This window comes from Tamandua tetradactyla, chromosome 7, assembly GCF_023851605.1.
Source record: "Tamandua tetradactyla isolate mTamTet1 chromosome 7, mTamTet1.pri, whole genome shotgun sequence".
Classification (NCBI taxonomy): Eukaryota; Metazoa; Chordata; class Mammalia; order Pilosa; family Myrmecophagidae; genus Tamandua; species Tamandua tetradactyla.
The window spans coordinates 27668086-27739599 of NC_135333.1; the positions used below are offsets into that span (position 1 = coordinate 27668086).

The 71514-nt window shown below is 47.1% G+C and overlaps 1 protein-coding gene and 1 pseudogene across 6 annotated transcripts; one reads left to right on the top strand and one right to left on the bottom strand.

The window, feature by feature from the left end:
- The first annotated feature begins 501 nt into the window (after window positions 1-501).
- On the top strand, window positions 502-53836 carry TOM1 (target of myb1 membrane trafficking protein). 6 transcript variants are annotated; one of them, XM_077168661.1, is made up of 16 exons: window positions 502-654; window positions 29730-29814; window positions 33520-33598; window positions 34543-34692; window positions 34987-35121; window positions 35271-35417; window positions 38576-38692; window positions 41475-41608; window positions 43368-43401; window positions 43786-43879; window positions 44644-44764; window positions 48031-48106; window positions 49765-49803; window positions 51366-51425; window positions 52826-52868; window positions 52950-53836. In XM_077168661.1, exons 1-16 carry the CDS (start codon window positions 603-605, stop codon window positions 53093-53095), a joined length of 1512 nt encoding a protein of 503 aa, XP_077024776.1. In that variant the 5' UTR covers window positions 502-602; the 3' UTR covers window positions 53096-53836. The 6 variants fall into 6 exon arrangements, with proteins under 6 accessions (XP_077024776.1, XP_077024775.1, XP_077024777.1 ...); XM_077168660.1 differs by having other exon boundaries at window positions 503-654; window positions 49765-49818; window positions 52826-52865; XM_077168665.1 differs by having other exon boundaries at window positions 608-654; window positions 49765-49818.
- On the bottom strand, window positions 10981-11344 carry LOC143690907 (GTP-binding nuclear protein Ran pseudogene; annotated as a pseudogene).
- Window positions 53837-71514: the final 17678 nt, after the last annotated feature.

Consider the following 71514-nt stretch of genomic DNA (forward strand, 5'->3'; position numbering starts at 1 on the left):
GCTTCAATCCCGACTAGATGAGTTTGCTTTCTGCTACTCTCTATTCTAATACATTGAGTTAGACTTTATTCCCAAGAGATCACAGACTCCTGACCCTTCCCTCCTATTTGGGCTGCAGCAGAGTGCATCTTGGAGCAGACAGACTTTAACATCAAATAGGAAAAGTCGCATCAAGACGGAGAGACCAAAGGATGTCGGCCGCAGTGCTGGGTGTGTTGTCAGGTTACAGGGCTGAAGACTAAGACACTAAGGCTGTAGTCAACTTGCTGTGTAACTTCAACCAAGTCACTTCCCAGTTATGGGACCCAGTTTTCCAAAAGTGTAATGTGAGATGAATAAACCACGAACCCCCATGTAAAACCTTTAAAAGAAGTTTAAGGGTGTGGCTTTAAGACGCCCACTCTTGCGTGCCCCTAGCTCAAAGCCGCAGTTAGGTCATCGCCTGGAGCGCCCCAACTTCGCACGTCAGGGGCGGGGCCTTTGTGCTCCGCCCCCACTTGGCGCCTCCTGGAGGGCTGTCCGGCGCGTCACGTGACGGGTCGGCAGCGCTGGCAGTTGCTGTCAGCTGATTCCCTGGGTTGATCGCAGCGGCTGCCGCGGCAATGGATTTTCTCCTGGGGAACCCATTCAGCTCTCCGGTGGGACAGCGCATCGGTGAGTCCGGAGAGACGTGCACCGTCCTGTCCCGGTGCTCCGCACCGGGGCTTATTCCCCTGAGGCACCGCCAGGTCCCCAGAGACTAGAGGGAGGCAGGGAGACCAACGAGGCTGGCGTGTCTCTGACTGACCTCCGTCCTCCCAGGCTCCCGCCCACCCTTGATTGACAAAGGCCATGGTTCATTAAGAAGCCTCGGCTTGTGATGGATGCTTACAGCAGCCAGTATAAAGAGAGGGCGGGCTTGTGCGGCCACGGCTCGACCAATTTGCACTGGCTGGGGGTCCCTAATCTAGATAGGAAGTTTTCGAGGTTAAAGGGGCTATGTCGTTTTGCATTCCTTGGGCCCCGCGACGGTTTCCGTCCGTGGCCTCCGCAGCCTGGGCCCAGCCGCCTGGACTCTTGCCATGTACAAGGGCTTTCCCGACTCTTCCGACACGGATATCTGAGAAGGTCTATAGGAGTTCGTTCTCGCAGGACCGGAGAGGCGAGGGCTCCAGGTCTGGGCTGGCGGCTTCCGGGGAGTGGGGGAACGGGCAGTCCCGCAACCTCCCGGGGTCCGAGCGCCGTCAGACTCAGAGACTGACACATTTCCAGGCACAGTGAAACCGTCTCGATAGGGAGGGCCGGCCTGAAAGTCAAAGGTTTCAGGACGTGTTTGCTCTGGTTCCTTTCACAAACTGGCGTCAGATCTATTCTCTTGGAGTCACAGAATCTCTGACCTGAAAGTGATCTTAGAAACCACCTGATTCAGCCTCCCTCATTTCGCATTAAATGGGACAGCTGAGGCACTCTGGCCTGACTCCTGGCTGCTTGTTCATAGTTCTTTATACCCTATTGACGGAGACTTGCTATTTCTGTGATGTAACCTCTCTGTGCCCAGGTTTCCTCACCTGTAATATAAGGATAATGATAGTACTTAACTCCATTGGGTTGTTGTGAAGATTAAATTCGGTAGTAAACATAAAGTACTTAGAAAGTGCCTGGCACATGACCAGGGATATATGAGGAAGTTATTATACTTATCATTGTTATTGAGATACAAGCATCGTTATGGAAATTCCTGGGCAGTCTGTCTCCTAGATACTCATTCCAGGGCACAGATGGAACCATCAGCAGGAACCACGGGCCAATGCCCAAGTAGCTAACACTTCTCCAGGTGACAGTCTGGGCGTGCCCCCTTCTTGCATGAAGAAAAGACAGCCAGTACTGTGAAGTCTTCATCTTACTGATGACTGTTAGCCTTAAATCCAGCCTGGGAAAATTACACGTTTTAGACAAGACATTCTTTCCATTCGTGCTGTCTTGAAGCCAAGCCTCACTGAAGTCGGTCAGCCTAGCTCTGTTTTGTAATTGCCCCTGTGGCGGTTTGTGGCTCTTCTGAAATTTTGTAATCAGTCCTTTCCAAGAGGAAGGTGGCAGTCAGTTTACAAACCAGGAAGCTCCTGGACCAGGTCCTTCTCAGAGGACCACTGCCCTCTTCCCAACACACCCTCCACAATGAGTCATTGTTTTGAAACTGAAAAGAGCTGTCCTCTCATCTTTATTTCTTCAACTATGTACACCACTGCTTTTTCCCATGAAAACTTTGAGACTCTGTATTTTAAGAAAAAAAAAATCTGACCTTCGAAGTCAGGCACTTACTCCTGAGCCTTTCTGGAAAAATTCATTTAGGCTCTGGGCTTTAACTGTTAGAAGAAAACTTAGCTTCTCGGCTTACCCTGAAAGGTTGCCTGTCTTGGGCAAGAAATACTTCTATGGAAAGAGGATCCTATTAAATCATAATGCCTTAAGGTGCAAGCCGAATTTTACTACTGAAAGGGTCCTTACCTCCAGAATCTTCTAACCCAGTGAGTATCTTCAGAGTCCTCTGGAGGGCTTGTTAAAGCACAGACTCCTGAGCATGCCACCTACCCCCCAGCCCCAAGTTTCTGGGGTAGAGCCCTGGAATTGTATTTCTAACCAGTTTCTAGGTAATAGTGATGCCTCTGGGTTAGGAACTACTTATTGAAAACCTCCGTTCTAGCTCAATTCCTTCATTTTTTTTACACATAAGGAGACAGGGGCCCAAAGAGGTGGAGGTAGAGACTATGACTCAACCAAGACCCCAGTGAATTGATAGTAGAGCCAAAACTAACTCTCCAGAGCCTTTAAATGTTAAAATAAAGCTGAAGTGGCTCCAAAAATAGAATTAAATGAAGAATATCTGCAATTTGAGTTAGTGGTCTCAGGATTCCATATTCTTTTAGATAAAGTAGTGAAGGTATCAGCAACGGGCTTTGATTATGGATGTTGGACCTGATATTAACTGCTTGCATTTATGTAAACCTGGCCCTTCTTCACTACAGAAATAAGTGTAGCCTGCTGACTCCCATCACCTTGTTGGCTGACAGCAGAGCACCTTCAGGGTGGCATCTCTGAGCACTGTGGATTGATTCTATGATAATGCTAATCAGGGATGAGTGTGACTGGTATATGACCAGACTCATAGTTCTTGTCCACCCACACTCATTGCCTTTATGCTTGCTGGTCCTCTCTGCCTGAAATACCTGCTCCTCCATTCCCTACTGAGGAGTTCAGGCTCATCCTTCAAGGCATGGGACATCATCACCTCCTCCTTCACCCCTTCAGGTGCAACCACTGAAGCTCAGGCCTTCCCTGACCACTTCAGATGCAGTCATTGCTTTTTTGTGCTCCCATCGTCATCCTAACTCCTTGGGTGCCCTTACCATGCGAATTTAGGATCTGAGCCTGAGCTTCCTCCCTTGCAGAACATGATGATGACACTTCATGGGATGGTTGTGAGAATGGAGTGAGATAATCCCTGTAGAGTACCTGGCACATTGCAGCTAAGTGGTAAATAATAGCTCTTGCTATCACCGTCATCATCATTATTATTTCTACCTTCCTTACTCACATATAGTCACTACCCCACTCTCTCAGTGGTTGTGCATATATCTGTCTCCTCAGCTAGACTAGACTTCTTGAGAGCAGTGACTGCACTTTATCTGGACCCCCAACACCTAGCATGGTGCCTGGTACATAGTAGGAGTAGATTTGAGCAAATACAATGTGCCAGGTATTATGCTAGTGCTGGATACTATCTTTTCTAACCTTCACAATGACCTGATGGGGTTTTGCTATTTTTTCCCATTTCATCAAAAGTAAGTCTGTGGGAAGGTATCACTTTCCAAGGTTTCACAGCCAGCCAGAGTCAGAGTCAAAATCCAGATCCACGTTTCTCTGGTTGCAGAGCCCAGGTTCTGTGCTGAACTCACCACACTGCCTCTGGCTGATCAACGTCTATTGACAGGGAACTTCCGGCGGGCACAGCCTATGGTTGACAGGATTCCAGACAGTTAGTACTAGGCAGTGTTGATATGTTATACCAATGATATTATAATTCTCTTCTTTCAAGTATTTCAAAACCTTTTGCAGGTATTATCTGAGGCCAGATCTTATTGGCTATGTTTTAGACACATGTCAGAAGGCAGCCCTAGAAACTCATTTTCCATTTCTGGCGGTCAGCTCACCCCTGGCACTCTGAGTCAGAAATCCAGCTGACTCACGAAAGTAAGCTGCAAATCACAAAGATGCAAATGTGGGCAATCACATGGGGCCAACTCCCATTGTGGTGGGGTTTATGAGGGAGGCGCGTAGAGCCGGACTGAGCTGTGGGGTGGAAGGAAGGGTGAAAAAGTCAGGGAGAGCTGTCCTTGGATCCACAACGACCAAGTCAGGGGAGCCCCAGAGGAAGGAATCTTAGAGAAATGAGAGACCACTTTGGGCCGTTTAGAGAGTGGTGAGCTAGAAACAAAACTGGATACTCAAATGATATTGTTGAGGGGTTACCGGCTTCGGAGGCAAGAGACCTGGTATCAGCTCCAGTTCTACTCTATATCACATCCCCTCTCTATTGCCCATCCCTGATCTGTAACTCAGAGGGAATATATTCTCTTTCTACTTCCCAAAGGATTGGTGCAGAACAACTGAGGTGGCAGAAGGGGACAAAGAAGGATTGACACTAGAAGGAAGAAAGAAACTGATGGCTTTTGTGAAGCAGTGATAGAACTGATCCCACAAGGCTCAGAAAGCAGAGCGTGATGTTCCAAGTAGAAAGAGTTCAATGCCAGCATAATTTGCTGTCTCTAGAGCCTTTCAAAGATGGAACGGGGCTGCCTTGTTTGGTGGTGAACTCCCTATCTCTGAACATGTTCTGAAGGCAGAGCCCGGAGGAAGAGGGATACAGTAAAGAGGATTCTTGCTTTGGCTGGCAGGGTGAACACTACCAGCAGTCAGCAAACATTTTTGTTTTAGGTGAGGGGAGGCAAGGGTGTGTTTCAGCAAAAGTTTTTCATGAACGGCCAGATAGTAAATATCTTTAACTTTGCAGGCCATATGGTATGTGTCACAACTGTTCAACTCTACTGTTATAGCATGAAAGTAGACATAGGCAATATATTAAAGTATTGGCAGGGCTGTGTTCCAATAAAACTTTATTTATGACTCCGAAATTTGAATTTCATGTCATGAAATTTTTTTTTTTTAATTTTTTTTCCAACCATTTAAACACGTAATGACCATTCTTAAAGAGGGCTGAGTTTGGCACATGAGTAGTGATGGATAGTGGTTTGCTGACCTCTGGATCAGACCAGCTGGCCAGAGGCAGAACAGTGGAGGACAGTATTCTCCAAAATGGGCTCTTAAAACACTCTGAGGAGTTGGAATCTGGACCCTGGGCCCACTGAGTCAGACTTCATCCCACTGCCCAGCGGCATGCCCGGGGGAGCCCTCGCTTCCTGAAGCTTTGGTGCTGGAGCCAGGTTAGAGCCCAAGTCTCTGCCTTGAGGATGACGGGGGATGATGTCTAGAGAGAGTTTTGCCTGAGCTGGTGAGCTATCAGAGGGTATGCGCTCGAGTCAGAGCTGGATGGTTTGAATCCTGGTTCAACCTTCACCAGCTTTGTTACCATGAGCAAACTACTTAACGTGTCTGTTCTTCTGTTTCCTCTTCCTAAATCAGGATGAAAGGAGCACATATCAGATAGGGTTGCTGTGCTGTGAGGAGATTGTGTTGCTGAGTGGTGAAACATTTGGCCCAGTGCATGGTTATACCTTGTGTGAGCACCATTTCCTGAGGCACAGAGTAAGTCAGCATGGGACACGGTGCCGCCTGGGGTTTTGACTCCGGCACAGTGTTTGTGCTGGTCTTTGGGTCTCAGGGAATGAGCTGTCCCTGGCTGGGTAACAGCCGTGCTCTCAGACAGGTCAGGTTTCAGCCTGTGGGGTGGAATCGATTCTCACTTGGGGATTAGGCCTTTGCCTGCCCCTGTAGGTGAAACCAGTGAATAGGTTTTGTTCTCCCATTGAGCTCAAAGAAATAAAAGTAAAGTCCTGGATTTCTGCTCTTCTGGTTTTAGAGAAAAAGCAAAAATTCTCGGTGCCTTCTAATTAGCTTTGGGCCATCACCCTGTGAGAAGCAGGGGATTCAAGATCCATTAATTCTCTGCCAGTTCACTAAAAAGTCTCGATCTAGGCCAACATTTCCAAACCTCCATCCTTCTCACACCACCTTTATGATTTTTATCTGCCTTCATGAAAACTTTAGTATCTTCATAGTGTTTACCTTCAATTGACTCATTTTTTAATCTAAACTCATCCTATATAATGAATTGAGGAGCTGTTCCTTCATTAAAATGAAGATATAACTATTAAAATGGTGGGGTTTTTTTTTTGAGTCTACAGATTTTATTTTTAAATGTTTTTAAGTTTGCCCACGATCCCACTCAGCAAGATCCCAGGTACCACATTTGGGTCCCTTGGTCTTAAGCAACCTGAAATCAGGCCAGAGCAGTCCCAGTTCCGCCCGTTCCCAGCTGTGTTCCTCAGGCAAGCGATGAAATCTCCGAGGGGCTCCATGCCTCTGTGACCAGGGAATTTGGTAATCTGTACAGCACTGAGAAGTGGAGCGAAGCCACTGTGTGAGACTAAGGGGAAGGACTGGGCTTTGTTCCTTGGAGGGAGGGAAGGAGGGAGGAGAGGGAGGAGACAGACAGACAGCAGGAGGCTGAGACCAGGAGCGTTTAAGGATGGACAGAACTGTGCACTGTTCAATCTGAACGTGTCTGCATTGGTGCAGTGCAAACCCCTTCTCCATTCCCACCCGCCAAGCTGTCCAGAATATCTTTTAGATTCACAAGTCAGTGAAAGAAAACAAAGTGTCAGGCGCCCCTGTGCCCGCCACGTCACGCCTCTGCTTTCTCAATCTTGCCCCTTCTTGCCTATACAGTTTATAGTTTTTAAAAACCCTTCTCCATCTAAGCAAAATTTTCTTCAGTTAGTTACTATAGTTAGTTAGATCAACTTTAAAATTGTGGTTCAAGAAGTAACGCCCACTGTAAGATATTTCAGGTTTCTTCTTGTGGCCTGTGGTTAAAGAACGGCTGGGTGAAGGAGCCAGCGTTTTGAAGAAGGGTGGCTCAGCAACTTTAAGAAACTTTCCAAACTTGATCTGGGGAAAATTGTTCATTTGGAAAGTAGGTTTCAGGACAATTTACTGGCTGAAAAATGAATAGCTTCTGCACATATGTAATTTAAAATCTATTTTATGGGAGTGTTTTAAATTCTCCATCAATTGAGTACCCTTTGTTTTTGGTTCATATTTTTGTGGTAAATAGCATTTGTTTTGGTGCTTATCATGTGCTAGGTAGATACAGAATTCTTGAAATGTATCCTCTTGTTTCCTCATTACAGGACCCAGGAAGGTCAGTGTTTCCATTATTCCTTCTCTGCAGAGGATGAACTGAGGCACAGAGAGGTTAAGGAACTCACCCTAGGTCACACTGCTAGGGAATACTCAAATCAGGACCTCAACTGGGATTTGTCCCTGTCTGGATCACATGCCCCTAACTTCCGCCTCATTGTTTTCCCTAGGAATAGAAAGAGGCCTGCTAGATTTTTTTTTTTTGAGTGCCCATTTAGAATGAACTTTTTAAATAATAATTATTTCTAAATTTCTGTGCCCTCAAGTTTAGTATAATTGGCTTCATCATGCATGTCACCTCATGGCAGGAAGCACCAGCTGCCTCTCCCTCTGTTATTAGAAGAGCAAAGGCTTTCCCTGGAGCTTTCCAGGAGACTTCCACTTATGTTTCATTACCCACAACTGGGTCATAAGACCACATCTAGCTACAGGGGAGGCTAGGAAAGCTAAATTCTGTGAACCAATGAAGTGTTTGTCACTATTGGAGTGGGTTCTGTGTGGTTAATAAAAATCAGTTAATAAAAATCTGATGCAGGCATGGTCTGTGTTAATAGAAATACAGTAGCCAGCAGGGGCAGGTGAGTGCCCACAGTGTCTTTCCAGGTGGACATCACAGCTGGACAGCTGGCCCGCATCCAAAGGGGATCAGAATGTCAAAGGCTCTGGAGATCACATCCAGAAAGGAAGGTGTGAGCTTATAGGAAAGATTAAGGAGGGACATGGTACTTTTAAAAAACATTCAAAGGACTGTCAATAGGAAAAAAAAGATTGAGAGTTCCAGACAGCAGCTGACAAGGGATCAATGAGAGTCAAAGGGTAAAAGTATTTCATTTAAATTAAAGTGCGATAGTGATTTATTGTCCTGATGAACATGGGTCATATCCTTCATTCAGTCATTCAGCCAACATGTACGATGGGTCTATCACGAGCCAGGTTCTGTCTGGTTTAGAGAATTTTGGAATTCATAAACTATAATCTCTACCCTTGAGGCGCTCCTAACCTCATGGGAGAGACAGTCATAGGAACAAGAAATCACTGCCATAGGGTTATTTTAACAACTCCACTAAACAGAGCTTATAGTTATGGCCTATATCAAATGCTGTTGGCTTAATGAATGCAAGAGCAAGCCATCTGGCAGGGTTGGGCAGACTTTGCCAGAAGACCTGACCATGGAGCTGGGCTTAGATGCATAAGTCAAGGTTGAGGAGGAGGGGAGGAGACACATTCCTGGAAGAAGGACAGCATATTCAAAACCACAGAAGCATGAAGGCAGGGGTATAGGGGAGGGCAGTGAGCCTTGTGCTGGCAATAAGGAGGGGTAGAGAGATCAGCCAGCCAAGCCTCATGACTGCCTAGAGGACCGAGCTTCAGGGACTCCCCGGTGTCACTCTGATTCCAAGCAGTGGTTATCTATAGTGCAACAGTCCAATGAGAAAGCCAGTGTACCTGGAATTCTGTATACAAATCAGGAATGCTCTCAGCTGCAAATAAGAGGAAACCCAACTACCAGAGGCTTAAACAACACAACAATGCATTTTGTTTACCCACCAAGAAGTCTGGAGGTCATTATTTTCAGGGTTGATCTGACAGCCCAGCAGTATCTTTAGACACCCAGCCTCTTTCCCTGTCTGGCATGTTTGCTTTTTGTCCTCAAAGTTTGTCACCTCATACTCTCAAACTCCAGATGCCATGTTCTAGCCTCCTAAAAGGGAGGAAGAAAGGAGTGGAATGTGGAGGTGAGATGAGTAGGAGGCAGGTAAAAAAGCTTTCTTCTCCTTAAGCTGTGTCTCTGAATCCCAAAAGGTAAGCCCTCTCTCCCCACCACAGCCCCAGCAGATATCCTCTTACTTCCTTACTGATGAGAACTAGGTCATTTGCCCACCTCTGGACCAGGTACTGGCCAAGAGAAATGGGGAGCAATTTCTGTTGGGTAGGCTACACATGGCATCCACCACTGTAGACTTTGGTACAGTTTTGTGGTTGATTCCCTCTGGCCAGCATTGAGGATTAATCTGTCCTGAGCCATTGAATAATGTCCCTCCTCTTGGTCTCCTTTTTCTTCTGGTTTCCTCACTCCCTCTGGGCCCCTCAGCTCCCCTCAGACTTCTGGACCCAGCCTCACAGCACTGCTTTTTCTTCTTCATAGAGTCACTATTCCTCAAACCCTGAGACTGACCCTCAAACCCATCTTTTCTCTTCAACTTTCATGATTCTAAACCTTCACACATCATTGATTCATTTATTCAGCAAATGCTTTCTTCTACCAGCTCTTCAACCTGGCAACTCAGGCTTCTGTGCTTAGCTCAGATGTCACCTCCTCATTGGAACCTTCCCAAATCCCTCAGCCTTTATCCATCCCCTCCTCTTGGCTCCCATAGCACCCTAGAGTAACCTCAGTTATGTCACTTGTCATTTTGCACTCAGAATGTCAAGGTATTTTCTATTACTACTTTAGGAGCTCCTTGGGAGCACCTGACATAGAGATGGACACACCTGCTCAGACAATGCTAGTGGGAGGGAGAACAGATGGATGGGAAGCCATATAGAAGGCAATTAGAAGGGTGGTTGGGTGGGTGGGCTAAGGGGGCACTTGCATGTGTGTGTAGATGGATGGATGGAAATGGGGTGGAAGGAGGTTAGAATGAGAGGATACTTGAGTGGATGGATGGGGTCAGGGTAGGTGAATGGAGAAGTGGGTATTATAGCTAATTCCAAACATCATATTGTTTCATTCATAAATATTTCAGCATGTCTCTAAAAGAGACAAAACAAAAACTCTTATTTAAAAATGAACAAACCAACCATAACACAATAATATTACAAACTGTTTTAGTTTCCCACCTGATGAAACAAATACCATACAAAGGGTTGGTTTAACAACAGGAATTGATTGGTTCATGGTTTCTCAGGCTAGAAGGTTTGCTTTCTCCTGGGGTCAACGTCTCCAGGCTGGCCTACTATCTTTGGGACTCCTTGGATTTTCCTTCATGTAGCATGTGCATGTTGGCATCTTCTTTCTCTTCCAGGTTCTCTTGACTTCCAGTTTCTTGCTTCTGCCTGTGGCTTCTTTCTTTGTCTAATCACCTTTGCTTATAAGGACTTCAGTCATACTGGATTAAGGTTAAGGCCTATCCTCATTCATTTTTGGCATCCTAACTAATAACATCTTCAGAGGTCCTGTATACAAATGGGCTCACACCTGCGAGACCAGGAATTGGGTCCTGCAGATGCCTTTGTTCAATCTCCAGCACACACTAAAAAAATAACAAAGACTATGCAGATTTATTTGTGTGTGTGTGTATGATGTGACTGTAGTAGCCTAATATTGATACTCAAAAAGGAAACAACTGCATTCCACAACAGCTAAATATGCAGATCAAAAAAATGGAGGTTTTTTAATGGTTACATTCTCTCCAAAGCCCATTCATCTTCTTCAGCATCCCAAAGATTAAGCACATGTTCTGCTTAGCTATATGATAAAGTGGCAAATACTGTACTATTGACCATCACAGGACAGTTGAAAAATAAAACTAGACTTCTGACCTGGGCTCCAGCTTCATTTTCTCACAGGTCATCGTCCTCATCCAGCAGAGTAATTGTCTGAGCAACCTCTAAGTCATGTTCATTCTGTACTGCCAAAGCTGGGTCCATGACGGTCACAGTCCATGGGGTAAGAGCAGGCATGGCAGCAGACTCCAAGTTAGGGCCTCTTATCAGTTTTCTAGCTGGCCAAAGGAAGGGCTTTTCTAGGTTACTTTTGGCAGAAATGTCATAATACTGAAGATTCTTCTTTTGGTGGAAGACTATGGATTTTGCTTTAACTTTCCTGTCCTTAATATCCACTTTGTTACCACACAGCAACTCATACCAGATCTCTGTGCCAGTTAGGCACATTCTTGTAAGTAACTCTCAGTGTTACCTCAAACATTTTAATGGCAGACTGGGCTTGGATATAATAGTCATCTCTCAGTCTACCATATTTTTCCTGACTAGCTGTATCCCACACATTGTCACCCGAAGTTGGTTATATAATTCTCAAATTCACCACAAATGACATTTCACAAACTTAATTTTCCCAGTACTACCATTGCCAACCCATACAAGTTTAAACTGAACTTGGGGTTCTTGTTGGGCAGCCTTCACAATGATTCTTCCAGAAGAATCCTTCCCCCATCTGACTAAGCAGATTTGTTTTTTTAAGCATGGAAACAGAAAAGACCAGAAGGAAATCTTCATGAAGGTTAAGTGTGGTTGATTCGAGTGTGAAAACTGTGGGCATTTTTTTTCTTCTGAACATTCTACATTTTCTAAAGTGTCAGTTACTTCAATAATGAGTAGGTGACTTTCATAATAGAGCACAGCATTAACTGAAGGTCTCAAAAGAAAATTGCTGTGCATGAGCCCTTCCTGGGGTGCCATGTCAACAAAAGGAGGTTCTCAAAGGAGGGCTCATGGGGCTGCTCAGAGCTTTGCACCAGTCTGCTCTGGCTTGTCCTACAAGGGTCATTGTCAGCTAACTCCTGTTGTAACTCTGCCCTTGACTTGGTCACAGTATTTGGCAGGAATAGGTCTGCTAGGGTTGCATAGGCCTTGAAAACAATTCCTTACCTTTATAAACCATGTTTCATTGGATCTAAGATACTGTGGAATGTAAAACAAAAAAACACTGGCCACTAAATTCTGACAGGGTGTCATTTGTAAGAAACATCCCAATATCAGAGGTGCTCAAGGGTTGAAAAGACAGAGGGAACTTAGAATCAGTGAAGTACTATAAATATTATCCATTTTTACCAGCAGGGCAGTGGTTACTTGACATTAAATTAGAGCAGCTAGGCAGGCTGGAGACTCGGTCAGTCATTACGCAAATGCCGAATGAACTCTACTCTCATCCTACCATAGGGTAGGCCTTAGTGGAGCAGTGATGAATAGAAAACCACCATGCCCTCCAGGAGCTGAGCCCACCCCAGGCAGGTAAAGCTGTCCTTAGATGGGGCAGAGTAAAGAGAAGAGCTTGCAGGTTCTAGAGCACCACAGGCCTGGCTTTAATCCCTACTTCTCTACTTCTGGGCACCAGGCAAGTTGCTAACCTCTGTGCATTGGATGCCCAGACATACCGGGGTGGGGTTGGGGATCATGGGTAAAACGAGAGATGGGCACTGAACTTCCTATACAAGCTGAAAATCGACATTCAGTGAATGGTGATCATTTTGTCATTCATTATTGTCACAGCGCATAAAGGAGTGACACAGTCTCCCAGAGGAGGCAGCACTGAGGAGCGGATGCTGAGTAGGGCCTTAAAAGATGAGCAGAGCTTGACAGATTCATCTCCTCTCCTCCATGGACACATCCACATCTCCACACCCCTTTCCCTGGCTCAACTCCTGGCCTTCACTTTTGATAATGCCAGTGTGACCTCTGCTGGGCTATAAACTTTCTGAGGGTAGGCCTTGTCAGTTTTACCACTAATGTCTTCCCGGGGCCTAGACAACAGCAAGTATGTTGAAAAGCACACAGTGTACGTGGTGGTTAAGAGTACAGACTTGGGACCCAGGTCTCTTGGGGTACAAATCTCTGTTCTGCAGCATGTGTGACTAAGGGCAAGTCACTGACCTCTCTATGCCTCGTCACATTCAGTGAATGGTGACGAGGTTATAGAGGAGTCTAAAGGTTATAGAGGAGAAGCTGAGCTGATAAGTGGTGCTTGGGCTCATGCTCTGAGCATGCCCAGTGCTGAGTAGGTATGTTTGTTTCATCATCGTTGTTATCATCATTATTAGTGGAACAGATGCCTGACTGATAGAGGGAGGGCATTCCAGGCAGAAGTCAAGAGGCATGGAAGAACAAGGCTTGTAGAGTCATCCTATGGAAAGTGGTGAGACTAGAACAGATTATGGCTAAGGTCATGCAGTAATGTCCCTTTCTGCCCTTGAAGAGTTCAGGTTTTTTTGACCCTGGGGCAATAGGGAATCAGGGACAATATTTAGACTGAAAAGAGTAGTGGTTAGATCATGTTTGGAGAGAAGCAGCCAAGTGTGGAGGTGATGGTCCAGGCCTGGGAAGTGACAGCGCCAAGCCAGGGCTGTACAGTGCTGATAGCGTCAGGGGGAAACTTCGAGCTCTGCCTCAAAGCTGGACTCCACAGGACTTGTGACTGTCTCAGTGTGCAGGGTGGTAGGGAAGAGGCTCCAGGTTGCTTCCCAGGGGCTGGTTTGGGGAGAAATGGTCAGTGTTTCTTCCATCATGCTGGCTTACAGCTCCACTGAGCACCTGCAGGAATAGCCTCTTCCAGAGCTGTAGGAGAGTGAAATTCAGGAACAAGAACTGGATGGGGAGCAGGGCTTCCCCTGCAACAGTGAGAACAACTCTTGCCAGTGAGGACAGCTCCTACCAGGATTATGGGTCCATCTGGGGATGAGTGGGCTGGGACCATAGGCCCAACTGCCTGGAGCATGGTGTGGCATATCTTGGTGGCTGCTCCTTCCTTCTCTTGGCCCAAGTTAGTCACAGAATCTATGAAGTAGGTAGTCTTATCCCGAGCTCCAGATGAGAAAACTGATGCATCCTTGTCTGAGGTCCCAAGTTAGGAGATGAAACAAGTCTGACTGACTCCAAAGCCTGCACCCTGCCTAACCCTGATTCTTTGAGGGACATGGGGGTCTTGCCATCATGCCAGACAGATTACCTGGAGCCCTCTGCACCAGACCCAACATGAAGGGGACAAACTGCTAAACAGACAGGTGCCCAAAGAGCCAATCCCATAGGACTGCCAGCCCCAAACACCAGTGCTGCAGCTGAATGGCAAATGGAGGCTCACAGGGCCTGGCTCCTTCAGGAGCTGGGGCCAAGCGCACAACTGCAGGAGCTTTAGAAGCTAGATAGCAGCCCAGCAGTCAGGAAAACAGTTGGTACTCTATCGGACACTGGTACCCACTCAGTGTTTTTATTCCTCATCTTAAAATAGCAAGCTTTAACCACTTGTAGTTAAAAGAAAAGCAAAAACAAAACAAATAGCACCAGATTCCTGTGGAGTAAAATTTCTTCCATTAATGAAGCATGGCCTTCCCCATGGAAGTCTCTCCTCAGGAAGTCTTTTCACACTCCACCACCTGCAGTTTATACCCAGACCTGAAGGGAGTTGGCAGGTGATGGTCGGTGGTCAGGGCCAGTCCTGGTCTGGGCAGACGGTCTCACATGTCCTCCCACACCCCACACCATTCTTCTTGAATGGCTCACATGGGACTTATCTCTCTTTGCCTCTTCCTCCTTTCCACCGCTCCCTTCCTGTTTAGGCAGCCCCACCCCATGCCCCAAAATACTCCCTCCTCAGAGTGCCTCTGCTCACTGCTGGCCCTCAGGGCCCAGGCGTTCACCAGCTCTGCACAGGTCAGAATCACACTCACACTCCAGGGGTCCTTCTGCACCCACCCTGTCTAATTACAAATAACCCTAATGTAGTTTGGGCCACAGTGGCTCACTGGCAGAGTTCTCGCCTGCCAGGCCGGAGACCTGGGTTCTATTCCCAGTGCCTGCCCATGCGAAAAAAAGAAACATATATATATATATATATCCCTACTGCCCCCTCAACAGCCTTCTTGCTCTTCCAAAATGACCACAAACCCCTAAAACCTTGACACTCTCCTCCCAGGAGGGGAGAAAGGCGCTTCATTTTCTGGGGCTCCTGGAGGTCAGAAGGGGATCTCCGTGGAGAACCACTGAGAGGCCTTCCTCCCAGGGTCCAGGAAGAGAGGACAGATAGCCTGAGGAGTCCCAAAGGTGACTCATGAAGAAGCAGAACCCCCTGACCACTGAAGAAAGGTGGGAGCCAGTGCAGGCAGTGGTTAGGAATCTGGGCTGTTACTCTTCCCCCTCTTTCCCCTACCAGCTGTGTGGCCTTGTCAAGTTACTGACCTCTCTAAGCCTCAGCTTCCTTGTTGTTCAGATGAGGGCAATAATATATGCCTTACAGGACTGGGATATTAATTTGCATTCTGTGTGCCCTCAGATGCAAGTGGCATATTGTGGGTGCTTGGAAAGTTAGCAGATTGTTATCATAGAAGGGCCTGTAGCCAGGCTAGGGGTTTGGACACCCTACTAAGTTGCCCATGAAGGATTTGGGGAATGGAGAGATATGATCATTTTCATGTTTCAGAAAGTTCACTCTGGGGCAGCACTCTGGAGCGAGGCAAGAGTCAGGGGAAGCTGAGGCAGTAGCTAGGAGGGAGAACAGAGTGGCCTGGGCTGGACTCTAGCAGAGAGGATGACAAGAAGGGGATGGATGGGGGAAGGGAAATCCAGCAGCTAAAATTTGCAGGACTTTGTGAACAATGTGATGGAGGCCAGGGGTCGGGGGTGGATCTTAAACCTTCTGGCCCTCACCTCATGACTGGGTTCCCTGAGATGGGGCCTTTGAAGAAGGAGCAGGCTTAATTAACCACTGCCCCCCTCCACCAATCCCCCAGAGTCAGGTAAGGCCCCCTCTGCTCAGAGGGCTCTTGTTCCACCCCCCTGATTCTTCCATGGCGTTCTTTAAGTGTGTGAGTCCTCAAAGGAGGGGAGTGTGGCACTAAAAAGCAGCTTGATAAATGTTTGTGGGATGAATGGGTCCTTCTTTTAGCCCTTACTCTCCTCCTTCCTCCTAATGTCCTCCACCCAGCCATAATCCAGGGAGTAAAGCCACCCATTCCTTGTTGTCTCAGCTTCCTGGCATGTTTCCTAGGCCACGCCAGCATCTCTCTGGCTGCAGAACTCAAGGCAGGACTCAGGGTGGAACTAAAGTCAGGCCAGTTTCAAAACAAAGGTCACAGTAGCCACAGTTTAAGAAGCTGACTGTGCCAGCCCAGCCCAGGCCCTGCCCAGCGGGCTGGGCCTGCCTGCCTAGCAGGAAGAGGGCCCTGCCTAGTCTGTTAGAGACAGTCCTCCTCTGTCCGGAGGATGGGAGCTTTGGAGCAGGCTGCCCTGGGTTCGGAGCATGCCTCAACCTCCTCTACATGCCAGTGAGCAGGCACCACGTCCATTCTGTCCACCATTGTAACCCTAGTGCCCAGAACAGGCCTAGCATGTAAATTGCTGGGCAGTAGGTGAGAAGCCACCTGCCTTCTCTGTGCCTCAGTCATCTCTTATACATAGTAGTGATGTGAGAAACTCCCTTGCAGGAAGGCTGTGATGGTTAAGTAGCATGAGTACGGTGTGCCAGGTCCCTTAAGAGCCCTTGGGGAATGATGGATGGTTGACTGACAGCACTGTGCCTACCTGTCAGAGAGTCCAGTCAGCAGGGATGGCTGAGGCTGGCAGGATGGCCACAGAAGCCAGGAAGGTGTGTGGGTGCCCAGAGTCTGAGCCAGAGTCTAAAAGCAAGAGCAGACCAGAACACTGAAGGCAGTGAGGAGAGGGATTTTTTAGTGGCCTGGAGAGAGAGTGAGACCACATTAGGATATTGAAGTCAGCCCAATTTTGAATTCTAAAATGCTGATCATAGACAAGCCCTGTCTTATCACACAGCCATTGATATCGTGAAAATATATGCACATCAGATGGGAAAACATGACAGTGTTTTTTCATGTACCTGGAAGAATTGCCCATGTGTGCTGTGGTCGAACTTGTGTTAAAACCTGGTCTGCACGACAAAGAAGGAAGGGAGAATGAGACAAAATAAAGTTTCAGTAGCTGAGCGATTTCAGAGAGAGTCGAGAGGTTATCCTGGAGGTTATTCTTATGCACTATATAGAAATCCCTTCTTATTTTATGGTGTAGTGGTGTGGCTAGAGGGAAGTACCTGAAACAGTTGAGCTGTACTCCAGTAAGCTTGATTCTTGAAGATGATTGTGTAACTATACAGCTTTTACAATGTGACTGTGTGGTTGTGAAAACACTGTGTCTGATGCTTCTTTTAACCAGGATATGGACAAATGAGTTAAAAATATGAATAAAAAAATAATAATAATTTTTAAAAATCATGGGCAACAAGGGTAAAATTTATTAGATTGAAATACTAGTGGTCAGTGAGAGGGAAGGGTATGGGATGTATGAGTTTTTTTCCTTTTTCTTTTTATTTCTTTTTCTGGAGTGATGCAAGTGTTCTAAAAGTGATCATGGAGATGAATACACAGCTGTGTGATGATATTGCAAGCCGTTGATTGTACACCATGTATGGACTATATGTGTGTGAAGATTTATCAATAAAATTTAAAAAAAAAAGTGATCTGCAGGAAGAGACTCTAAAAGGGCAGAGGGGAAAACGAAAACGGGTTATGTGTTTGAGTGAAGGACAGATTTCTTTTTCTGAAAGAACTTTTGTGAATATCCTAGCTTTGTCTTTCTGCATCCATCATTCACCTAACATTGGTGGGTGCTTCACATGGTCCACAAGAAGTCCACCAGTCCAATTCTTGCCACCCAGCAGATCCCGAGTAAATAGTCACTGACCTTGACCTTACAGCTCTTAAGAATCTTGGAGCTGACTCCTGGCCTGAAAATCTTACCCTAAGAATCACCATGACATGACAATATTGTGGAGCTACAGTCCATTGTAAATAGACTAAATGCCACTTTAAAATGGTTAATTTTATATTATGTGGATTTTACCTCAATCTTTAAAAAATGAATCACCACCACTTATAGTTTGATGCCAAGTCCCATGCTAGATGCATTGTTTGAATGGCCACTACTCTTTGGGGCAGATCTTCAAAGTGGGTCAGTATTGGCCTAATTTATTGGGAGAACATATAAAAGGAAAAGGGAGAAGAGAACAACTAGGTCATTTGTTGATAACAAAATCTATATTTAAACTACATTATGTCTTTTGCTTGATAGGAAAAGAGTGTGTCTGGATGCTTAGAAGAAACTGCTTCCATGGGTACCTCTAGGATGTGGGGACCAGGAGACTGGGGAGGGAGATAAATTTACTTTCCATTGCAGACCACTTTGGGGATCTTTACATTTTGAACCATATGAATGGTTACCAATTCAAAAGAAAATATCTTTGTCTCATCTGCTGCAAGAAAAAAAGTCCATTCTTAACAACCAGACTGTTAAAGAAAATGTTGACATCATGCTGAAGGGATGTGCAGTTATTATGAAGGGCCTTAGAGGACCCCTGTGGAGGGATGTCAGTCACATCAATGTAGAACTTAGTCTACTTGAGAAAAAAAAGAAGACGCTTCAGGTTGACAAATGGTGGGAAAATAGAAAGGTCTGGCTACAATTGACACTGTCTGTAGTCATGTACAGAACACAGCCAAGGGTGGTACATTGGGCTTACTTACAAGGCAAAGTCTGTGTCTGCTCACATCCCCATCAATGTTGTTATTCAGAAATCCAAAATTTCTTAGGTGAAAATTAACCTGCAGGTTTTGGATGAGGCTGGGTGTTGGTTTTTCAATATCTCAGTCCCAGAAAGATGAGTTAATTCTTGAAGGAAATGGCATTGAACTTGCATCAAATTCAGCGCCTTTTATTCAACAAGACGCAACAGTTAAAAGCAAAGACATGAGAAAATTTGGGAATGGTATCAATATCTCTGAAAAAGGAACCCAATTATAAAAATCAGATAGAATACTGCCTCTGTATTGTCTTGTCAAAAACAAGCCCTCTAGACCCCTTTTGTTGCTCAGATGTGACCTTTCTCTAAGCCCAACTCTGCAAGTGAAATCGTTGCCCTTACCCCTATGTGGGACATGACATTTCAGGGGGTGAAAGTCTCCTTGGCTGCATGGGAGATGGATCCAGGGATGAGTTGGGCTCTGATAACGTGGGATCAACAATGCCATCCTGAGCAAAAGGAGGAAAAGAAGTATAGCAAATAAGGTATTAGTGGCCGAGAGAGTTTAAATAGAGTTGAGACTATTCTGGAGGTCCCTCTTATGAAAGCTTCAGTTAGACATTGCTACCGATCATAACATGCCAACCCCCAACCAAAACCATTCCAGCCAATCCTAAAGAACACCTAGGGCAATATATAAGAGTCTACTAAGGTTCCATGTACTAGAGTAACTTTCCAGAAACCTTCAACTTCCAGATGGGTCCCTGGACCAGATAAGTCCTGAAACCTAGAGGGGTCAGCCTCTCCAGAATATCAGCTAGATCCATCTCCCTACCCCAAATTATTGACAGCCCCTTCCAACATGAAAAAGTTAGAATGGGCATAGCCCAACTACCCCTAAAGAGTGGGACAGAAAGATCAAAAGTGATGATGGAGTTATACAGAGAAAGTAGGGTTTAGCAAACAAATGTGACTGCTGAGTCATTATATGGATATTTCTTTTAGTCTCCAGTAGAGTAGCTAGAAGTAAAAACCTAAAATTGTGGACTTGTAACCCATACCAAACTCTGAAATCTATTCTACAATTAATTGTTGTGCTGTGCTTTGAAATTTATTGCTTTGTTGTATATATGGGGGTTTTTTTCATGCAAGAAAAGGTTGATTGTGATGATAAAAAAATATTTATTCCTTATAGCCTCCAGTTTTCTGGAGCAGCTAGAAGGAAAAATCTGAGATGATGGTATGGTAGCCCATGACAGACTTTGGGATCTGTTCTGTAACTGCTTGTTGAAGAGCACTTTGAAAACTACTGCTTTTTTCTTTCTTAGCTTTGTATATATGTTATATTATACAATAAAAAAAATTTTTATGCCCTCTAGACTGCCAGGAAGATGGCAGATTAGGGTAGGCTGAGTTCACCCCTCCTTCATGGAACAATTGGAGAAGTGATGGAGAGACAACTGGAACAGCAGTTCCAGGGTATGAATCACTAGAGAGGGCCGTCTGCACTATATAGGGAGGTCCTGGATGAAAAAGCAGAGGAATTGAGATGGAGAGAATGGGATGAGTGTGCTCAGTCTTGACTCCATCACGGACAAGAGGTGGTGCACAGGAAAGTGCCTGTCCCTAAATAGCTTGGGAGATCAGCCCGTCACTCTGCAATCAGGAGTTCCCATGAGGAACACAGAAACCAGCAGAATTGCTTTCCCTGATCACAGAGACCATCCAGCTAGTACACAGTGCATACTACTTCCCTTTCCATACAAAGGCCTGGAGCCCTCAGGAATGCCGCATACCACTCTGCGCCCTGCCTAACCCCATGCCCCATCCAAAGCAAGCCAGCAGGCATCTCTAGGTTGGCTGTGGGCATTGGCAGTTGAAATACCAGTCCCACAACCCAAGGTCATTCAAAGCAGAAGCCTGAGGACCACCAGACCCATTGGGCACACAAGCAGAATCTCCAATGAGGTGCACACAGCCCACCCCCCGAGCCCCCGCGGTTGGTGGCTTTTGGCATGCACCAGAATCACCGAACTTTGCTGGAAATGCACCAGGTCTCCAGCCAGCTCAGGAAGCTGCTGCAGTTGGGGAGAGGGTAGCCTGAGGGTAAGAGGAGCTCCAAGAGCACCATCTTGTGGGAAGAAGCAGAAATTGCAGTTTGACAAATTGCCTGACTAGCTTTAAATAGCTCCTCAAGTAGAGCTGCATCACTCTTATGAGGTCCAGGTCTTGGTTCAGCCAGGAACTGCTGACAAACCAAGTCAAAAGGAGGCCTTCAATGAAAACCCAAACAAATACAAAACTTTAGATAACTAAGGGAAATCATTTTCAAAATAACCCGATCAAGATAATCAAATGCCTCAAAGCCAACAGAAAATCATAAAGCAAATGAAGATGCAGGCAGATATGGCTGCATATGACCATGCCAAATGACCAACTTAAAACACTGAAGGAGAGACAGAATTTGGAACAAGTAATCAAAGAGGTTCTTGAAAATCTCCTAAATAAACCAGTGGGTTGGCTAATGAAATAAAGGATATCAAGAAGACACTAGAAAAGCATAAAGAAGAATTTGAAAGACTAAATAGAAAATAGCAGATATCACAGAGATTAAAGATACTGTAGATCAAATCAAAAATATACTAGAAACACACAACAGATTTGAAGAGGCGGAAGAAAGAATAAGCAAGCTACAAGACAGGGCAATTGAATTTGAACACATGGAAGAACAAATGGCAAAAAAAGTTGGAAAAATTGAATTGAATCTCAGGGAAATATTGGATAACATGAAGCACACAAATATAAGAATCATCAGTATCCTAAAAGAAGAGAAGAGTAAAGGGCTACAAAGATTGGTTGAGAAGACAATGGGGGAAATCTTCCAAACCCTTACAAAAAACATAAATATGCAAATTAAAGAATTGTAATAAACCGCAAATAGAATAAATCCAAATAGACCTATTCCAAGACATATACTAATAATCAGTCTGTCAAATGTTGAAAAGAAGCAGAGAATCCTGAAAGCAGCAAGAGAAAAGCGAGTCACAACATACAAGAGAAACCATGTAAGATTCAGTTTGAACTTTTCATCAGGCACTATGGAGGCAAGAAGGTATGGTATGATATATTTAAGATTCTGAAAGAAAAAGACTTCCAGCCAAGAATTCTCTATCCAGCTAGGTTGTCCTTTTAAAGTGAGGGAGAGATTAAAGTTTTCAGACAGATAAAGACTGAGAGAATTTGTCAACAAGTGATCTGCTGTACAAGAAATACTGAAGGGAGTTCTGCCATCTGAAAATAAAAAGACTGGAGAGGGAAGTCTAGAGGAGGGCACAGAATTGAAGAGTTCCAGGAAGAGTAACTAAAGGTAAAAAAAAAAAAAAGAGAGAGAGAGAGAGGATAAAGAATATATAGATCTGACAAATAAAAACCAAAGAATAAGATGGTAGATTCAAGAAATGCTTTTACAGTAATAACTTTGAATGTTAATGGATTAACTTTGCCAGTTAAAAGATACAGATTGGCAGAATGGATTAAGAAATATGTTCCATCTATATGCTGCTTACAAGATACAAATAGACTGAAAGTGAAAGGATGGGAAAAGATGTTCCATGCAAGTTGTAACTAAAGAAAAGCAGGAGTAGCTATACTAATATCAGACAAAATAGACTTTAAATGTAAAGATTTCATAAGATACAAGGAAGGACAGTATATGTTAATAAAAGACACACTTCAAGAAGAAATAACAATCATAAATGTTTATACTCCTATTCAAGGAGCTCCAAAGTTCGTGAGGCAAACATGGCAAAATATGAAAGGAGCAATAGACGTTTTGATGATAAAAGTGGGAGACTTCAGTACACCACTCTTCTCTATAGGTAGAACAACCAGATAGAGGGGCAACAAGGAAATAGAGAACTTAGACAATTTGATAAATGAATTAGACCTAACCAGACATATATAGATCATTACACCCCAGAACACCAGAATATACATTATTTTCTAGTGCTCATGGAATGTTCTCCAGGATAGAGCATATGCTGGGGCGCAAAACAGGTCTTTGTAAATTTTAAAAGATTGAAATTATTCAAAGCACGTTCTCAGATCACAATGGAATAAAGCTGGAAACCAAATAACCAGAAGTTTCACAAATACATAGAGATTAAAGAGCAAACTGTTAAAAAAAAAAATCAGTGAGTCAAAGAAGAAATTGCTAGAGAAATGGGTAAATATCTGTAGATGTATGTGAAATGAGAACACAATGTATCAGAACTTATGGGATGCAGCAAAGGCAGAACGGAGAGGAAAATTAATTACCCTAAATGTCTGTATTAAAAAAGAAGAAAGAAAAATCTTGGATTTTTAAAAATCATGGATTTAACTGCTTACCTAGAGGAACTAGAGAAAAAACAGCAAACTAACCCCAAACCAAATAGAAGAAGAGAAATAACAGAGATTAAAGCAAAAATAAATGCATTGAAGAGCCAAAAAACAATAGAAAGAATCAGTAAAATCAAAAGTTAGTTATTTGAGAAAATCAGTAAAATCAAAGACTTCTATCTAGGCTGACAAAAAAGAGAGAAGCTACAGATAAAATCAGAAATGATAAGTGGGTCATTACCACAGACTTTGAAGAAATTTAAAAAAACAATAATAACAGGGTACTATGAACACCTATATGCCAATAAAGAGGAAATGGACAACTTAGAGGAAAGGGACAAATTGCTACAAACATGTGAACATCATACACTGGCTCACAATGAAATAGAAGGACTCAAAAAGCCAATTACAAGTAAAGACATTGAGTCAATCATTAAAAATCTTCCTACAAAGAAAACATAGGGTCAGGTGGCTTCACAGGGGAATTTTATCAAGCATTCCAAAAAGAGCTAACACAAATCCTACTCAAACACTTCCCAGAAGTTGAGAAATAAGGAACACTGCCAAACTCAATTTATGAAGCTAACATCACTCTAATACCAAAACCAGATAAAGATGTTACAAGAAAGGAAAACAACAGGCAGTCTCCCTAATGAACATAGATGCAAAAATTCTCAACAAAATACTAGTGTGCTGGTTTGAAAGGATTTATGTACCCTTAAAAAAGCCATGTTTTAATCCTAATCAGTCTTCTGGGAGGACTGGTCTTTTTTTTTAATCCCTGTTCAGTACTGTATGTTAGAAATTTGATTAGGTTATCTCCATAGGAATGTGACTCGCCCAATTGTGGGTATTAACTTTTGAATAGAAGGAGATGCGACTTCACCCATTCCACATGGGTCTTGATTACTTTACTGGAATCCTTTAAAAGAGGAAGCATTTTGGAGAAAGCTTGAGAATGACAAGAGCAGCAGAGACACCAGAACTACGGAGTCCATTAGCCCACAGTCCACCAGCTAGTGAATTTTGGAGATGAAGGAGAATGCCCCTGGGGGAGTTTCATGAAGCAAGAGGCCTGGAGAAGAAGCTAGAAGACCTTGCCATGTTCACCATGTGCCTTTCCAGTTGAGAGAGAAACCCTGAACTTCATCAGCCTTTCTTCAATGAAGGTACCCTCTTGTTGGTACCTTAATTTGGACATTTTTATAGACTTGCTTTATCTGGGACTTTTTCTTGGCCTTAGAACTGTAAACTAGCAACATATTAAATTCTCATTTTTAAAAGCCATTCCATTTCTGGTATATTGCATTCCGGCAGCTAGCAAACTAGAACAACTAGCAAATCAAATCCAATGACAAATTAAAACAGCCAAGTAGGGTTTACACCAGGAATGCAAGGGTGGTTCAAAACAAGGAAATCAGTCAATATAATACTGCACATGAACAAATTGAAAGGAAAAAATCACATGATCATCTCAATCGATGCTGAAAAAACATTTAACAAAATTCAGCATCCTTTCCTTCAAAACATAGGAATCAATGGCAATGATTTATCATTTAACAAAATTCAGCATCCTTTCCTTCAAAACATAGGAATCAATGCCAATGATTTATCTTCAATAAATCAATAGCATATGTGAAAAAACCATAGCCAGCATTGTACTGAATGGTGAGAGACTGAAAGCCTAAGATCAGGAATGAGACAAGGATGCCCTCTGTCACCAGTATTATTCAACATTGTACTGAAAGTTCAAGCTAGAGCAGTCAGGCAGAAAAAAGAAACAAAAGGCATCCAGATCTAAAAGAAAGAAGTAAAACTTTATTTGCAGATGACGTGATGCTGTAATTGGAAAACCCTGAGAATTCTACCACAGCACTTCTTGAGCTAATTAACAGTTTCAGCAAAGTAGCAGGAGACAAGACTAATGTGCAGAAATCAGTAATGTTTCTATACACAAGCAATGACCTAACTGAGGAGATAACCAAGGGAAAAAATCCATTCAGAATAGCAACTAAAAGAATCAAATATCTAGGAATAAACTAAAGCAGGGGTGTAAAGGACCTGTACACAGAAAACTACAAAACATTGCTAAAAGAAATCAGAGAAGATCTAAATAGGAAGAAAGACATTCCCTGCTCATGGATAGGAAGGTTAAATGTAGTTAAGATGCCAGTTCTACCCAGAATGATCTGCATATTCCACTCAATACTAATCAAGATTCCAACAACCTACTTTAAACACATGGAAAAGCTAGTTATCAAATTCATTTGGAAGGGAAAGAGACCTCAAATAGCTAAAAATATCCTTAAAAAGAAGAACAACAAGGGAGGACTTGACTTTTAAAGCTTATTATGAAGTCACAGTGGTAAAAACAGCATGGTACTGGCACAAAGACAGAAGTATTGACCAATGGAATCAAATTGAGAGGCAGAGATAGACCACTAAATCTATGATCAATTGCTCTTCAGCAAGACCCCCAAATCCACTGAAGTGGGACAGAATAGTCTTTTCAATAAATGGGCATGGGAGAACTCTGAATATAAATAGCCAAAACAATGAAAGAGGGTCCTTGCTTTATACCCTACACAAAAATTAACTCAAAGTGGATCAAAGACCTAAATATAAGAGCTGGTATCATAAAACTCCTAGAAGAAAATGTAGGGAAACATCAAGACCTAGTAATAGGAGGTAGCTGCTTAAACTTTACACCCAAAGCACAAGCAACGAAATAAAAAATAGATAAATGAGAACTCAAAACTAAATGCTTCTGTGCCTCAATAGGCTTTGTCAAAATGGTGAAGAGATAGCCAACTCAATGGAAGAAAATATTTGGAAACCATGTATCGGATAAAGGTTTGATGTCCTGTATACAAAAAGAAATCATAAAACTCAACAACAAAAGAACACATAAGCCACTTGTAAAATGAGCTAAAGATATGAACAGACATTTTTCTAAAGAGCAAATACAGGTGGCTAAAATACATGAAGAGATGCTTATCTTCATTAGCGGTAGGGGAAATGCAAATTAAGACTACAATGAGATATTACTTCACAGCTGTAAGAATGGCTGCTATTATACTAACAGAAAACTACAAATGTTCAAGAGGATGTGGAGAAATTGGAATACATTCATTGCTGGTGAGAATGTATAATGGTACAGCCACTGTGGAAGACAGTTTGCCAGTTCCATAGAAAATTAAATATCAAATTGCACTGTGACTCAGTAAATACCCAGAAGAACTGAAAGCAATGACACAAACGGACCTTTTCACACCAATGTTCATAGCAATATTATTCACGATTGCCAAAAGATGGAAACAATCCAAGTGCCCATCAACAGACAAGTGGATAAGCAAAATGTGATATATGCACATACAATAGAATATGCAGCAGTAAGACAAAATGAGGTCCCAAAGCCTATGACAACATGGATGAACCTTGAGGACATAATGCTGAGTGAAATAAGCCAGACATAAAAGGATAGGTATTGCGTGATTTAACTATTATGACTTTGATAAAGGTAAACTCCGAGACCTATAAGGTAGAATGTAGGGGACCTAGTGATACATAGAAACTAGAGATAGGTAAATGGTTAGCTAATGAGGTTGAACTTAAATGTAAGGGAATGGATGGAAATGAAAGCAGTTCATTAGTGGGTGTAAGTAATAGTGCCATATTGAAGGTGAACATGATTGAAAGGGGTTCTGTAGAGCCATGTATTCCACTGATTAACACTGCAAATATAAATAAGTTCTTGCATGACTGCTTCAAAGGTGTGAATCTTGTACAAAGAGTCAATAATAGAGGTGATAGGGGCAAAACTACTGTTGCATGCTGTGGCGTATATTTAAAAGGAAGACTCAACAGTACCACAGCAATACCAGAGGGATGCAATTAGTGGGGAGGAGAGACAAGAGTTAAGGGGAGGTTTGGATTTTCTATTTGGTGAGGGTGTGTTTATCTGTTATTTTTTTTTTCTTTTGGAGTAATGAAAATTGTCTAAAATTGAGAGTGCAGATTATTATACAACTGAGTGAGGATAATGTGAGACATGGATTGTTTACCTTAGACATTATCCATGATGCCTAATGGATAAGGTGGCTGAAAAGTGGAATGGCTTACTGTGATATATACATACGAAGAATATTGTGCAGCTGCAAAAGGGAATGAAGTCATGAGATATGCAATAAGGTGAATGGACTTGGAGACATTATGTGGTGCAAAATAAGCCAGAAACAAAAAAACAAATATTGTATGGTATCTTTTAGAAAATACTTATAAGAAGTTTGGGCCCTGAATTATACGCTCTTATAGCAGTCACATTTAGTCTGGAGCTGTAAATGTTATTTCTATGTTTTGAGATGCTGTTCTATATATGTATTACCTGATATTTCCCTGGAACTTTGGGTAACTATGTGACACCTAAGACTCAGAGTTGGAGTTCTGCAACTCTGAAAGTCAGCATTGCTACATACAACAACTGTTAAAGAAACTGGAAAAAGAGATAAGGCTTCAATTAGAGATAAGAATGAAGCCAATCTGGTCAGGACTAACATAAATCAGAATACAGGGTAAAGGATGATATTTTCTGTATTTTAGAACTTCACCTACTGTATAAGACCAATAGTAGGAAGAGAGGTTTATTTTGTCCAAAGTTATATTTTCTGTAGCATATAATCTAGCTCAACCTGTCTGGATAGCTAATTCAAACAACCCAAACACATAGAGCCCAGAATGGGAATGAGGGCTTATAATTCTGTATAGCTTACTGTAATACCTGGATAATCCCATAGTATGTTGGGCAGATAATTAAAAAGTATTGGAAAATAACCCCATGAAAAAAAAATGAGACAAAGTATTAGAAAAGTCCATTGAGGGACTGGAGAAAAAATATGGAACTATTAAACTTTCCCACTGGGGAAATCCCTGACACCATCTCAAACACTGGGGACATGCAAGTCAATAGGCCAAACCCTGATTATCTCAAGGCTTGCTCTTATAAAACTTATTTCTGTAGCGGAGAAGCTAGGTCTACCTATAGTTATGCCTAAGAAACTTCTCCAGAAAACTTCTTTTGTTGCTCATATATGTTCTGTCTCTCTGTCTCTCTGTCTCTCTGTCTCTCTGTCTCTCCCTCTCCCTCTCCCTCTCCCTCTCCCTCTCTCTCCCTCCCTCTCTCCCTCTCCCTCTCCCTCTCCCTCTCCCTCTCCCTCTCCCTCTCCCTCTCCCTCTCCCTCTCCCTCTCCCTCTCCCTCTCTCTCTCCCCCCCCCAACTCTGCAAGAAAAATCATTACCCTCCCCCATATGTGGGACATGACATTCAGGGGACAAGGTCTCCTTGGTAGCGTAGGATATCAATCCCATGGATGAGTCTGGCCCTAGCACTGTGGGATTGACAGTACCTGCCTGACCAAAAGAGGGGAAAGAAAGGTAACAAAATAAGGTATCAGTGGCTAAGAGAGTTCAAACAAAGTCGAGAGGCTATTTTGGAGGCTACTCTTAGGCAAGATTCAGCTAAATATTGGTATTTGCCACGGGTTGCCAAACGCCAAAACCATTCCTGCCAACTAGGGCTCTGTCAGAGATTCTACAAAGGTTCCATGCACTATGATTACTTTCCAGAAACCTACAACCTCCAAATGGGTTCCTAGGCCAGATAAGTCCTGAAATCCAGAGGGGTCAGCCTCTCCAGAACATCAACTAGTTCTATCCCTCTACCCCATTTTGTAGACACCAACATGAAGAAGTTAGAATGGGCATAGCCCAAATACCCCTAAAGATTGGGAGAAGGATCAAAGGAAAAAGAGGAATTACTGAAAACAGGATTTAATAACTGAGTATGACTACTGAATCATTATATTGATATTTCTTTTAGTCTCCAGTGTCTTGGAACAGCTAGAAGGAAGAACCTGAAATTATGGAACTGTAACCCATACCAAACTTTGAAATTGTTCTATAACTACATGTTACAATGTACTTTAAAATGTATTGCTTTTTGTATTTATGTTATAATTCACAATAAATAATGTTTAAAAATAAATACATTAGGACAGACTGAGCTAATCCATGAGGTTTCTGGTAAGATTAAAAGTATGTATCATGGTGCTTGGTACATAGTAAATACTCAGTAAATGTGCGTTGCCAGTGTTGATATAGTTACTATTAATATTATTATTGAGTTACTGATTATATATGTAGAATGGAATGATCACATATTGGGAATGTTTGTGTTTCTTTCCTGTAATTTTTTTTTTGTTTTTTTAATTAATTAAAAAAATTTTTTTTAATTATTATTGAATACATTTTAAAGTGTCAAGGACTACGAGTATGTCATAGTAGTACTAGAAATCATTGTACTTGATTTCAAATAAAAAATAATTTTTATTAAAAAAAAAAAGCCCTCTGAAGCCAAGCCCACCTGGAATCCTGTCCCCTCTCATCCTTGTCATAGGCTCGGGTCCCAGTTCTTTCATCTGTCTAAAACAGTACTCCCTGCATCCTGAAGCTACTCTAAGAATTAAATGACCAAATGGGATGCCGTACACAAAAGAGCATCCATTGTCTTCCTATCGCCACTCCTCTCTGTCCTGCACCCCCTCACCCCCTACCCCACCATTTGAGTTTGTCCATGTGATATCTTCAGGCACCTTTGTGACTCAGGGTTTCTTTTCCTCAGAGAAAGCTACAGATGGCTCCCTGCAGAGTGAGGACTGGGCCCTCAACATGGAGATCTGTGACATCATCAATGAGACGGAAGAAGGGTAAGGGCTGCTTGCCGGAGAAGGGAGGGTGCAGCAGGGATGACTAATAGCACGTGCCAGCATTGCCTCCACACCCTACTTCCTGCAGAGATTCCCCGCCCAGCTTACCGCCCAGGTCAGACCTCTCAGACCCTTCCTCAGTGGTTATGCAGGGAGGGGCCACAGAGATGGTCTGAGCCATGTGTCCTGAGCCTGACTGAGCAGCTTTGTAAATACAGTTCCCCAGGTCTACTCCAGACTACCAAATCTGAATCTCTCCAGACAGAGCTAGGAGTGCAGCATTTAAAAAGATATTGAAGCCGTGATATAGTCCAGCAGTCTCATAAGATGGACGAGAGGTCCAAAGAGGTAAAGTTCAAAGTCACCCAGGTGTGCAGCTTGCCAGCTGGTCTCTAAGAGCTACCACACCCCTCACCAACTGGATCTGAAAACCCAACCTTTGTGCAGCGTCTTCTTAGGACAAGGCAAACTAGTGACTCTTGCAATTAGGTGTGGGCCCCAAGTGCCATTGTGCACTGACAGTGGCCTAGAATATGCAGGAGGACTCCCAGCCCACCTCGGAAAGCAAGAACAGACTTTCATTTCCTTAAGATTTGAAACCATCAGGGAGGGTAGAGGGCCACTGGGAGAGCAGTGAAAGTGCTATACAACTGAGAGGCTAGGAGGAGTTAGCATTGGCTGACATTTCCCATTTGCAGGGAACCATGTTCTCCTGCCAGGGCATGGGATGTGGGGCAGTGGGATCCTAGCTCCTGATCCCCAACTAGCCACCGCTGCTGAGCTGTGTAATGTTGGGTAAGTCACTTTACCTCTGTCGGTCTTTGTCCTCAAAGACAAAGCCCTTTCAGGTCCTTGTGACAAAAAGCCCAAGTCCCTGGAGGGGAGCAAAAAAGGAGGTGAAGTTCACTGTCCCTAGCAGTAAGACCAGGCTAGGAGGGGACTGTGGTGAGCATGGCCAGTGAGGCCTCTATTCTGGTAAAATCGGGATCACTTGTTGGAAAGGATCTCATTCCCCTCGCCATGTTTCACTGGCTTGAAAAATGTTTCTCTTGGCCAGATGGTGCTATGTGTGTTGAGAGGGGGAGGCTGGAAGCAGGCAGGAGGCAGGAACACCCAGATTAACGTGGAGGGAGATACAGTCAGGACAGAGCAGTGGCTGTCAGGCACCTTCCAGTCTCTTCCTCAGCACTGCCCCATGAGCTTGCCGAGAAGCTTGGTAGGGGACATTCACACCTGTGTCTGGAGTTGTAAGGGTGAGGGAGGGGGAAAGGCAGGAGTGGTGAATAAATGGTAGAGCCACCAAGAGAGAAGACAGGGAGCAGAAAACCTCATCAGAACTTCCAGAAAGGCTTGGGGCTTCATGAACATCAGCACTTTCAATCACTGTACACGTGGAAAGATCTGAGGCTGAATCGTTCAGATAGTTACTGTTTATTTGAGCATGTACTCTGTTCCAGACATTGTATAAGGTGCAGAGGACCCAGAAGTGAGTGAAAGCAAACATGGCTTTTGATTTGACTAAGCTTACAATCAAAACTTTAAAGTCACTTTACACTTTACTTATACTTCTTCCCATTGGGTCATGGCCTCTTTGTCTTATAGTAGGACCACAGAAGTGGCACACAGAGTAGAAGTTCTGATTCCTAGTGTGGTGCCCCTTTCTCTAGACCACCATAGAAGAAGTGGAAACAAAGTCTCTTGAGAGCTGAAGAGGCCCACAGGTTAGTGGCCAAGCCTGGAGCAGAAACCATCTTGCTACAGTAGGAGCCAGGGAAGGGCGTGTTGCTGTGTGGGCATTTGCTTGAGTTGTCCTCACCTTTCTAGGATGCAGTTCCAGATCTAGGAGTCTGTAACCCCTTGCCCTGCCCTAACCTCTCCATCACAGCCCAGATAGGCCTCCACTCCCCTGCCCTGACTTAGCTCTTGATGGGGATCAGAACTTATAGGCAGCAGATGTCCAGTCAGATAGCTGGACAGGCTCACTGCTTGCTTAGGAAATGTTTCTTGTGCCCCTCCAGGACCCTGGGCTCTGAGAAGGGTACAGGGTCAAAGAGGATACCATCCCTGCCCTCTAGAGACTTCTTTACCCGAGACAGGTTACTGGGTCAGTGTCACATGGCAGGCATGCTGGGAAAGTGTCTCAGAGGAGGTGAATTTTAGCTGGGCCTGCATCAGAGATGTGAGGAAGTTGGGGAGCACAGGGTATGAGGCAGGCCACCTGAGCAAAGGCTTTCAGGCAGGGCATCCAGGACCACCTTGACTGCACATTTACAGGGCTGCAGGGTGGGGAGCAAGGATGAGGACTGAGGGTGGCAGTGGCATTACAGGGAGGGCAGATTGCCACCCAGGCCTTAGTGGTTCCCTGCAGCTCTTAGGGGCATCCACCCTCCCTGGTATGACTGCTAGGCCTCTTCAGCACCCCTCTTTTCCTCCCACACTCATGGCAGCCTCCCCACGGTTCCTCCAAGCTCCCCAGCACCTCCCCAGTCCTTTGCCCAGGCTGTCGCCTCTACTTGAGCCACTCTGTTCCCTTTATTCCTAGCAGGCCGCTTCTCATCTTGAAATGCCACCTCCTCAGAGCTATTTTCCCTAACAATGTCTCGACTACACCCAGTGTCTCTCACCCCAGATCCTGTTGATATCCTCTGGTCTCCTCTAAGAGTGTGTGATTCTTGAAAGTAGGGGCCATATGGGTCTTGCTCACTGCTGTGTCCCCAGTACCTAGCCTAGGTGGCACACAGAAGGTACTCTGTAAGAGTTAGCCGGAAGGGAGCTTGCCAGGATGAGGCCCTAGAGCTCCTCCTGTAGATTATTGGTTCTCAAGCTTCAGTGTGCATAAGAAGTTCCTGGGGTCATGGCAAGCTTTTACATTCTGGGGTCCATTCCCATAGAGTGGTTCTAGTGATCTAGGTTGGGTCCGAGGGAATCTGCATTTTTTTTTTATAAAATAATATACACACTTTATTGCAAAATTGAATATAGAAAAGAATTTGGAGAAATAGTGACATTGGATTAGACAAAGATATCTTAGATAGGGCACGCCTGAAAAACACTTATAAGAATCAAACTTAGAACTCATCTTCTAGAGTCACCAATATGAGAATGAAAAGGAAAAATACATCAGACAAACTATTATAGAACATGTGTCTGGCAAAGACATGTTCTTTGTGGCCATTGCAGCATTTTTTTCATGTCTGGCAAAGTTTATTATTAACCTGCTGTATTAGTCAGGGTTCTCTAGAGAAACTACCCACATGAGATATCTGTAAATACGAGATTTTATAAAAGTGTTTCATGCAGCTGTGGAGATGCACACATCCAAATTCCATAAGGCAGGCAACTCCAGTGAAGATCGTTGATGAACTCTCCAGGAGAGGCTGGCTGGCTAAAGAAAAAGTGAAAGTTCTCTCTCCTCCTTTAAAAGTCTAGAATTTGCACTTTTAGCATACACATACACATACCCCTCCAGGTCCATTGAGAATCCCTATGAAGCAGTCAAGATCTACCAAAGGGATTTGGGTAGAACCTGAAGATTCTGATGTGATTAGAACCCAGATACACAAAACAGAAATGGGGTACAGGGAGGATGGGTAAATTGAAGCCATTCCAATATTAAGTGGCTCCTGATTTTGCACAAGCATCCTCCAGTATCGGATAAGGAGATCCCGTTCCTAAGCCCATCCTTCCCTTTGTCCTTCTTCCCAGTCCCAAAGATGCCCTCCGAGCAGTGAGGAAGAGGATTGTGGGGAATAAGAACTTCCACGAGGTGATGCTGGCTCTCACGGTGAGTGCTCTATCTGTCCATCCCATGGCAGGCCCATAGTCCACAGAGTGCAGCCTCCCTGGGGTCCAGGACACCCTTGGGCTCCTCGTTCATAGGCTGGGAAGGAAAGGGCCCTGGGCAAAACACTGTCCTGTTCCCGCTGCTAGTGGACCTGGAATGGCCATTCGGAAAGGTTTTCCGTGGCCCACGGGCCTGGGGAACAGACACATTGAGGTCCACATCTCTCAGAAACAAGTGGTACAAGAGTCTGCATCAAAAAACCTGCTGGGTGACATAGAGGCTGGGTGAACCCAGGCCTATGAGGGTACAGAAAGCCCTGTGGGCTGTGTTGGGTGTGGCTGGGCACTCTGATGCCCAGAAAAATGCACATAAAACAAAGGCCAGTGGCTGAGATGAGGACAGGCCTTGCCCTAACACTGGACCAATCCAGATCAGGCTGAGCCTGAGAGGCCTCCTGGTAGACTGGGATGGGCTTGGCCACAGAGGGGGGAGGAGAACGTTCTGTCCCAGCCTCACCCAAAAGCCGTATTTGTATCCAGGTAAATCAGGTTAAGCTGAAAAGCAAAGGCAGGTCCTTCAGGGAAGTGAGAAGCTAGGGAGTCTGGACCTTCCCCTCAGTCTGCGGGGTCACCAGCTCATTGAAAGCTCAGGTTCTTTTTGATCTCCTCTTGAAGAGCTACCACCCTCCTAGAATGCGTTCAGCTTGAAGACACAAAATTCTCTGGGCACCGATGCTGGTCAGCAAATGAACTCAAGCCAGCATGCTGCATTGCTGACCACCCCTGCCATCTATCAGCAAACTGTTCCCAAATCCAGGAATAGTCCCCAGCTCTCCATGTTCTTGGGCTCCCTTCAAGAAGGCCTCTTCTCTGCTTGGCCTCCCCTCTGGGACATGGGGGGGACTGGAGGGGGAGGTCCTGAAATGGCACCTTGTGGTGCTCCAGGTCCTAGAAACCTGTGTCAAGAACTGTGGGCACCGCTTCCACGTGCTGGTGGCCAGCCAGGACTTCGTGGACGGGGTGCTGGTGAGGACCATCCTGCCCAAGAACAACCCCCCCACCATCGTGCATGACAAGGTGCTCAACCTCATCCAGGTAAGTGCAGTGGCAGGCCAGGGAGTGGGGCCAGAGCAGAAAGGTGGCCCAACACCAACAGGTGTTTTTCTGTTTGAGTAAGTCTCTATTTCTCGATTTTGAGATCTTGGTTATCTGCTGATTGGATGTTCTGCGCATGTGAAGAGGCTTTGGAATGGGCTGTCTAGGTGAATGTTGAAAAGGAGTGGCCATTAAGGGAAAGGCTTTCTGTTGTCTGTTGAGGTGATGAGCAGGTGGGCTCGTGGGGAGGAAATGAGCAGTGGTTACTGCCATGTCCCCTTGTCCTCCTCTCAGTCCTGGGCTGACGCGTTCCGCAGCTCGCCCGATTTGACAGGTGTCGTCGCTGTCTACGAGGACCTGCGGAGGAAGGGCCTGGAGTTCCCAATGACGGACCTGGACATGCTCTCACCTATCCACACACCCCAGAGGGTGAGGAAATTGTTGCCTCTACACTCTGGGTTCCCCCTCCTCACAATTTGAAGAAACAGTGGGAAAGGAAGACCAGAGTTACCACCTGAACTGGTTTCTGCAGTTGCTTCCTGTGGGCCCCGACTTCCTTCCTGTTTTTCACCCTCTAGAGTGTGTTCAACTCGGAGACACCATCAGGGCAGAATTCTATGGGCACTGACACTAGTCAGCAAGTGGATTCCAGCCAGCACGCTGCCCCTCTGCCAACCCCGACTGCGCCTCCTGGAGACACACCCATAGCTCCAACCCCTGAGCAGGTAAATGACAGGAGAGCCTAGACCCCCTCTCCACACAGTTCAGGGTGGGACCACCTCCCAGTATGGAAATTATTATATGTTAAGTCTCACAACAGCCTCATGGAGTACATGTTATTCTTCCTATATTAGAAATGAGGAAACTGAGGCTCAGAGAGAGAAATTTCCCAGAGGCATGCCTCTTATCAGAGACATGGTGAGAGGATACAAGCTCAAGTCCATCTGACTCCAACCAGCCTCTGTCCTGAACCTGGCAGATTTTATACTGTTCTCCGTGGAGCAGCACCATGGAGACAAAATGCCAGCAGGCACCCCCTCAACCAGAGCATTTCCACTTTGTGTTTGGTTTGCTTACCTGTTCACATAAGATTTCCTCTGAACAGAGGTTCTGGCTGAAAAGAGTTTAAAACATGTTCACAAAAAAAAAACTAAAAGCATTAAAAAAAAAAAAAAAAAGAAGAAGGTTTGAGGCTTAATATAAGATTCTAGAAGGCAGGGCCTAGGGACTGGTTTTTCCAGGGCCCTGTGACTAGCTTTAAAGGATTGCCCCCCTCAGACGAGGCAAGACAATAACTTATTCAGTCTGTTGGTGAATTTCTCCTTCCTGAGGCTGGAGGTGAGGCACCTCACCCTGAACTATTTGTGGAGTGTTGAAGCTCCTCCACCTATTGGGTGCCCCCTTGTTTCCCACTCGACCATTGGAGTGGGTAGAGTGCTGCATGTTGCCACATCTGACAAACCTCAAATCCATAACACCAGCTAAATGTAAAAGCTGAGCTCCTGAAAGTGCTGGTAGAAGAAAGACACAGGTATATAATGGAAATAAAAGTTTACCTTAACTTTCCAAGAGCACTGTAAGCACTGATCACTTGGACAGCATCATTTGTACTTGCAAACAAACTCACGATCTTTGACACCCTAATCTATCTGAAGAGAAACTTCTATACTTTGTCTCAGAGAAAGTTATGAACACCACCCCCCTGCCCCGAATCACAAATATTACTGGGAACGTTTCCTACGTGGACAAAAGAATGGACCATAAAAAATTGTCAAACCACGGTGTGATCCAAAAATTTAACCATCCAAGCTATGAGTTTAACCAATTTGCCTAGCATTTGTATAGATTAAGATTCAGATCTGCTCCTAGTGTAAGAAGATTCTGACTTAACAAAACTGAGTAGTCTTTAATTTCAGTGTCCCCTTTTGTCTCCAGGGATGTGTTAAGACAGTTAGGCATGTATTTGTAATTAAGTCCCATCTGACTTGCATATGTTGGGTTTATGATCAGTAGTTTTTCCACTCGCTCCTACCAAGAGTGTTCATTAAATAGGCCAAATATACCAGACGTTTTGCAGGTTTTATAAATTGTCAGTAAACTGTAGTGGATACACTGCCTTGTCTCTGTGCTCCCATTTCCTCATCTGTAAAAGCTGAAGTAATAATATCTACTCGGTAAGACTGGTGAAGCTTACACTAGAGATAGAAGTTGTGCTTGGCACTTATGAGGCACTGTCATAATTATCAGTCATGAGTTTATTTAGTGACACTCATATTCTGAAATCAGCTATAACTCAGACACACCATTTAGAATGTACCAGCATTTCCCCAGAAAACTTCACAACTTTATTTACAGCGTTTCCCCAAGTGCCGGACCTTGGAAATCTTTGATCATTGAAAACCCATTAGCATCCTTTGAAACAAGTGTTCTGTGGAGCAGACTACCCCAAAATCAGTTTCATACTGAAGGGGTGAGTGGGACTGGGGGCTCTTCCAAGGAAGAGACCAAATCATACCAAGACAAAATGCAGGTATCCTAGGAGGAGAAAGGGGGCAAAATCCTAGCCATCCTAGCAAAGGAGAATAAAATCCCAGCCATTCAAGGAAGAGAGAGAGGCCCTGCAGCTCAGGAGCAAACCAGGGCTCAGGTTCCATCACTGAGGCACTAAAGGATGGTGGCAGCACCCAGGAAACAGATACTGCAATTTGGGGTAGGAGGTATCTACTGTGGGAAGAGGAGGTCTGCGGAGTCTGAGGGGCCAGACTGCACTTAGTAGTCCTGAACAGACAGGTTCATCAGTTTAGTAAAAGCATTCCCAAAGGCCTGATAGCAAACAAAAATATGACAATGAATTTGTTTTTAACAGCTTTATTGAGGTATGATTGACCTAGAACAAACTGCATGTGTTTAAATTATATGGACTGATAAGTTTTGACATAAGTAGACATCCTGACCCATCACCATGATCAACATAGTCAACATCCATCACCCCAAAAGTTTCCTTAAAACCACTAAATTTTTTTTTTTTTTTTTTTTTTTAGAAGGAAGGAAGGATAGAAGGAAGGAAGGAAGGAAGAAAGGGAAACATTTTTAAACATTTTCTTGTTTTATTGTATTCTGTTTCTCCGTTTTTGTTACATGGGCTGGGGCCGGGAATCGAACCGAGGTCCTCCGGCATAGCAGGCAAGCACTTTGCCCGCTGAGCCACCGCGGCCCACCCAAAACCACTAAATTTTAACTGCAAAATGCATAGTTGAATCAAGGGACTCTGCTTTCTCTTCCCTTCCTGTCTTGTACCCTCTCTCTCTCCCCAGCTCACCCACCTTTCTTAGTGCAACGAGTCCTCCATCTGGGCAGGAAAACTCCCCTTTCTTCCAGAGATTCTCCCTAGCCCTTCAGTCTCAAAGCAGCAGCCTCAAACAGTCAGCCCTTTTCTTCAGGCCTCCAATAGAAAGCAAAGATCAGAAGGAACTCAACAGATGGCTCCCAACAGGCCCTGGTCCAGACCCATAGGGGAAACTGTCCTCTGGGCCTCGTTAGCTGCCACTCTGAGCATAGGAGTTGCTGGAGTCCTTCCATCCACACTCGGTGGCTTGTCTGCCTTCACCTTGTTTCCTTTTGGTCTTTCCCTATACCAGCCTCCCGGTTTGGAGATGGTAACGGTTGGTAGTGCCTCTGGGGGTACCTATAAGGGGGTGGGGGCAAGCCCACCATAGTGCCTCTTAGTGCAGGGCTGTGGCCTAGGACCAGGAGTAAGAGAGGATGCAGGCAAGTCAGCTCCTCTAGGTGCCACTCCCCCGGCTGGCAGTGCCAGCCTTTGTCCCTGGGAAGGGCAGCCACTCCTGACTCTACTTCTCTTTCTGGGGCCAATGGTCTGTTTCAGATTGGGAAACTGCGTAGTGAGCTGGAGATGGTGAGTGGGAATGTGAGAGTGATGTCGGAAATGCTGACAGAGCTGGTGCCCACTCAGGCAGAGCCTGCCGATCTGGAGCTGCTCCAGGTGAGTGACAGCCTCCCCCCCCCCCCCCATTAGGGTGGTTTCTGCACAGCATCCTTCCCTGCCTGCACTACACATTTTCATGGCTTAGTGTGAATGCTTTGGTCACAGAGGGAGATGTTACAACCAGATTGAACCTCAGACCTTGGCTCTACCACTGTCTGATTTGAACAGAATAACCAACCCCATTGCCTCAATTTCCTCATGTGTAAGATTAATAATAGGTTTTATGCATAAGTTAGGCATGAGAATTGAATGAGACATTGTATGTAAAACACCCCACCCTCTGCCTGGTGAGAAGTAAGCTCTCAATAACTGGTTGAGAAAAAGCTGAAGGTGACATCTCAGAGAATACAAAGCCTGGCAGGTAGGACGGTGTTGTAGGGGTTGGCATGGGAGAGCAGTACAAGCTTTGAGAGGAGAGAGCAACTGCTGGTCTTGGGAAGTGAGCAGGTTGGGAGCTGTTGATTTGTGCTCCCACGGTCCCATCCCCAGCTGGGAGGTCCCCTGGAGCAGAAGGGTCTGTATTTGGGTAAAGGCACCCACCTCATGGAGGTCGATTCGGAGAGGCAGCACTGAGGAGCAGCTGCTGAGTGAGGCACCAGGAAAGCAAGGAACCCTGGACAACCCAGGAATTGCCAAAGTCCAGAAAGGGACAGAGCACTTAGTGTGACTGATTTCTTGTCAATCTCCCACTAGGCCTCCAGCGCCTTGAGGGAAGAGCTTGTGGCTAACTCATCTCCCTGAGCCTAACCAAGCCGACAGATCACTTGCTCTGGCGTCCTTGCCTTATGGGTGGAGGCTGGAGCTGGTAGTAGGAGTCTTGGAGTTGAATGAATGAAGGAAAGAAGGGAGGGAGGAAGGAAGGAATTGTCAGGTTTTAGACGGTAGCCGACTGAGAAATCAGAGAAACTGAGTCCGAGTTTAAAATTTTATTGTCCCGGGGCAAGGTTCCCCAGGCCCAAGTGCTCAGGTCACGGGCCGGGGAAGTCGCGCCCCCCTAGGAGTGGTGGGGCTAGATACAGGCTAGCTAGTGAGGGTGCTGACGATGCCCATGGGGCCTCCTGTGGTAGGTTAGGAGTTTCGCGCGCTTTAGGGCCGGGGGCATATCTACGGGCCGTGTGCAGCGGGCATAGCTACGGGCCGTGTGCAGTGGGGGTCCTTTGTTTGTCAGGGCAGGTCCTGATTGGCTGAGTTTGAACAGCTGTATGTCCGGATCTTCACGGTTTTAGTTCGGGTGGGGGCCTTCCAGCCGGAGGCTGCTGGGTCAGGCCTTATAGGAATAAGGAACAAAGTGAGAACTTCTGAGAAAAGTTGAGTGAGTTGGGGGCAGCAGGATTGCTGTAATACAGCTAATTAATTCCATGGGCCCTAAGCTGAGGCCATGCAGCTCTGAGTGATTTCAGGCCTGAGAAGGCTGGAACTGGTGGGCCAGTTTGACACAATACCGGCTCACATGCATTGAGCCCTTCCCATGTGCGGGGCTTTGATGCTGACACGTGACATCCATTTGCTCATTTACTCCTCACCACCCCCTGGAGGTAGTACTCAGTGTATCCATTTCCCAGATCAGGAATCTGAGGCAAGGGGAGATAAGGTAATGTGCCAAGTTCACATGGCTGGTAAGGAATAGAGCTAGGCTCTGTGTCCGGAGGGCGGGCTCCAGGTTAGCTCTTCTGCTCTTGGGAGGGGCCAGCAAGGAAGTAGAAAGAAAGCTGCAGGTGTGTTTGGTCATCAGAGAAAGAGAGGGGCCTCAGGATGTGGAAAGGCACTCAGATCTGCCCTGCCCCCAACCCAAAGGCAGATTGAGGCACTCCCAGGAGGAGGCCTGACCTAGGAGAGGATGAAATATCCATCTGAGGGGTGGCTGAGTAACAGGGTCCAAGAGAGCCAAAATGATTATCGGGACCACCCGTCATCTTAATGCTCCTTCCAGGAGAACAGTGTGCTGCCTGAGGACCATAACCCAGACACCTGAGAAAGAAACTGCCAGGCTTGTAAATCAAAACCTCTAGCACTGAGGTTGGCCTTTTTTTTTTAATACTACAACTTCTTTTTTCCCAAATCCACTTTAAAATATGATATTTAATTGATTAAAAGTCAACCTGACTTTTAGTGCAGTTGCCTGGATTGCATCCTGGAAGAGAAAAAGGATAATTAATGGGAACACTGGTGAAATCTGTATAAATCTATAGCTTAGTTAATAGTGTTGTGCTAATATTAATTTCTTAATTTTGAGAAATGTCAAACTAAGAGGAAGATGGACTAAAGGTATACAGTAACTCTGTACTGTCTTTGAAACTTTTATAAATTAAAATTGCTCCAAATATATATGTATAGGTATATATATATGTCAGTCAGTGACAATATAAGGCAAAAATTCAAAATCAGGGATTGTGGATGAGAGTTGGAGTCATCAAGTTCATTTTTTTGGTTGCAAGAAATCCCAGTACACCCAGAGAAGGTACAGTTAGTTTGGCCAGCCCACCTTACAGTCTCAATTTCTTCAACTAAGCAAAGATGGCAGTAGACAATTTATTCTGAAGTTTGTACAAAGCCAAGTTAAACCTGCAGTAGAATTTAACATGTCAATGATCTCCAGGATATTACATTTTAAAAGTGAAATCCAAAGGTATGTTTTAGACCCCCAAAAGCTATTTCATGAAACCTCAAAGTCCAGTTTGGAAACCTCTCCCTCCTCCATAACATGCCCAGGCTCTGAGCCTATCTGTCAGAAGTGACTTGCTCTGAGTGATTGTGGTTTTCTTACTTCCTTTCTGGGCAGGAGCTCCACCGCACATGCCGAGCCATGCAGCAGCGGGTCCTAGAGCTCATCCCCCGAATCGCCAATGAGCAGCTGACAGAGGAGTTGCTCATCATCAACGATCATCTCAACAATGTGTTCCTGCGCCATGAGCGGTAATGTCCTCACCTCGCCGGGCCTCTGGCCAACCCCCTTCCTCCTGTTTTCCTGGTCTCCTCACATGGGCTGAGCCTTCTCTTGTCTCCCTCTGAAACACAAGTCAGGCCATCAAGTGGATGCTCCCTCAGCTGTCTTCTTCCTATATGTCCATCAATTCCCCATCCTTCCTCCCACTTCCACTCTTTTCCAAAGTTGACCCTTCCACCTGGGTTCCTGAGTCCTGACCCCGACAGGCCGGGGCTGTCTTTGCTGCTTCACCACTAACTAGCTAACTTGTCTCTGACACAGGTCACCTAACTTAATTAAGGGCACTTTGATCACAAGCTCCACAAAGGGTTTCTGGCTAACTTAAACACAAAAGAATTTGTCAGAAGAATAGCTTTTATTAAATGGGTAGCTTTTGAAATCCAAAGAAGAGTGCAGCCTCCCAATAGGGCAGAAGGATCCCAGGGCAGATCAGGGGTCTTGAGACAAAACCTCCTAGACCAAATCCCCAGCTGTCAGCATCAGTACTTGCTTGGGTCAGCCCCTCCTTGTATCATTCTGCTCAAGAATCAGATCCCCAAGAGAGACTCTTAATTAGCTTAGCTTCCTTATGCTCATCATTTGAGAGAGGGGGAAGACCCCTTATTGACAGTCCCACTAGGATCACATGAAGTGGGGGAAGAGCAGATCTCCAAAGGAATGCACAGGTGCTGTTACAGAAGAAGGAAGAAAAGAAGCTTGGCCCTGCAGAAGTAGCATGCCCACCACGAGGTTCATAATGGTACCTACCCCCTCGGGTTGCTGTGAGAGTTTGTGAACTAATGCCTGTAAAGCACTTAGCAGTCTGGGGTGTCTGGTACAGGATCCAAGTTCCAGCCTCCTCCAGTGCCTTGTTCATCACTTGTAAATTTATCCATCAACAGATGCTTGCTGAGTGATTCCGAATCAGTTAAGAAGGGGGGTGGGCCACTGTGGACCATGTTTACCTGCCTTCCCCTGCTTGTTAGCCCAGAGTGCCTGCCCGTCTACACTGGGAGTGACAGGGCTCCTCCCTGCCATTGGAGGGTGATAGTTGCCCTCAGACACAGTCCTCAGGCCTGGTATTTACCTGGAGATTTCAGTTTACCCAGTGTCTTCAGTTGATCCTTACACCCCCTAAAAGGCAGTTCTACAGTTACCCCCTTTTTATAGGCGAGGAGATCGAAGCTCAGAAATGATGTCATCTTCCCCAAATCATGTAACTAGTAAATGACAGGGCCTGGATCCCAGACCAGCATCTTGATCCATCTTGCCAGCCCCTTGGCCTGAGGGTAATTTAATGGACCCCATAAAGTAATGTAAGAAATATGTACCTTTCCTACACCACTCTGGAGATGCCAGCACGTGCATGCACGCGCGCACACACACACACACACGCACAAATATATAGGAATGTAACTGAAAGAAGTTTCACAAAGCTGTATTTACCTTTTCTTTGTGCTTTGTGTTCCAGTTTTCTTCTCTGTATCGGTCTGTCTTTATTTATCTGTTTGTTTCATTTTGGTCATGACTAAAGTAGCCATATAAATGATAATTCAAAATTCACTTTACACATGAGAGAGGGGCTCTGTTAATAGTTCCCCGGACATGGCAGGCATTAACTGGGTCTGTCAATCTCATCCTGACCCGCTATGTTATTTTGGAGCCCCACGGTCTGCAAAGCACTACCTGGCTGTGCTGAGGTGGCCTCTCCCAGCCATGTCCTTAACTTAGGGCCTTCCCGTCCTATAGGTTTGAACGGTTCCGGACAGGCCAGACCACCAAGGTAAGAGGCTTCTTTCTTCTTTCTGTGACTCGATCATGCCCATGTTGAAGGGAGGAAGGAGCGCTATTCTTACATCCCTCCCAAGGAATCCTGAGCAGGATGATGCCTTCCTATCCAGGATCATAGAGAAAGCCCCTTCTAGCTCTTTATGTCACTGTCCCTTTAAGGTAAAAAAGGCTGTGCCACCCAGGGTCTTTCCAACCTCCCAGAGCATCTGGTTGAGCTAGGGGCAAAGGGGAGGAAGAAAAACTCCCTGACTCTCAGCCAAACCTGCCAGGGCCTAGTTGATATCCTTGGGCAAAAAGAGCAGGTCCCAGTGCTTTGGGGCAGAAGCGACCGAGGCTACAGGCAGGAAGGATGATTGTAGCATCTTGTTCCCCCCAGGCTCCAAGTGAGGCTGAGCCGGCAGCAGACCTTATCGACATGGGCCCTGACCCGGCAGCCACCAGCAACCTCTCAGACCAGCTGGCAGAAATGAGTATGTGGCAGCTTGGGGCACATTATGGTACTGTGGTACCCCTGCAGCTCTGGGGTGCCCTCTCCTGAGTAGATATTACATAGTGGAGCTGAAGTGCCAACAGCAGAACCCCAAACCACACTTAGCTGGTGTCCCAAATGAGTAACTCATAGCTGAAGCTGACAGCAAAGTTAGGCATTCGGAACAAAACTCCCCACTGCACAATTCCTGAGCCCCCTCGGACCTTCGAAGATCCCACTACAATTGCCCTCCCCCACATACTGTAAATTCCCCATTGCCCAGATGGGTGAGCTTGCAGAAGTCGAGGTGCCTCTGTTTCTTCCTTGGTAACAGGATAGCAACGGGACCCTCCTCACAGTTTGTTATGAGGACTGAATCAATTACTACATAAAATGTGCTCTGAATGAATGTTAGCAACCATCCTCAGCATCCCTGGGATGGTTTTCAATGACTGGCTGCTTCACACTGAGCTCTAGGAAAGAATTAAGATCCCATTTGGAATCACCAATACTACAGTTCTTGAGAAACTAAATATCTGATCACTATCCTCCTGCTCAGCCCTGGGAGTGGGTGACCGTATCTCCCCCTTTGAGATGTGTAAACTACAGCTAGAGAGAGGACGTGGTCTTCCCCTAGCCCTACGTCCCCACTCCCAGTTTCCCCTCCAGCACCAAATGCTGGGCCTGACAGAGAGCAGCTTGGCACCAGCTCAGTATGGCAGGATAGCCAAGCAGACCCTTCACGTGGCTCTCTCTGTCCCCCAGGCCTTGGATCCAGCAGTGTGAGAACCGGTTTGCAGTCTCTGCGTGCTTCTGGCCAACTGGAAGACGAGTTTGACATGTTTGCACTGACGCGAGGCAGTTCACTGGCTGACCAACGGAAAGAGTGAGTGGTCTAGTCCCCTGCAGTTCACGCCGCTCTAGTTTCAGGGGGGAGCCTCTCTCGGGGTCCCCAAACCTGGCCTGCTGATGGGCACCCTGTGAGAAAGTACAGAGCCTGACTTCACCCTTTCAGGCTGGGATGAGTTTCTTTCCCCAGAGTCAGCCCAGCATGGCCTAGAGAGCCACCAACTGTGGGCCAAACCACTCGTGTGGTGTTACCTCATCTCCTCCAATCAGATGATGAAACTGAGGTAATGAGAGGCTGGGTCATCCGCCCCAGGTCAGGCAGCTGACATTTGGCAGTGCTGGGTTGGGAGCCCAGAGCTTTCTGGTTCTAAAACACAGTGTCTTTGCCCCCATCCCGTCTACCCTCTGTGCCCCACACCGTGAACCAAGCCTCCAGGGGTAGGCACTTTCCCTGAAAATCCCCAGGGACTCATCGTGCCATTGCTGTTGCTCCATAGTCAGCTATACTTTCAGAGAAGTCCCTGTTGCCCTGCTCGGGTCTGCCCACTTGGCACCAGAGCTGGGGCTCTGTCCTTCCCTGGGGATTGTCCATTTTTGGGTGGAGCTCTCAACAGCTGCAGGTATGTGGCCGGGGGTGTCCATCACAGCCCAGACCCTTAGCTGGACATCTCAGGGATTAGCTCCATTCAGGCTTGTCAAGAGAAGCAGTTTGCTTGGTGTTCTTTTTTGTCCCCCCTTCAGCCCTTTGCTTCTGACCCCCAGGGCTGAACTGTGGGCCACCAGAATTCTTAGAGTTAATCCTCTGGATTAAGAGGAATTATGTTCGCAGATCCTACCCAGCCCCCTAGTGGGTCATTCTGGTATCTGCAAACTCCAGTAAATACCTCAGTTTGTCCAGAGTTCCCAGAGAACCGTCCCCACACCCACCCTATATTGGCAAATCCTAGATCAAATCTGAAAGGCTGCAGCCAGCCTAGGTAGATGAGCATTCTCCTGGCCCAATTCACCTCCCGACTGGGCGAGGCCAGCGCAGGGCTCTGAGCTGTGTTTTTAGTACAGGACAGGGTCTGTACTCCCAAGCAACTCTGGGACCAGCATCTTACAGTTGCCATGGAGCAAGGAGCAACTCCTGTGGCTGCTATGCCAGTGGCAGCTAATGAGTCTGTTGGGACTTGCAGCCAGGAGGATGGTCCGTCCACATAGGCCCCAGCAGGCAGCACCCCTGACCACACCAGAGAGCCCCTGGTACCAGGCCTGCCAGGCCGGAGGTTTCCCATCCTCACTCTTTTGGTTAACATTAATTCTGGACCCTAGTTGGAAAAGAGAAAAGCAAACCTGAAACTTGTTCTCTGAGGCCTGCAATCTCATGGGGAGAGTGATGTTTCTGTGCAGTGCTAAGTGTTGCCCTAGAGGCATGTGCAGGCCTGTGGATACCTGCAGGAAAGGCATAGAACCCTACAGAAGGTGGTCAGGGCAAGACTAGAGCAGGGGGCTCAAATCCACGTCAGGCGACAGGAACAGTATGTGCAAAAGCTCAGAGGCAGGGGCCAGCCTGCAATGCAGGCTGAGGGTGTGCAACTGTTCTGGGGTTCCCGTGCAGTGTGTATGCAGGAAAAATGAGCGGGACACTGGAGGGAGAGGCAGGAGGCAGGGAGACCACACGAAGGTAGTTAGATTTTATCCTAATGTTAGCAGTAAGGAGCATGGGAAGGAATTTTTTTTTATCAGATTTGCATCTTTGAAACTCCCTCAGGTTGGCCACGGCTGAAATAGCATCATGTACCCTCTCAGGTCATCAATGCTCTCTCTCGGGCCTACCTTGGGGATTGGTTCCACCCCAGCAGTAAACTTCCAGCAAGCCAGGATTTTGCCTCAGCATCAAGTTCCTCTTTTCCTTTGTTCCTCTGCCTTACGCTTCTGGTAGATCTTGTAGCTCTGGTGGCCTGGCTGCCTTTTGTGTCTCTGCCTTGTTTGTTCCCTGGGGCTCTCAAATCTCAGGCTGGTGAGGGCTTGGGGGGTGGAGGTCTGCTGTGGGGGGCGGGTTCTATCCTGGTATCTGGCTCACACCTCACTCAGCCTACCTGGCTACCCACTTCACTCCCCCCTGCACATGCCTCACTTTCTCCTCAGGAGCATGTATACAGCAGCCTCTTCTTCAAGAAGCACTTTGATGAATATGACCCACAAGTGGCCCAGGTCTAGCCCCTGCCCATATGCAGCCACCTCCCCGGGACCATGTGAGGAGCGGCCTTCCTCCCTGGGCAACCCTGGGCAGGTTGGGCACTTCATCCAGAAGGTGTGCACAGCCCCCACTGCAGGCACTGCCCCAAGGGGGCCTTCAGCCTGAGTGTTGAGGTGTGAGAGAGAGAATGAAAGAGAAAAACAGAGATAGTGGGGAATAATGAGGAAAGAACATGTAAATCTTTTGATTGAAAAGGAAGTATCTGGGTGTTCCTGAGACTTGGTGTACATTGTCCTGCCTTTTTCCACAAGGCACCTGGTGCATCTTAGACCAAGATAACCACCTGGCCACAACCTGAATCAGCAGATCTTCTCTGGGTCAGAATGCATTGCTAAGTCTTTGGCATATTCCTCCTTGCCAGCTTGCTTCCCCCATATTTAGCCAGGATATTAAGATGTTCTCCTAGAGGCCGTAACCACCCCCACCCCACTCCCACAATGTCCCTGCCACCTGGGCTTTAAGGTTGGCTTCAGCATGGCCCTGCTGAGACAGAGAGGGGCTGGGGTGATGCTCTTCACACTGGGAAGCCGGTGCACACTTAGCACCTCACCTAGCAGTTTGCAAGCTGATCTTCAGCAGCAGAGTGGAATTCCCCATTCAAATGCAACCTTATGCAGAACCATGATTCATTAAATTATGAAATGTAAGCTGCTCCAAAAAATGGTCTATAGATGAGAATGCTGCATGAGCATGGGGTTACTGGAGGTATTTCTCAGTCCCGGGGGGTTGGCAAAATCTGATTATAGCCCTCCATGATGTTGGTCTGGGTCTTTGGCCAGTAATGCCCTCCCTAACTTCTCTAGCCTTTGCGGGCACTTGTCATGCATGGCACAGATCTGGTCCCATTGTCCAGAGGCAGAAATGAGACCCTTTCTACCATTCCCAGACAGACATGAAGAGTGAGGGTCCCCAGCCTATGCCACTTGCTGCCCAGGCATGACCTGAGCCTGAGATGTGTGAGCCCAGCTTGTCCCCACACACACTTCCTTCCTCGTGCATCAGCTGGCACACTGGTACGGCAAGGACAGCATCTAATGGCAATGTCTGCCTCTGGGTTTCAGAGTGAAATATGAAGCTCCCCAAGCAACAGACGGCCTGGCTGGAGCCCTGGACGCCCGGCAGCAGAGCACTGGAGCGGTAAGCAGAGGGTCCTACTGCCCCCCCACCACGGGCCCTGTCTGGAGGAAGGCAAAAGACTACTCACTGGCTGGGTCCCACTGTGGGCCAGTCCTTTGAAATTGATGTGATGATTCCCATTTTACAGCTGAGGAAACTATTAGAGAGGTTGAGTCATTCGCCCACTATCACACAGCAAACAGTGATCAAGTGAGGACTGTGATCGTTGTCTCGGTGCGGGAGCTGAATCCAGCAGCCTTCGGTTCACATCCCAACTCTGCCAGAAACCAGCTGTGTGTCCTTAAGCAAATTATTAACCTTTCCAGCCCTTAGTTTCTTCCTTTATAAGATGGGGTTTATAATAGTATCTATTTATAATAATAATGTGTATGAGGGATGCACTTAGAGTGCTTGGCGCAGAGTTAGACCGCAGTTGCTTTTCTCCCTCACTGCCTCGCTACAGAAGCCTTTATTTTGCAAGTGTGTGGACAGAGGGATGTGGCTGGAATTACAGCCAGGCCTCCTGGTTCCTGGCCAGATGCTCTCACCACTACATCACCTTGCAGTTAGACCCCAGGGAGGAAAAGCATGTGCACAACTCTACTTACAGAAAAGCAGAAACTAATAACTTATCTCTCATTCATCTCCGATAACTTGAGAGAATTAAGCAACTTCCACTGGCTCAGAGTATGACTTTCTTAAAGCCATGTCAACAAATACCTGCTCCCAAGGTGCTTAAGTCTGGCTGGGTGGTAAAGCTTTCACCCACTAAATCATCAGAATGTGGTTCCAAGCAACAAAGTAAAGCCTGAATAAGATGCCAGCTCTATGGGAGCGGGTGTTAGCTCCACAAGTCCTGTGCTGTGGTCAGTACAGGCCAGTTTTAGGTCATTCCCCAGAGCTCCTCCTGGATACACAGCCCCATGCCAGGTCTGTGTTGGTGGCAAAGGCAGGCTCAGAGAGATGGGTTGGGACTCTAGTCCTCCCTTCACCTCCCCCTTGTTCTGGGGCCCTGGGAAATCTATTTGCCCATCGACACATATGAGATGGTTGGAGAAACCAGTGTCTCTAGAAACCTGGGAGCCACCAGACTGGCTAATGGCTGCAGCTCTGCTGCCGTGGGATTGTTCAGGCCTACCCTTCGGGGTTGTTTTGGAAAGAGCTGAGAATCTTAATTTTGCCCAGTCCTTTCAGGGTCTGGAGTCCCAAGGTTGTTGTGGCTCACTCCCCAGTGAGACCCATCTGCAGCCTCCTTTACTCCCTTTCACCTGCCACCACAACCACCACACGTACACCACAACCACATATACCCCACATACACCACATACACATACACACACACCACATACCCACATATCACACACACGTACATGCCAGACACCCATACACATACACACCACATGCACATACACACCACACACATGTACACCATATAGACATACCGCACACGTACATACCACATACAGGCACATCACATACATGCTATACATGCATACCACACATACATGTACACATCACATGCACACCATATACACACACACATACACACACCCCAGGGGCTTCCCTAGGTGACAGCAGGCCTCCTAAACCAAGGAGCGTCCCTGTTGGAGAAGGCTGCCACCCTCCAGGGGCCCAGCCCTCCCCTTGCCCGCACCCCAGCATGCCTCTTTCCTACCCAGATGGCAGGCAGCAGCGAGAAGAGCCTCAGTGACTGGATGGTGAGACAAGGCATGGTGAGGAGGGGCCAGTCCTCATCCACACGGAGAGCTGGGGGCTGCTGCGCACAAGGGTCCCTACCCAGAGGAAAAACGGGGCCGAGGCGGTGCTGTCTGTGGGAGTAGGACCTGTAAGAAGACCCAAAGCAGAAAGGCGGGATGTTGCCAAGGGCCCTGCCCTCTTTCCTCAGTTGGCCCAGCCATCCTAACGGGCACTCAGCACTATCCCACTCCCTCTGCTTTTGCTTCTGCGGCCCCTTGGTGCCTTACTTCAGCTCCTGACTCCACAGCAAGGCCCAGGTGGCCCTTCTGGCAGCCAAGAGGTGACCCGGGGCTCTCCCACTTTGAGGTAGAGTGCCCCCCAAGAGTTGTGGGAGCTGGTGTGGGCAGCCCAGCGTACCTCGCTGCTGCCGCTGCTATTGCTGATTGGGAAACTGGCTCCTGCCTTTGTCTGGGCTCTGTGCTGCCAGGAGGGGTCCTCAGGTGCTGGGACACAGAGCTTGGGGCCTGAACTGGCTTGGTTGAGAAAGATTCTTCTTGCTTTCTTTCCCAAAGTTCCTCCATAGTAACTTGTGTTTCTTGAGAATCTGCCCTGCCAGCACTATGCTAAGCACTGTCTGTCCATCATCTTATTTAATCCTCCTAGCAACTTGAACGGTAGGTACTGCTATTATCTGTACTCTGAAGTTGAGGGAAATGAGGTTCAAAGAAGTTAAGCAAACAGCCCAGATGCACACACTGTGAGGGACTGAGCCAGGTTCAGATTTTTCTATTTCCAAAGTCTGTGCCCAGAACCTCTGCTGGATTTCCCAGCCCCTATGTAGGAGCCTTTGCAGTAGAGCCCCATCTGTGTTGCCCAAAGTGAAGCAGGCCCTTCCATGGAGCTGCCTGGCCCAGTCTGGCCAACTCAGCACCTCCCTCCTCTCCAGCCCTGACTCACCCCCTTCCACCATGAACTCAGTCTGCCAACGTGCTGGGAGACAGAACCTAGTGGCCCCCTGACCTGCCCCAACCACACTGGCTGGAGAGAATATCTCTAGTCCCCTGTCTGGGCTTTACATATTCACTTATCAAATGCTCACTGCACACCTGTGGTATAGTTCGGCCTTTAGACCCCAAGTTGGGCCCTCACTGTTGGCCTCACTGAACCTTTGTGTGAAGTCCTTTTCCTCCAGCCAGGAACCCCACCCCCACCCCCAGTGTGTCAGAGCCGGGTGTCCATTCTCTTCTCCTGGCTCCCAGCTGGTTCCTGGATCTGTTCCAGCTGGAGACGCTCCTCCCCAGCCAGCCTCTGCTTAGTCTGCTGGCTCTGCACCTCCCTATCCCATAGCCTGGCCCATTGGTCAGAATTGTGGGAACCAGGCAGCTGGGAAGGAGCATCTTCAGATTCCCCAGGCACCCCAGGAGCCATCTTGAAGGAGGAGATATCAGGAGGTCTAGTTGGGGACAGGCAGGCCTGGTTGTCCCTATTTTATAGGTGAGGATATGGCACCAGTGCTGAGGCCTTCTGCCTGTTCCCCCACTACACTGCCCCTCTCTGCCTCACCCTCTGTCCTTCCTTCCAGATCCCAGTCACCCAGGCATGCCTCATGGAGGACATTGAGCAGTGGCTGTCCACTGATGTGGTAAGTCAGGGCCCACCTAGCTCCAGAGCAAAGGCTCAGCTGTTCTTCGTTCCCTTGTCAGTGGGGCCCAGCACTGGGAAGGGGCAGCTTGGGTAGTGCCCATTTTCCTCATGAGGAAGTGAATGGCCTCAGAGCCAGGATTGAGTGGTCCAGCGCCCTAAAGGGGACAGAGTGAAGAACTGGTAAGGAAGGGAGAGCATTAACGCAGGTCACCTAAGCAGCTGGAAGGGGCCCCCTCTCCTGCCACCTGCCTGCCTCCTCCTGGGCACGTCCCTCTAGAGAAGGACAACTGATTGCCCTTGGCTTGAGTAGAGCTTCCTTGCAGGGACTCAAGTGTCCCCTTCACAGACACACTCCCAAATGGGAGGTCCTGGTAGGTATTAGCTCACTGTGGGCAAGGTGGGATGGGCTTAGAAGGGGTAACCAACTACAAGTGATGGCGCTAAGCTCTGAACCTACAGTAGCTCCTGGAGACCCACAACCACTTCCAGAGGGAGATTCCATTATTCTTTAACAGAAAAGGAGACTGATATCTTGTAAGTCTCAGAGAAGTACCCAGAAGGAGACATGCAGATGGCAGAAGATGGAGACCCTGAATCCAGGCAGTCTGGCTCTAAACCCTCATGGTCTGGTGCCCCCACATAACCCACTCCCCCATCATGAGTGGAAGGGGCAGGAATCAGACTCAGCCCCTCCCCAAGCATCCACCACCCCCTCCATGGGCCTAGCATTGGGCAGGGCACCAGGGAAGGTGGAGAGGACCAAAGAGCTCGGGTGTCTCCAGTCCCAAAGGCTGCTCTCTGCAAGTGGCGAGGACTATTTCTGCCCAAGGTCAGACCTGGCAAGCCCAAGTGGCAGTCTCTCCTGGCCACATAGCAGGCAGCTTGTTCCAGGCAGAAAGGTCAGGTGGAAACTGCACCCCCCGAATAGCCCCTGTTCCCAGCAAGGACTCTAGCCCCTTCTGCTTGGTGGCTGAAGCCTCACCCCAACTTGAGTGTAAATTGCCCTCAGTCCCTGGCTGTTAACCTTACCACTATGGGGGCGAGACTGTCCAACACCCTTGACACTGGAGGGAGGAAAGAAATTGACATTTATTGAGAATCTGCTGGGCACATGTCCTGAAGTTGGCACTCTTCACGTATCATCCCATCTTAGTGTCCCAAAATCCCTGCAGGTTCGTGTGACCATTCTCATTTTACCAAAGGAAAAACAGGCTTAGAGAGGTTAGGTGACACCCAAGCCATGCAGCTAAGGACTGCAGAGCCCAAGTTTGGAACCACTCAGTTCAGCAGTGCTTGAGCAGTCATACCCACCCCTCCCCACTCGTCCTGCAGTGCCAGGTTGAGGTCTTGCACCCTAGACCCCAGCTAACCTCTGCCTCCTTTCCTTCTGCCTTCTAGGGGAATGGTGCCGAAGAGCCTAAGGGTGTCACCAGTGAAGGTAGTAGTCCCCTGGCCTCAGCCCACCCACCCCCTCCCAGGCTCTGAACCAGGGCCCACCCCCACCTCTCTCTCCTTCCTCTAGAATTTGACAAGTTTCTCGAAGAACGGGCCAAGGCTGCTGACCAGTTGCCCAACCTCTCTGGCCCCTCAGCCAAGGAGCCCCCTACTGGCACCGCCCCTCGGAGGAAGGCCCAAGAGAAAGATGATGACATGCTGTTTGCCTTATGAGGGCCAGGCCTGGCACTTGCAGCCCAGGTCTCTGCTGCTCCTGCTCCCCTGGGCTGGGGCCTTTCTTCTCTCCTTCGGTGTTTAGGCTGCTTCGGGTGTGGCTTGTGCCCCACCACCCCCCTCGAGGATGGAGCTGCCCCAGATGCAGCTGGGCCGTGCTGCCTGGGGTGTGAGGAGGCAGCTGAATGAATGGGGGTGTCAGGCGAGTACTACATCAGGGTCCACCCTCACTGACACTGTGACTCTGCTGAGAACTGGGGGGCTTTAACAGACTGGAAGACGGTTGACCTGGTGTGACTCTCCACTGGCTCTGCTGACCCCCCTCCATGGACCCATCCCCAGAGCAGCCCTGTTCAGCCCACACTGCCAGTCGAGGGCTTGCTGGAGGCGGATGACAAAAGCTCTTGTCACAGTCTCCTGTCCATTCCACACTTTGGAGCCCCAAAGTGTGAGCCTGCTATTGAGGGCAGGAGTGGTGGCCCTCCTCTGAGCAGCACCCTGGACTGGTATGAAGCTGCACACAGTGGGGCAAGACCTCACCAGCTCTCACTGCAGGGCATGGCTGCAGGGGGATGCCTGGAGCACCTGTGGCCCTGCCACCACCTTCACTGCCTCTTTCATCCATCTTTTTGCTGTTCGCCTGGGTAGGGCTCCACTGGGCCCTGAGGCCCACACATCAATTAATCCCCTTATACTGGGAGAAATGCCTTTTGTATCCCCAATTAAAGGTAGAAAAGCAGCCTGCTAGCAGTGTTATTCAATCTTTAGGTAGGATGTGAGTCCTTGGCCCTCCTGGGGCAGGCACTACCTGGGGCTAGACTGGTACCTGCCCAGGAGATGAGCATCTGCAGGTGGTGCAGATGGACTGGACACCTAGCAATACCTCAGCAGGGACAGCCCACTCTCCCTCACAGCATGGGCTCCCGCCATGCCTCCGCCTGCCGAGAGGTCCCTTGGTGCTCTACCCAAGTGGCATTGTTTCCTCTGTCCTGCCAGGCTCCTTCACCACTGAACCCCTCAGGCAGCTCCTGCCCCACAACAACTGCACATGAATCATAAGGAGAGAGCAGGTAGAGAAGGTATTTGTGCATTGTGGAAATGGGTCTGTAGGGAGGGTACCCGGCACTGTGCCAGGCTAGATACCATCTCATTTGATCTACAACCTTGGGAGTTCAGTTCCCATCCCCACTTCACAAGTGCTGAGGCTGGGACACAGTATGTCATGTGAGCTGTCCCAGCACAGAGGAACAGGCATAGGCGCAGTTGTTGACTGTATGTAGTGATGTTCTCTTGCGCAAGTGCCTGCTCCCATTTTTCAGATGTCAACACTGAGGCTCAGTTTAGATGACTTGCCCACACAGCTGAGGGATTGAGAGACACATTGGGCACAGCAGATTTCACAGAAAGTTCTTACCTCGTTGCCACTGCAGTGAGACTGGCAGCTTGCAAGTCTTCGGGTACCACCCTCTTCTGGGCTGGAATCTCCACACCAGGCTCATCCTGATTCCCAGTCTCACTGCTTCCCGTGGCTTCCTCTCTAAGCATCTGTGGGTCTTCACTTAGCTTCTCTGGAGTAAAACTCTGGGTTTGGACTTGCTTAGCGTCTCATGGGAAGGTACAAGGTGATGTCTACTGTGCTCTGAATCTCCAAATGTCCATGTCTCGGCATCTGCTCTCTATCAGCACCCAAGCATCTCCAGATGTCTGCATCTATGTCAGCTCTTCAAGCATCTCCAGATGTCTGCATCTGAGCTTTTCCAAAACGTCTCCCCTTTTAAAGGGCCCCAGTAAACTACTGAAGACCCACGTTGGATGGGCAGAATCACATCTCCATCTAATATGAAGGTCATACCCGCACTTTGGTGTATCACATTTCCATGGAAACAGCCTAATCAAAGGGTCCCACCCTGATGCAACGCTAATTCAGTGGTAGAGTTCTCACCTGCCATGTGGAAGACCCAGGCTCAATTCCCAGCTGTGCACTTCCCCCCCAAAAAAAAAAAAAATTCAACAAATGCTGCAGTAATGGGATACTCACATGGAAAGAATGAAATGTGACCCCCACCATGCAGCATACAGAAAACAGTCCCACCCTCCAACACTGAATCAGGACTAGAACGAGGCCTTTCTGGGCCTAGCACAAATGGCCCAAGGTGGGGCAGGTGCTGAGGACTTTTGCCCCTACCCTGAATGGGCCAAATTGCTTGGCGTTGCTGACCCAGCTGCCTCTGGTAAGCGCCAATGACAGTGGACCTGCCTTCCTGATGATTTCTGGCCAATGCTAGCAACACCCCGGACCACAATGCCTTGAAGAGCAGGCTGAATTTTGTACTTGATTCCAAGTGTTGAACATGGGCCATTTAAGGACCTGGGTTTGGGGACCATCTTTTTCAGAACATTCCCCTATTTCAGCTGGTTTCTGCATAGCCGAGGTTGGCTGAGTCTAGTGGTCTGAACTATGATAATGAATTTAGTCCCCCACTCCTCAAAAACACACACAGGTGTGCATGCGTCAGGCTCCTTACAAAGGCATGGACATTAATCCCAAAGCCTGACCTGGGACCCTGTGAAATGGGGCCACAGGACCTGCCAGCAATCTTTGGCCCCTTTGGCCACCTCCTAGGACAGGATCTAGGCTTCCTTCCCCCACAGTCTCCGGGCACATTCATCACACATCTGTGAGCTTCTACTGTGTGCCATTACCCCAGCCTGGGCCTTTTCACACCTCGCAACAGCCACTCTCCAAGAGATGGGTGACAACACCAATTTACTGGGGTCCCCTTCAAAGACCAGCCCTCTCCTTCTCTCCCTCTCACTCAACCAGGGAACGTTCCCTGAATGGCCCCAGGGGGCTCACGGCCCTGCTGATGGCTAAAGCAAAAATTTCCAAGTCTCCATGCTTTCCTGTGCCAGTATTCCCGGAATACCACCTGCACACCCGAGCATGATTCTAGGGTCTGGGATAGAGCTGAGGGTGGCAGTGTTGCCGTGGGGTTCACATGGGGGGAAGTGAAACAGAAACTCCAAATGTTACATGCTTTGAAATGAATAAAAGGGTAACATTTTTTGAATACAGTGTTTGGTACTGGAGGTCAGGAATCTAGGGGGCACAGAGGCAGGATGGGGGAGAAGCTGGGCAGTCTCAGGCTGGAGGCCCCCCAGGGCTGAGGAACTTCTCCTCAAGGAGGGGCCCTAAGAGAATGAGGCTGGGGCGAGGGTGGCACCTAGCAAGCAGCTGCTCAGATTGCTGGCAGCCAGCTGGGTCTGAGGCCACCGGCCCCTGGCCGGATCACTGGCAGGCGGCAGGAAGTCGCGGCCCCTAACAAACCAGGACCAGCTGCCTGGTGGGTGACGGGGGCCAGCGGGCCTCCACCTGGTGCCGCCACACGGAAGGATTAAGACGGCGCCGGCAGATCCTGCCAGACCCAGCTGCCTGGGAACGTGGCACCGGCAAGGGGCTGGGGGCGGGAGGGGTGGAGGCCCAGCCCAGGAGCAGACTCTAGGCAGAGCCTCCACCTCCTCCGTTCCCTCGCGCCTTCCCTGGGCCACCAGAACCCAACTCTGGACCTAGACACTGGCCCCACCCTCAGTGTCAGCATCCAGCTCCCTGATGCTGGAACAACCTCCACTTGTCATAAAACGCAATGCCTAACTCAGCCCCTTCTGAGCTGCGTGGCCTTAGGCAAAACTCTTACCCTCTCTGTGACTCTCAACTCCTCACTTATAAAGTGCGGGTAAAACAGTCCCTCCCTTATAGGGAGTCCCTTATTTGTGAGGATCAAATGAGATGACCTGTCACGTAGAAAATGTCCCATGTGTTATTGTCCCACATGGCCCTTATGCCCCCTCCCCAATTCCAAAAAAAGGTCTCTGCTCCAGAGTACTGCCCCTCTGACTCCTGGGTAATTTCAGGGACCCCAACTCAGCCTCCAATGTGATCTCCACCTCCAGGACACCCCCTGTCCTGTCTGTCTCCCCAGCTGAAAGAACCAGGAGTCAGTTTGTGCTCACCTCCGCCCCCCAACCCCCACCCCAAGGGCTGTCTAAGGAGGGAGGCAGCATGGGTGCCTTGTTTCTAGCAATGGATCCTGGATTGGGCTCTGCCGACTCGTAGTGGTGTGGGCAGGACGGCTGTCCTTACCAGAAGTCTGGTGAGCTCACTCTCCTGCCGGCGAGGACTCTGGCCTGGGTTTAGGGTCGTGTCCCATGGCGACCATGAGATGGCAGCAGCGTTCCACATAGCAGGGCCTGTAGCGGCTGCTGGGTGGAGTCCAACACTCCAAGTTGGTGCTTTTGCTGGGTACTGACACCAAAGCTGTGGCGTTGCTGCCCCCTCCAGCACTGCCTCTCTCTGCCCTTGGTGCTCCCAATAAGGGGTCTTTGTCCACATACCAAGCCCCGCCCAAACCCCTTTCCCTTCCCCATGCCTACTCAGACTGGTAGAGTTGAGTGATGGTTAAGAGGCTGGGAGCTGGCATCATGGAGCTGGCTTCAAAGCTGGCCTCTGCTGCCTGACTGGGCAACTAACAACCTCTGGGAGCCTCAACTGTTCAATTACACCTCCCTACTCATCAGCCTGTGGGAGGATTTGATGAGACAGGCTAGCAGGGCCCAACAAATGGTAGCTTTGGGGGAGCAAAACCTAGCCCCGTCCCCTCTGAGCTCCCTATAGCTGCACTTCTCTGTCACAGCCATAGGTCACGTTGTAGGACCCATTTATTTACACACCTGTCTCTGGCATACACTCTGGCCACCCCTTGATCCCCCAATGCAAACACAAATAGAACACCTTAAGGACCATCCTGGGCTGCTCCCACATGCAGCAAGGCTCAGCAGAGGTTGAGCTGATAGAGAAATGGGCCTTGACTCATTGACCGCAAGATGGGAAGGACCTAGCAACCAGGAGGTCAGAAGTTTGCCAGCCTGATTTTTCTCAAGAGAGACCTTTCTTCACAACAAATCATCCACAGAGTCTCAATGCAGCATATTAAGGGAAAACAACAGAGCTGCTCTGGTTGAAGTGGGGTGGGAGCTTTGGGGGCACTTCACCCTACTCACCCCTCTTCCTTCCGCCAACCCCTGAAGAACTTCCACACAAGGCCAAGGGCTCCTCAAACAATTCCTAGATCCACTGATTCTAATCCCATCCCTTTGACTTATACTGGGGAGACTGAGGCCCAGAGAGAGGAAGCAACTTCCCCAAAGTTGCACAGCACAGGGGACAGAGCCAGCCACCACCCAGTCTCCTGCTGTGAGGCTCCCAGGATGAATGGAAACTATCAAAAGATCTGCATCACCGAATTTGCAGCTTGCAGGAGTGACTCTGTAACCCAAAGGAATGGCTCCAGTGATAGAATTGCTGCTGGGGTAGGGATCTGGATTTGCCAGACCATCCAGATTCCAAACGTTCAGCCCAGCTGAACATCTTCCAAGCACCAACTCTGTGCTCGGTTATGTTCTGGGAGTCTGAGCTTGAATCAAGGAGGCAGGGTGGCACAGTGGGTGAAGGGACACAGTGCAGCCGCAGGGTGTTGAGCAAGCCACTCGACGTCGGTTTCAAATGAGTATTAATAGTACAGATCTCAGGAGGTTACTACAAGGGCTAAATGATTGGAACAACACCTTTCGCACAGCAAGTGCTTGATAAATATCAGCTATTGCTGTCAGAGCCAGCCTATGGCCTAAGAAGTCCAACATGGGGCCAGCCATCCAAATTCCCTTGTGATAAGAGGCTGAAGAGGGAAACCCTGCCAGGTAAAAAAATTCACAGAGTTTGGGCGGAGGACACAGGTCCTGGAGAAGCTGCATTCATTCATTCATTCATTCCTCTAATATTGGTTGAGCATCTCTGTACTCTGGCTGCTAAGGATCAACATCAGAGAATCAGAAAATGATGGTGCCTCCTTAGTAAGGGAGGCAAGAAGACAGAAAATATAAGTGGTACGTGCTATGGGCAACGACATAAGGAGTGAGGGCAATGGAGGGGCTGCCATTACCCTTTCTTTTGTTTTTAACTTTTTTTATTGTATAATATAACATATATACAAAGCAAAGAAAGAAAAGAGTAGTAGTTTTCAAAGCACTCTTCAACAAGTAGTTACAGGACAGATCCTAGAGTTTGTCATGGGCTAGCATACCATCCTCTTAGATTTCGTACTAGCTGCTCTGGGATACTGGAGGATAGAAGGAATAAATATTTTTTTATCATCACAAATGACTTTTTTGTGAAAAATAACATATGCAAAAAAGCAATAAATTTCAAAGCACAGCACAACAATTAGTTGTAGAATAGATTTCAGAGTTTGGTATGAGTTACAATTCCACAATTTTAAGTTTTTATTTCCAGCTGATTCTGAGAGACTAAAAGAAATATCAATATGATTCAGCAATCATATTCATTTGCTAAAGCCTACCTTCCCTTCTCTGATAATTCCACCATCATCTTTGATCTTTCTCCCATTCTTTAGGGTATTTGGGCTATGGTCATTCTAACTTTTTCATATTGGAAGGTGCTGTCCATAATATGGGATTGGGAGATGGATCTAGCTGATGTTCTGGAAAGGCTGTCCCCTCTAGGTTTCAGGACTTACTTTGTCCAGGGACCCATCTGCAGGTTGTAGGTTTCTAGAAAGTTACCCTAGTGCATGGAGCCTTTGTAGAATCTTATACAATGCCCTAGGTATTCTTTAGGATTGGTTGGGGTTTGGCAAGTTAGATAGGTAGCAACGTCCAACTGAAGCTTGCGTCAGAGTGACCTTCAGAGTAGCCTCTCGACTCTACTCGACCTCCCTCAGCCACTGACACCTTACTTGTTACACTTCTTTTCCCCCTTTTGGTTAGGATCGCATTGTTGATACCATGGTGCCAGAGCCAAACTCATCCCTGGGAGTCCTCTCTCACGCCACCAGGGAGACTTTCACCCTGGATGTCATGTCCCATGTAGGGGGGAGGGCAATGATTTCACTTGCAGAGCTGGACTTAGAGAGAGTGATGCCACATCTGAGCAACAAAAGAGGTCCTCCAGAAGTAATTCTTAGGCATGCCTATAGGTAGGCTAAACTTCTCTGCTATATACATAAGCTTCACAAGAATAAGCCTCAAGATTAGGGGCTTGGCCTATTGATTTGGGTATCCCTAATGTTTGACACAGTATCAGGGGTTCCCCTGGTGGTAAAGTTTAATAGTGCCATATTTTTTCTCCCATCCCTCAAGGAACTTTGCCAGTACCTTTTAAATTTTATTAATTTTTTAAATTTTTTTTTGTGTGTGTGTGTGTTTTCACACAGGCAGGCACTGGGAATCGAACCCAGTCTCCGGCACAGCAGGCAAGAACTCTCCCACTGTGCCACCATTGCCTACCCGCCAATACTTTTTGATTATCTACTTAATATGTTCTAGCATGTATCCAGGCATTACATTAAGCTATACAGGATTAAAGGCCCTCATTCTTATTCTGGACTCTCTGTGTTTCGATTGTTTAAATGATCTATCCAGACACGTTGAGTTAGATTATGTTCCACAGAAAATTTAGTTTCCAGACAAAACAAATCTTTCTTCCTTTGGTTTCAAAGAGTAGGTGAGGTTCTAAAATACAGACAATGTCTTCCTTACTCCTGTGTTCTGAGTTTTCTTAATCCCAACCTGATTGGTTTCATTCTTATCTCTAAATACCAGATTATACATATATAAAACAGCCTCGCCAAATCCAGAAATCATAATTACCACTCCGTACTAAACGTATCAGCTATAAGAGCTTACAACCTAAGCCCCTGTTTTCTTATAAACATTTTCTAAAGGAGACCATACAGTAATTGCTCCTTTGTTTCTGGCTTAGAATGACCCACAGGTTCACTTACATTGTTGCATGCCTCACAACTTCGTTCCTTTTTGTAGCAGCACAATATTCAGTCATATGTATACACCATTGTTTACCAATCTACTTTTCAGTCAGTGCATTCCACAGGTACCTGCGTTCATCAGGTATCACGTATAGTGCTCAAAGTCCACAGTCCATCAACACTCTCGATTTTAGATAATTTCATTGTTCCCAAGAGAAAGAAAACCAATAAACACACCCTCACCAAATGGGAAACCTAAAGATCCTCTTAACTCTTGTCCCTCCCCCCATTATTTACCCCTGGTGTTACTGTGGTACGGCATAGTTTTCCTGTTAAACATAGCTCATAGCATGCATAGTTTTCCCCCTATACTCTCAACTTAAACACTCTTTGTACAAGAATCATACCTTTGAAGTAGTTCATGCATGAACTTGTTTATATTTGTAGTGTTAATTGGTGAGGCACGTGGGTCTATACAACCCCTTTCAAATATGTTCACCTTCAATATGGTAATATTACTTATAGGCCCACTAGAGAATTGCCTTCACTTCTATCTATTCCCTTACATTTGGGCTCAACCTCAGTAGCTCACCATTCACCCATCTCTACCTTCTGTGTTTCTCTAAGTCCCCTACCTTCTATATAATAGGTCTCTGAATATACCTTTATGCTGGTCATAAAAGTGGAAGCATACAGTATCTATCTTTTTGTGTTTGGCTTATTTCACTCAGTATTATGTCCTCCAGGCTCATTCATCTTGTCATGTGCTTCAGGATGTCATTTCCTCTTACTGCTGCATAATATTCCATCATATGTACATACCATATTTTGTTAAGCCACTCATCTGTTGATGGGCACTTGGATTGTTTCCATCTTTTGGTGATTGTGAATAATGCTGCTATGAACATCTGTGTGTAATGTCTGTTTGTGTCATTGTTTTCAGCTCTTCTGGGTATATACCGAGTAGTGCTATTGCTGGATCATAGGGCAGACTCGATATTTAGTTTCCTAAGAAACCTCCAAACTGTTTTCCACAGCAAGCGCATTCCCACAAGCAGTGCACAAATGTCGCAATTTCTCCACTTCCTCTCCAACATCTGTAGTTTCCTGTTTGTTTAATAGCAGCCATTCTTATAGGTGTGAGGTGGTACCTCATTGTAATCTTGATCTGCATTTCCCAGCTAATGAAAACAAACATCTCTTCACATGCTTTTTTTTGTTCTCCTCTTGGGCAGGCACTGGGAATTGAACCCGGGTCTCCGGCATGGCAGGCAAGAATTCTGCCACTGAGCCACCATGGCCCATCCTCTTCATGTGCTTTTAAGTCAACTGTATTTGCTCAAAATGCCTATTCATGTCTTTAGCCCACTTTATAATTGAGTAGTTCTTTTGTTGTTGAGTTGTATGATTTCTTTATGTATACAGGATATCGAACCTTTGTCCGATTTGTGATTTCCAAATATTTTCTCCCATTGAGTTGACTGCCTCTTCACCTTTTTTAAAATTTTTTTATTAATTAAAAAAAATTTTTTTTAAATACCAAACACAAACATTCATAACTTTTGATCATTCCGTTCTACATATATAATCAGTAATTCACAATATCATCACATAGTTGCATATTCATCATCATGATCATTTCTTGGAAGATTTGCATCTATTCAGAAAAAGAAATAAAAATAAAACAGAAAAAAATTCATACATACCATACCCCCCACTCATCTCCCTCACCAATCAACAGCATTTCACTCTAAATTTATTTTAACATTTGTTCCCCCTATTATTTATTTTTATTCCATATGTTTTACTCATCTGTTGACAAGGTAGATAAAAGGAGCATTGGACACAAGCTTTTCACAATCACACAGTCACATTGTGAAAGCTATATCATTATACAATCATCTTCAAGAAACATGGCTACTGGAACACAGCTCCACATTTTCAGGTACTTCCCTCCAGCCTCTCCACTACATCTTGACTAACAAGGTGATATCTATTTAATGCATAAGAATAACCTCCAGGATAACCTCTCGACTCTGTTTGGAATCTCTCAGCCATTGACACTTTATTTTCTCTCATTTCACTCTTCCCCCTTTTGGTCGAGAAGGTTTTCTCAATCCCCTGATGCTGAGTCTCAGCTCATTCCAGGATTTCTGTCCCACGTTGCCAGGAAGGTCCACACTCCTGGGAGTCATGTCCCACATAGACAGGGGGAGGGTGGTAAATTTGCTTGTTGTGTTGGCTGGAAAGAGAGGCCACATCTGAGCAACAAAAGAAGTTCTCTTGGGGGTGACTCTTAGGCCTAATTTTAAGTAGGCTTGACCTATCCTTTGCCTCTTCACCTATTTGACAAAGTCTTTTGAGGTGCAGAAGCATTTGAGCAGCTCCCATTTATCTATTTTTTGTTTTGTTGCTTGTACTTTGGGTGTAAAGTTTAGGAAGTGTTCTAGTTTGCTAGCTGCTGGAATCAACATACCAGAAACAGAATGGCTTTTAAAAGGGGAATTTAGTAAGTTGCTAGTTTACAGTTCTAAGGCCAAGAAAATGCCCCACTTAAAACAAGTCAATAGAAATGTCCAATCTAAGGCATCCAGGGAAAGATACCTTGGTTCAAGAAGGCTGATAAAGTTCACGGTTTCTCTCTCAAGTGAGAAGGCACATGGCGAACACAGTCAGGTTTCTCTCTCATGTGGAAGGGCACATGGTGAACATGGCATCATCTGCCAGCTTCTTCTCCTGGCTTCCTGTTTCATGAAGCTCCAAAGGTCACTGGCTGGTGGACTCTGCTTCTCGTGGTTATGTCGTCTGCTCTGCTCTGTCTGAATCTCCTATTCTCCAAAATGTTTCCTCTTTTATAGGACTTCAGAAACTACTCAAGACCCACCCAAATGGGTGGAGACACACCTCTGCCTAATTCAGATTAACAACCACTCTTGATTAAATCACATCTCCGGGGAGATGATCTAATTACAGTTTCAAACATACAATACTGAATAGGGATTAGAAGAAACGGCTGCCTTTACAAAAATGGGATTAGGATTAAAATATGGCTTTTCTAGGGTACATGCATCATTTCAAACCAGTACAGGAAGCTACCACCTATTACTAGATCATAAAGATGTTTCCCTACATGTTCTTCTAGAAGCTTTGTGGTAATTGTTCTTATATTTAGGTGTTTGACCGTTACTCTTTTCTTAACTTCAAATTTACAGAAAGCTGAAAGGATAAGACAAAGGACTTTTCATTCTATGCAATGTTATGAAGAACTAGGGGGATTCTAATATTTAAAAAGGAAAGATTTCTTGCAATGTTATTGATTACCCTAAGCAATGTTTTGTTTTTTTTAACATATGTGTACACCGCATGTGGTAATTAGGTTCAGGTGTCAACTTGGCCAGGTGAAGGTGCCTAGTTCTATTGCTGTGGACATGAGCCAATGGCATGTGAAGCTCATCTGTCGCTGATTACATCTGCAGTGGGCTAGGAGGCGTGCCTGCTGCAATGAATGATGTTTGATTTAATTGATTGATTCTTAAATGAGAGAGCTCAAAGTAGCACAGCCCAAGCAGCTCAGCATACCTCATCTCAGCACTCGCAGCTCAGCCTAGGCCTTTGGAGATGCAGAAAGGAATCACCCCAGGGAAAGTTATTGGAACCCAGAAGCCTGGAAATGAGGCCAGAAGAGATTACCCTGTGCCTTCCCGTGTAAGAAAGAACCTCAGTTGAAAGTTAGCTGCCTTCCTCTGAAGAACTATACACTTTTAACTAAATAAATCCCCTTTTATTAAAAAAGCCAATCCATCTCTGGTGTGTTGCATTCTGGCAGCTAACTAGAACACCGCATTCAAGATAATGAATACTTTCATCACCCTCTAAAGTTTTCTGGTGCTCCTTTGTCAAGGGACTTTACTCCATGAACTGTTGACAACTAATCTTCTAGCACGATGCCCCATCAGCCTACAAGCCAGGACACAACACAACCATCCAAAGCATTGATAGGGGTGCATTTCTACCTTCTAAACCTCAGATCCCATTCAGATTCCTTTAATTGTTCCAATTATGTTCTTTTTAGCCAGTGGATCCCACTTAGTCATCCCGTGTTCTAGTTTGCTAGCTGCCAGAATGCAATTTCAAACCAGCACATCCCGTTTCCTCAGTCTCCTTCAGTCTTTCCTCGATGCTCAAGACCTTAAAACTTTGGAAGATCACAAGCATCTATGATCTTGTAGACTGTCCTTCAGTTTGGCATTCTCTGGATTATGCGAGATCAGGCTCAAGATATGTGTCTTTAGCAAGAATATCACATCCCATCTGGTGGGATGCAATTAAAAATTTTCCCATTAGTGATAATGCCCCTCCAAGCTGACTTCTGTGTCCTTATGACATGGCTCCAACATTCTTTGCACACTTTAAGAAAAAAATTTTTTGGCCCAAGATATTCTGGGTTCATTTTCTGCTTTCCCCATCCCAGCCCTAGGATCAACCATTTCACCAAGGAGTCCTGGCCCTTTTGGAGAATGGTATGTAGCAGCCAAAGTCTGGGTGCTCATCATGATGATGGCAGCCCTGCCCCCATGCCTTCTCGGGGTACATACGTGCTTAGATCATATGCACTTCTAGTTCATGGATGTGAACATCATGCATTCACCCCAATAACTCTACTTACAACCCAACACCATAGGATTCCTTCTAGTTTTCTCCCTTTCCATAGGTATAACTCCTTTCCCCAATGTGGAGAAATCTGGCGCCTCCATTTCCTTACTTTATCTACTTCTCTACTCAATCCCCTGTCAGTAAGCAAACTCCCATCACTGCTGCTGCCCTCACCCCTTCAGGTGGCTTCCTCACCCGACATCCCTCAATGGACCCCAAAGCCCCCATACACTACTTTTAGACCCCTCCTCACTGAGTTCAGTCTTCAACACCCCGCTCACGGCCATTTCAGCTCCCACCCCAACTTGGCGCAGGTGGCTACCTTTCCTGGCCTCACCAATGGGTTTCTGGACTGAATCATTCAGGACAGGAGACGAAGAAGTAGACGAAGGAAAGAGTTTGCAGTTTCAAACAGGGTGGTCAGGATAAGCCTCTCTGGCATGGATGACTGAGTCCCATTGTCTCCACTCCCACCAAACCACCCAAATGCTTGCGCATTTCTGGAATCTATGCCTCTAGAACTACCCCCTCCCCACTGCTTGCATCAGGAAGCACTTGTCAGACACCAGTTCCCTCTAGATGCTGTGGCTCTTCTCCCAGGCTGCATGACCCCTGATCCACTGGCTCCACCCCCTGCCCCGGCTCTGCCCCTATTGGTGCTGGAAGGATCCATCCTAGGAGGGCTGGCCTGGCTTTGGGAGCGCAGGAGGGATAGAATGGTAGAGAGGAGGCCTCAGGTGCTCCAGCAAGCTGAGGGGCTACTCCCCTGGCCCTTCTACTACCCATTTGTTTTTTATTGCAGATCCCAGGCGGTGAGCTGGCAGGTTTCACTTCCTGTCCACCCTGGGCAGCACCAGACTGGGGAAGCAGCCTCATTGGGCCCCATCTCTCCCCTGACTCTGTCTCAGGACTTCTGTGGCCTCCCCTGCCCCCGCCCTGGACATACTTGTACCCCTCTTCCCCTGCAGGGTCAAGGCTGGCTCCCTCCTGAGGCTGCACCTCCAGGCTGGGCCAACAGAAACAAGGAGCCCAGTGGGTCAGAGTCAGGGCTGCCAGAGCCCTTGGAGCTCCTGGGCCACTGTGATATCATACAGGCAGGGAGACAGAGGCCCAGGGAAGGGAGGGCCAGGACTAGAAGCAGAGGTGCTGCCCTCCAGCCCAGTGCAGGGGCCTGTGGGGCTCCTTGTACCAACCTGGCCTCTCCTACCTAAGAGCACAGGGAGGGCAAGGCCGCACCAGAGGTGTGGGCCAGTGGGGTGGTGGCCTGACCACTGGACTAGGAGACTGGAGACCCAGCTTCTGACCTGTACAACCACTGACCTACTGTCTGATTGGCAGCAAGCCCTTTCTTCTCTCTAGTCCTCGGTTTCCCCATCTGTTAAGTGAGGGGTGAATTAAGTGATTCTAAGGCCCCTTCTCACTCAGCTCTTCTGCCCAATCAACCCCCATGTTCCACAGACATCCCTCAGGAAAAGAAAGAAATCCAAGTGACAGATATGGAGAAATAGGGCACCTGCTCCCTTCTCCCACTGAAAGGTGAATGAGGGCGGGGAATGGGGAAAATGCTGGGCAATTTACTGTGAGGCCTTGGGCAAGTCTCTGCAGGGCTCTGGACCTGGGAAGGATGGAGGAGGGCTGTGCTCTGGGGCTGCCCTGCCCTGCCCTGCCCTGCTTCTGTGCCCACCAGGCACTCCTGCACACACACATGCGTGTACATGCAAACACATGCATGCACACAAGCACTGACTTCTCTACGTACAGCTCCAACCCCCGAAATAGAATGCAATTTACCCTGGTCCCCACAAGTAGGACCCAGGATGAGTCCGCTGACCTTTCAGAGCTTCACTTTTCTCCTCTGTGAAGTGGAGATCTGTGTTCTTTCCTTCTCAGGTGCTTTCCCATTGCCCAGTGAGGGCAGGGTCTCACCGCCCCATGTGTAGCCAGAGGGCAGGGAGGGGAGAAAGGCAGCCCTCTTGCCCTTCTCCTCAGCTGGAACCACCTGCTTCCCCTCTCCTGTGCACAAATGTTCCTGGCTTGGGTTTCACTTCCCTCCTGCCCCTGCGGCCACTGAGCTCCTGGCAGGGGTTGGGCACCTGCAGAGCATGGAGGAAGCAGCCCAGGGCCCTGAGACTCCCATGCCTGCCCGGCGGGGAGGGGGGTGAGCGAGGGCAGCCGGGGCGTCCTCTGCAGAAACACGTCCGGCACCCTCCACCCCGCCCCCCCCCCCCCCCCCCCCCCCGCCTCACAGCCAGGTGGGGGCTCCTGTAGACTATTAAACTAGCTAGTCCGGGGGGGCCATAGACCTCCTCCCCCCCGCTAGGAACTCCTTTATCATGGTTTTCTCTAGGACCTGGATTTAGAAGGTTTTTGTTTTTGTTGCTTTTTGTCCACAAAGCGTTTTCCATTACACTGTGTAATTATTAGCTTTTCCTTTTACACATGATAATCAGAGTTTGTTTTCAGGGTGAGTTACTGAGTATCTCATTCCAGCCTAAAGTGCTCCAGTTGCTGAGGTAGTCTGGTCCCAGAGCACTAATGCACAACCTCCATTTGTTCAGCCCTGCTGGACCCGTCCAGCTGTTTGGAACAGAATCCTGACCGAAAAGGGCAGGGGCTGAGGATGGGTGCACTCGCCGCCCGCCCAGCCTCCGCTGTCATCTTGCTGACCTTTCCTTCACGCTCATCGTGCACCACCATTCTCACACTCATCGTGCACCACCACTCTCACACTCATCAGGCACAACCATTCTCACACTCATCATGCACTACCATTCTCACACTCATCAGACACAACTATTCTCACACTCATCATGCACCACCATTCTCATGCTCATTGTGCACCACCATTTTCACACTCATCATGCACCACCATTCTCCACCGCCTTCGCAGGGGCACTGGTCCCCTCATGGACAGGGCTGGGCTTTCCCGTCCCCATACCCAGCTTTAGGATGTGCTTCTCGGCTCTCAGACTGGCTACCTGTTTCTCTCCCCTCGGCTCTGCCCCTCTCCCCCTAGTATGTGCTGACCTTGTCCTTTAGACCCCCTCTTCCTGTTAGAAACACCTAACCCCTCACCTTACCCCTCCCATTACTTGCCAGTTAAATGTTGAGCCCATTTCCCACCAGCTGAGGGCTGAGGTTTCTCAAATACTGTAACAGAGCTTGAGGATTCCTGGGGAGGTAGAGGGCCACCAGTGCCTCCTAGCCTTCTCAGTCATCTATCTGTCTATCCATCCCTTTCCTCCCATCCCTTCGCCACTGGTCCCTGCACCATCTTACCATTTGTTCATTTGACATACATGCTATTGCATCTATCCCTTCTTCCAGCATCCATTCCCCCAGAACCGGCACAGACATCCACCATTCAGACGACACTTGGGCTGGCCAATGGCGGCCCGAGAAGCAGGGGCATCCCAGAGCAAGGATCACAGGGGCACCAGTTGAAGGAGGTAAGATGCCCATTCTTCCCACCGCAGCCCTCAGAGAAGAAAGGGACCTGGAAGACAGAGGGAAAAGGAGGGAAGGGGCAGAGCACACCCCAATCACCTCCAGTTCCCTCCCAGCAGTGCTTACGTGGGGGGTAGAATGTGGGTGTTAAGTTGGGCATGAGGGTTAACTTTGAGACTTGACTTTTGCAGGCTTGAAAGTACCAAAAAAGTTAGCAAAACTGTCTGAGATATATTTTTAAAGGGTTGACAATTGGAAGCTGGGCAACGTCCAAGGCAGTGTTTGGAAAAAAATAAAACTGTTGTGTTCAGGTCTGTTCCGGGTGATTCGGATCTGTAAGCTTGGGGAGGGAGCTAGAGTGAGCTGACTTGCTCTGCCTATAAGACGGAGATGAATCTTACAGTTCAAATGCCATCTGGGAAGAGGGAGAGAAGAATGGCAGAGAGAAGAGAAGAGACAGGAAGAGAGGAGCCAGGAGATGGCAGAGGGCTGGGAGAGGGTCTGCAGATGAATTCCTGGGGCTGGAGGAGAGGGGTAGCCCCCAAAGAATTTGAAAAGCAGATTCAACTAAGATGCCACTTTAAGTTGTTTTCTGGGTGGTATCTGTTGTCACCCCTTTCCATGACCCCCAGATGTTAGCGAATGCTCTGCAGAATTTGTCAGGATGGGGGTTTGTTTGAAAATGGAGACTTGATGAAGTTTCATGTCTGAGTCAGCACAACTCAGAGTAGAAATCACCCAGGAAGAGGCAGGGGTTGGGGAAGTGGGGAAAACACAGGCATCCACAGCTTTTTGAAATCTTCAGAAAGATTTCAAAGGGCTTGAGACTGGACGTTAAGTTAGATCTCTGTGGTGTCTACTCTGCCATCCCCCCAATATCTTCCTGATTTATGGTCAGAATAAATTCAAAAGGGAAATCTGACCATGTTTTACAGCACCCTCCTCCTCCAGCACACACCCCCCAAGACCCTTTCGTTTGGTCGGGGGTTAAAGACCCACTTCCTGGCCCCTGGAGTCTGGCCCCTGCCTCTTCCTCCAGATTCTCTGCACCCTAGATAACACATCTCAAAAGCCCCACACCCTGATCTCAGAACCTACTCCCCTATTCCAGCTAACTCACTTATCTTTCAGGGCTCACTTCTCCTGACAAGCCACTCCTGGCCTCCACCAGCTCATTCCTCCATCATGTGATTCACCTCTGCCATTGCATTGGCAAAGAGGAGGGAATGACCTTACTAGAGCTGAAGCCGAGTCTCAGACAGGAGTCACCCCCTGGCCCTGGCCCACTGGCCCAGAGTAGGTTTCCATCTGAATCCAGAACAAATTGGAAATCTGTTATCAAGGGGACAGGAGGTTAGCTGTTGAGTAGACACCCACTTGTGTCATCCTTTTACCAACACTGCACTCTCTTGCAGAGGAGGAAGGGGGCTGGAAGACAATTCTGGAAGGTGGTGGCATGGGCAGAGGCGAGAATGAACTTGCCATGTCTGGGAATTGGAACCAGACTGGCCTGATGAGATTGGGAGCTGTGCAAGGTGTAACAGAACCTCATTATTAGACAGCTTGTTTTGTTTTTATTTTCTAATTTTCATTTTTGGGGGAATTTTGTTCTATTTTCTTTTTGCTTAGTTCTTTTTTTAAACAAATGTATTTATTTGGACAGCTTGTTTTTCTTTTTTTTTTTTTTTTTAGTTTATTTACATGGGCAGCCACCGGGAATCGAACCCGGGTCCTCTGGCATGGCAGGCAAGCATTCTTGCCTGCTGAGCCATTGTGGCCCGCCCTGGACAGCTTGTTTTTAAGGCAAGCAAACTAAAGGTCAGGTCATGCCATGAAAATCATGACACAAAAAACCTACATGGCAAAACTTCCCACTTAGGTCAGCAACTGGTAAGGCTTTTTGTCTCATCCTCCAACAGAAATCTGATAAAGGTCAGCACCGAGTCACAGACCAGTAGTACAATGCAGCCAACCTGTCTGTATCTCACACCCGGCCGTTGCCTGCACATGTCCAGTGACAGGATTCTCACTACCTCTCATGGGAAGCAGCCCAATTTATCTGGCCAGCCTTCAGCACTGACCCATAAATCACACCACAAAATCTAATTGACCCTTTTTTTTTTTTTTTTGCATAGGCAGGCATCGGGACTCGAACCCGAGTGTCCGGCATGGCAGGCAAGAACTCTGCCTACTGAGCCACTGTGGCCTGCCCATAATTGACCTTTAAGGCAAACTCTCAGACCCTTGATCCTGATTTGCGTTCCCTCGGTCTCATCTCCCCAGCTCAGAAATCTGTGCTCAGTCCCTCTTGGAGGGGTGCTACTCACTGCAATGAGCCCTGCTACACCCTAGGCTCTGAGGATACAGCAGGGAACAGGTCCCAGACCTTGTCCTCCCAGCCACAATCTGAAAAAAACTGATTGGGGCCAAGGACAGAAACCTACAGGATTCGAGTCCCTGGAACCTGGTCCCAGTGTTTAG

Coding starts and splice junctions, on each gene's coding strand:
- TOM1 (XM_077168660.1), top strand. CDS start 603: ATGGATTTTCTCCTGGGGAACCCATTCAGCTCTCCGGTGGGACAGCGC. Junction 655..29,729: donor TCCGGTGGGACAGCGCATCG/GTGAGTCCGGAG, acceptor TCTTTTCCTCAG/AGAAAGCTACAGATGGCTCC. Junction 41,609..43,367: donor GTGTTCCTGCGCCATGAGCG/GTAATGTCCTCA, acceptor CCCGTCCTATAG/GTTTGAACGGTTCCGGACAG.